Source organism: Homalodisca vitripennis, chromosome 5, assembly GCF_021130785.1.
Source record: "Homalodisca vitripennis isolate AUS2020 chromosome 5, UT_GWSS_2.1, whole genome shotgun sequence".
NCBI classification, from domain to species: Eukaryota; Metazoa; Arthropoda; class Insecta; order Hemiptera; family Cicadellidae; genus Homalodisca; species Homalodisca vitripennis.
This window is the reverse complement of record NC_060211.1, coordinates 92788730-92844576: the sequence shown is the minus strand read 5'-3', so window position 1 is coordinate 92844576 and position 55847 is coordinate 92788730. Positions and strand designations below refer to the sequence as shown.

The 55847-nt window shown below is 34.0% G+C and overlaps 2 protein-coding genes across 5 annotated transcripts; both read left to right on the top strand.

Annotated features, from left to right (window-relative positions):
- Positions 1 to 13049: 13049 nt before the first annotated feature.
- On the top strand, positions 13050 to 55609 carry LOC124362523 (7-methylguanosine phosphate-specific 5'-nucleotidase-like). Of its 2 annotated transcripts, XM_046817105.1 has the most exons (7): positions 13050 to 13396; positions 18301 to 18424; positions 19864 to 20032; positions 22684 to 22906; positions 41468 to 41714; positions 49562 to 49675; positions 53955 to 55609. In XM_046817105.1, exons 2-7 carry the CDS (start codon positions 18383 to 18385, stop codon positions 54054 to 54056), a joined length of 897 nt encoding a protein of 298 aa, XP_046673061.1. In that variant the 5' UTR covers positions 13050 to 13396; positions 18301 to 18382; the 3' UTR covers positions 54057 to 55609. The 2 variants fall into 2 exon arrangements, with proteins under 2 accessions (XP_046673061.1, XP_046673062.1); XM_046817106.1 differs by lacking the exon at positions 13050 to 13396 and having other exon boundaries at positions 19868 to 20032.
- On the top strand, positions 33609 to 41459 carry LOC124362522. 3 transcript variants are annotated; one of them, XM_046817100.1, is made up of 3 exons: positions 33609 to 34479; positions 34681 to 34794; positions 35284 to 41459. In XM_046817100.1, exon 3 carries the CDS (start codon positions 36461 to 36463, stop codon positions 37502 to 37504), a length of 1044 nt encoding a protein of 347 aa, XP_046673056.1. In that variant the 5' UTR covers positions 33609 to 34479; positions 34681 to 34794; positions 35284 to 36460; the 3' UTR covers positions 37505 to 41459. The 3 variants fall into 2 exon arrangements, with proteins under 3 accessions (XP_046673056.1, XP_046673058.1, XP_046673057.1); XM_046817101.1 differs by lacking the exon at positions 33609 to 34479 and having other exon boundaries at positions 34511 to 34794.
- Positions 55610 to 55847: the final 238 nt, after the last annotated feature.

Genomic DNA, 55847 nt, shown 5'->3' with positions numbered 1-55847 from the left:
TAACTAGAGGGAGTAATATATTTGTTACTAATAAAAGTTAAGCTTCGTTAAGAAAAAATTTAAATATATTTAATTTCCTAAATTTATATTTCACTAAAAATACAATTTTCTAAAGTTATAAATAAATCTTAAAAAAACCTGCCAAATCACTGAAGCTAGAGCTAGGGCAGTGTTACTTCGGCAGTCTCACAGTAAACCAGTGGAAAATTAACTTAACGCAGACTACTCATTTAAATAGGCGTTAAAATTACATCATTAAAGTACATTATAATACGTACATACATAAATTTAATGCCATTTAAATTAATTTAATTGTTTCATGTAATTGTAACATCCAAATCATTATATAACCAAAAACTGTACACTGTGCCTATCTTGCATAAATATTTGATCTTAGAGCTAATCAGATTAGTACAAGTTTTATGGTTACGAATATTCAAATTTGCAATTTGGTTGAAGATAGCCAAAAATCGCTATCATTGTTCATTGTTATCGATATATAAACTGAAAGTTATTGTATGTAAATTACTTGCTTTATATGAGTAAACTTACTCTACCTAAGAGTAAACTCTTATGCCATTGCTTGGTTTTTTTTACAATATTTGCAGTCAATGGCGATAGGTGCAGGTTATACACAGATGTAACGATATTACGTTTCCATTAGCAAGGCGTGAAATACAGGTTATGCGACGCGGCGTAATAATAATTAGAAAGAGACAATAATACAAATTAATGCCAGTAATTCTGAAGCAATTCCCCTGTACGCCTACTAAATTAAATTATTATGTTGTTTTATTATTAAATTATTCGCTTATTAATTATCGTTATAAATCAATTATTCTAAAACATACTTCCTATATAAGTAATCCTACATCTTTAAAACGTCTTCGGCTGCAGTTAAACCAAAATTCTTCCACTGTCATGGAGGATGAAGTTCTTCTAAGGTTGTAAATTCCACAAACTTCCTGGTGACACGTCATAGTTGCGGTTTGACCTGGTACGATCATATAAACAATACATGTTCTAAAGTTTCTTTAGTCATCTATACCTTAGTAACTTGGCAAACTGTTGTTCTCAATTTGAAAGGCATACTATGGCCGGATCTGTCTTGTGGGATACGGCTTTAAGGCAGCTACAAATACTAAGGGAGCTCCGCCCCTATTCCAACAGTCAACCTCCGCAGTGTAAGGTTACCACTAGTATACCTATCGATTCACCTTTTTACCCCAATGTTTCAAAAAATGCGTATATAGTGATGCGCCACACATGGACAGCCATAATGTTGCTCAGGTATGTGACATATCAGGTTCTACAGGAAGTTAGCCAGCCAGAAGTGAACCTTTCTTCTGGGAACATTATTACCCCAAAAAGCACTTCCTTCGGTCATTAGTTCTAAGACAATTCTCAAGGATCTATCAAACCAAGAACTTCTTTGAAAGTGCATAAAAGGAAAATCCCAAAATCCTGTTGAGACAACGAATAATGTCATCTGGTCTCTGTTAGGGGAAAGGACTTTGTTCTCTTATTTATGTGGTCAGATGGAAGGAGTGCCGATGTACATCTTTCACAGTTTAGGTGGTAAAATAAGTTTTTGTTTGGACTGTTATTTTTTTAATTATAAACGTACTTGGTTTTCCTGTAAGATAACTTCGTTGAAGAGAGAAAAAGTAGACAACTTTTTTGTTTACTACTTCACAAGGAACGATAAGCATTTAAAGTAAGAAATGTGTTTAATCTGAATGTAAAATTTTAAAAAGCTCTCATAAATGTAAAAAATTATGAATTTTTACACGTAGTATGTACATGATTTATTGTTTCAGAAGTGACATAGTTTTTAACGATTTATGATTTAAAAACATTACTTTTAATGGGACAAGTTTAAGAAATCGATATGTTTTTAATAAAAGTTTTCTGAATGATATTGTGTTTTTATTAAATAAAAAGTTCATTCCTTTCATCATGTTTCACATATAATTATTAATAACTGATATCCTTCTTTTCAACCATTTTTATTTGCGCCTAATTATAAGATACCATTAAAATATGCTTCAAATGTCAGGCACTCTTTAAATGATATTACTCCAACCGTAACCCGATTGGACTAAATAAAACACAGTAAATGACAAATGTTCCGTAACCTAGTTGTTCTATGTACTCGTTGATAACTTACAAAATATAGCGTTAGGTAATTTAAAAAAATTTTAGTTCGAGTTCTTAAACAAAAGAGTAAGGCTACAGACATGTTACAAATCAGTTATGAATAATTCAATGTAATTTGTATCACAAATCACAAACTATTCAGTTTTATTTGATATGGTTTGGGGAAAACACTTTTGACTGCTTTTAATGATAAACATATTCCGGATAGGATGATTTGAAGAATATGCGTTACACAACAACAAAAAAGTTCCTTTATTTGTTGTACTTTTTACTAAAATTACGTACAAATCTTAAAAGCCAACAAACCTTTTCAAAGAGTTAAAATAGAAGTTTAAGAACATTTTGTTACATCCTTGGCCCTAAAATATGGTCAATTGTGCACCTGATGAGACAATGAGACTGCCACTTCACATATTTATAGGTGTTTCTGATGTCGAAACGATGTAAAGGTTCGTTTGAGCATCTTCGTTGCCGACTTTCTTTGGATCTCTTCAGTCGAACATGACTCAGATACCAGACGCTGCAATAAAAAGAAGGTAAACTGGAGCTAAACTCAACATTTAGATTGAATCAACCCTTCCTGTAATAGCTACGTTATTTGTCTAAAACGTGGTTTGAAAAGTGCTTGCAGGGATACATTGTTTAGCCTACGCGCACAAGGGTTTTTGTATGGTGCCTCAACATATTGAGTAAAAATATAAAAAATCTTGTTACCCTTTGAAACATCCTTAGCCACTAATCAACCAATGGACAAATTATTCTCTACTTATGTTAACACAATAACGCAATAAAGTTGTTAGTACCTAATGGTTTTTTTTTATTTTTTTTCATTCTTTTGATTTAAAAAAGCATGATTTAACTACACTATTTATTAATTTGTAAATTTTTATTACCTTTAATGGTTATTAGTTTTTCATTATCACAATTACTAAATCATATTACTAATTGTAGTCTGCATGATTCACTAGCTTAATGGAACAAATGAATCATATTGATGAGAATGATAAAGTTGACCACTCAGTTATACTTAAATGTGATTAAAATTGTCGACAGAGTTGCAACGCATTAGAGAGTTTCATAACTTAGACTGTATAATCTATTTTTGGAGTTAAGCCTCCAGTGGTTTTTCACTACAGTTTGGTTCCAAGCTATACCGACTATAGCTGACTAGTATTGATTACAAATTGATCTTTTTAGTCCAGATTTCCAGCAGCTTGCTTGTAATGTCTATAGATACATTAAAAACCAAATCCTGGTTTCCGGTTTAATTAAAACTTTGAAGATAATTCTCTTAAAAGTTTAACATCTTCCAGACCGCGTTAAAAATATTATAAGCCAGATGAAGTGGCTGTCAGTTTAAAATACGATGCTCTTATTTATTAAAGATACGTTACATTTATAAAAAATTAAAGTTTTAATCTGTGTGTAATCACAACTTTAATAAAAATGTTACAGAAACGTAAACAGCCACTATATCATAGATTTTATTTCAATTTATGGCGAATTACAATATCGTGGTACGTCTGCCCGTTTGTTACTTCGAGACTGATATAGGTAATATGTGGATGGGTATTTTGGCCGATAGATATTCGATGTTATACATGTATTTTCTTGTAATTTGTTTTCTTTCAATTTATTTTCTTGTCTTGAAAAAGTGTTATTTTTCAATATCGTCGATATCAAACGAAGAAATAATGTATGTATAATGGATTTTACAAAAGATTATTGAATTACCTTGAATTTAACACAAAGAGGAAATGTCTTGTTTTACGCTGTTTCTAGTTCCAAACTAAGAATACGATGTAACGTACAGTGAATGAAACGTAATTTCTAAAAGATAATAATGACTATTATGCTACTACTATAACAATGGTATTATTATAATAGTCAGGGACGTAACTAGGCTGTAATTGACCCGGGCCTAGAATTTAATTCGGCGCCCCCTCCCCTCACCCACTTATGCCGGATACCAACCAATAAACGAAAAATATAAATGTTATTTATTTATTTTTTCTCAATTTATAAATTATAAGTCTAAAAGGGAGATGGTTTAGTAGATAAGTGCTTCATATAAGATATCATACTACCATTTTTGAATTTCACAAATAATAAGTGTTCAATCAGTTGTTGTACAAACTGAAAGAGCTAAACAAATTTAAAATTAAATTTTCGTGCTTTGTGCTGTAAATGTTTTAACAATATCATCAAAAGATAGGCTTATCTCGTTTTTGCTCTATTGATATGATGGCAAAGTCGGTTAATCGTTGTTATCCTGCCACGTTTCTGATATCGTTTTTTATTATCTTCAGTTTACTAAAACGTCTTTCATTTGATGCAATTGGCACGGGTATAGTAAGAAAAATTGTTAAAGCTGTGGTAATATTGGGTTAGGCATCATAGAGACCGTTTTGGCAAATATAAATCAAAAGTTCGATTGGAGTAGTCTTTTTAATGTTAGAGCCAAAATCCAATCTGTGGTACTTTAAACTTTCCACTTCTATTTCCAACTCGCTCTTACCTAAACCATTCTTGTAAGTCACAGCCAGCTCCTTTGCGTGATTATTTAATTTCTTTTTAGACATTTTTTCAAATCCGGCTCCATTCAAGAAACCAAATAATCCATTCTTATTTGTGGATGGTTTTTTGGAGATATACAAATTTCTTTTGTGTGTGATTTTCTTTTTACCTATATCTCCAAAAGACATCTCGAGATTGAAATGAGCTATATAGTTGAAATTTTGATGCGATCTCAGTGAATCCTGTCACGATACGTGGCATTGTGTACTAGTGCCCCGTGTGTCATTATAGCCACGATAAGTGAAACGTGTAACATATACAAGTATTTCTTCTTTTTTGCCCCGAATGAAACCAGACTATTCTTCTTAGCTTTGCCGAGAATCGTTCTGTAAGTTACAAAACTATTATTGTACAGAACCAAAATCATTTATCAGTGTCAACATTATCAAAATGCGGTAAAAATCAGTGTTACACAATATTATATTGTAATTAGAGTTACGATATTATTCTATGTTGTAACAACATTATTTAGAATAAACATCACACGAGAATGCGATATTTTGAACGTGTTTGTGTTGTTTGACAATCGGACTACTTTTTCATAGTGATATTTTGCAATCGAGAGAATTTAGACCGTTCAACAATATCAACAATTTAAGTGGACATTTAAATGGCTAAGATTCTTCAGCAAAAGAGTAATCGGGAATTCTTTTGAGATCATTTAATTCTGAGAATATATTTTTTTTATTCCAACATGGTTGTAATATTATATTCATAATATGAGTATGAATGTTTCTTCTATGTATATCTCTATGTGTACCTGTTTGTTTGAAAATAGCAAACAACAACAATACCTCAACAACCTAGGTTATGATGCAGTGTTATAATTTTCCAATGGCAATATACATTATTGTCGCTAAGGATTTAGTTAAACAAGGTTTTTTTAGTTAAACGACACACCACGTGTCGAGTAACAAGCCTCACTGAAGTTTCTTGTAGAATTTCAAGTTAATTTAATCTTGGAGATGGACTGAAGGACAATCGTGAAAGGAGTTTTTACGCCTCCCCCCTCGACAAACCAAGGATAATTTGTGTTTGCCTACTGAGTGATAGCCTTCCCCAATGCCGCTCAGCCAAATTCCGTGGTTCGACGTGCACCATTATAAAACTTTAATTACAAACAAAAAAAATCATCTACAGATGAAATCATTGTCGAGATATTTACCACGTAATACATTTATATTTTAGTCAATTAAGTTGAATTTTATAGCGGTGTATATGATAAAAGTCTACACACCAACTAACCAAAAGATTGTGTTGGGGTAGTTTGGCTACATGTGTTACTGTCAGGCCTGCACTCAGACAGGGGGTTCTTTTGAACAATTTACCGGGCTAGCTTCACGTCAATTTCAAGGAGCTGAATATCTTTCCGGGGCCTACCAAAGCTAAGTACGACCCTGGTTACTGTATGATTTGTAAAATCTCACATGATCGTACTCAATTTGTTTACAATTTATTTGTTCTCACATTTTCTCGTTTCCATCATGTTTACCCATAAGACCAATGTGAAATATTCGTTAACTCTCAGCCATATCTCATGGAGTGACTTGTACCATCATCGAGCTTCATGCAATGTCATATATAGATCAGGTCAGTTGGTTTCTTAGATATCGTGCAAATATACGGAGAGACAGAAATGAATTTTTTATAGTCCATCCAGTAACACCAAGATACTTGACAATGTCATAGACCGCCAGTCTTCCACCACGAAAAAATGTCAGTATTACATTACTAGACTTATTGTTGAGCAGGCTGTTTGTCTTAAAATAAAGAATGAAATTCAAATGGAATATTATAACCATTTATTATGCGTTATTTCTCAAAACTAGCAAAAGAAATGCTAAACTTTATCTACATTGTTTGGTTACAGTTTTGTTTCTAAAAGAATCAGGGAGTTGCAGTGTTCACATAGTGTTTGCGATGCCTTTAAAAAGGAATACTTTGGGTTTCCCAACCAAACACAGATTTCACCACCTAAAATACGACCTTTCTTTTACTATACTAACTTGGCATTATCCAGGAGTCCAGGAGAAATCATTATATTGAAGCGGTTCAGATTTCCGATTCCGTCCATAACAATCGTAAGGCGTTCGGAACAATTCTCACAGGAGTATCCTCACTCAAACATCCTCTACACAGCCTGATAACTGTTATATAGCCAAAGGAACTGTTGCCATATTGAAATGAATACATGACGTATTTAATAGGCCATTATCCTATAAATTGAATGGATGAAGCAACTTTAGCAATATTTCCAGATAGTCTAAAAGGTCTTTTATATAAGTTATTGACATGGTTATACAGGGTGATTCATGAAGTTCTCCCCCCACTTCTACAGCACATTGTACTAGTAAAAATAATGAAAAAATGTTATATAAACATAGGTCCGAAAACGCTTCGTTAGCGAGTTACAGCTAGCGAAAGATTTCGCCTGAATTCCGGGGTAAAGAGTAAAATAAAGCCATACTGAACTTTTGGAAAGGTTAATTAAGTAAGAAATATCGTGGATTCTTATGTATTTTTACCTGATAAAGCTAATAAAATAGGTTTCAGAACTGTACCTGTAGTAGTTTTTGAGGGATTCAGGGTTAAATGCAAAAAATTGGGGCACGAAACAATGTTTTTTTAAGTTTGATGTACAATAACTTTGTTAAATTGGTAATAAATACATAAAATCAACAAACATTAATTGTAGAGAATTTAATTCTGAGAAAATTGATATAATCAAAGTCTAAAATAAAACAGAAATAAGTACCAAAAAATCGATTTTATTCAGTATAATACATTACTAGCTGTAAAGAAATACCGTACGGTATTTAGTTAAAATAAAACAAAACAAAATGTTTCTTCCTTAATGATGAGATAAATTGAGAAAAACAAGATTAACTGTTAAATAAATTTGTTTGTAAATAAAAAATAATCATGTTTTATTACGTTTTTTTTTTTAATAAAAATTTACATCAAATGTTCGAAAATAAATGAAGCAAACATTTTCCCATTATTGTTTACTAATCATCGAAATACAGTTTTTTGTTTTATTAGTTTCTAAGTTGGTAACGCACGAATAACAGCTTGATCAACAATGGTATTCTGTACTGTTACGTTAGGAACTGTGTATTGGTGGTGTTTTGCAAGCTACAGCAGGAGATCGGGTTCTGTGAATCGTGTTATTAAATGCAATTTTTCTGTGAGTTATAATTCGATTGTTTATTCAGCGAAAAAAATGCCTTACTTATTTACATCAGAGGAATACGCTGATATGGTTTTTATTTTGAGTTACTGTAATGGTATGCTAGAGCTGCTGTAGAAGAATATGAAACTACGTTACCCTAATAGGAGGATTCCAGATACCAAAACAATTTCAGGAACTTTTCGTACTCTTCGGGAAACAGGAATCACTACCAAGTACTAGAACCAATTATGAACGAGCTGTCCAACTTGATGATGATATTGTTATTAATGCTGTTCATCGCAGTCCAGGTGTAAGTACACGACGTATTTCTAGGCGGATAGGAGTTTCGCAGTCAACGGTGTGGAGGTCACTTAATCGAAACAAATTTTATCCGTTTCATAAACAAAAGGTTCAACATCTACAGCTAGGGGGATGGTCCACTTCGCTTGGAGTTTTGCAACTTTTTGAATATTAATAATCAACTCTACAAGCGTATTTTCTTTACGGGTGAGGCACAATTCACTCGGGATGGTGTCAATAACTTGCACAATGAACACTCATGGGCAGAAGAAAATCCACATGAGGTAGTGGAACAGAACTTTCAACACCGATTTAGCGTCAATGTCTGGTGTGGCCTTTTGCACAATCGGCTGATTTGGACCTTTCATATTACCTGGATCGCCTAAATGCTGAGTTCTATTTGCATTTCCTTCAAGAAGAGTTGCCGCAGCTGTTAGAGAGAATGTTCCTTTACATCTCAGACAAAATTTGTACTTCCAGCATGACGGAGCACCTCCCCACTTTTCACGTGCCGTTTCTGCTTACTTAAATCATCGATTTCCTGGACACTGGATTGGTCGTGGAGGGCCTCACCCTTGGCCACCAAGATCATCCAGATCTATCTCCATTGGATTATTGCATCTGGGGATGGATGAAAGACATTGTATACAAGACAAAAGTGAATTCTCGTGATGAATTAATTGCCCGTATTATGGATTTCGGCTGTGCAGATACAGGGAAGTCCTGAAAAATTAAGAAACGCAACAAAAGCAATACACAACAACGTGCTGCAAAATGTATTGATAATGATGGCCTCATTTTCGAACATTCTATTATAAAAAAGGTGCGTACGGTTGGCCAACATGATTAATTTTGCTTAAAACTAGTAATGTATTATACTAAATAATAATCGATTTTTTTTACTTATTTCTGTTTTATTTTAGACTTTGATTATATCAATTTTCTCAGAATTAAATTCTCTACAATTAATGTGTGTTGATTTTTATGTATTTATTACAATTTAACAAAGTTATTGTACATCAAACTTAAAAAAAAACATTGTTTCGTGCCCCAATTTTTTGCATTTAACCTGAATACCTCAACAACTCCTACAGGTACAGTTCTGAAACCTATTTTATTAGCTTTATCAGGTAAAAAATACATAAGAATCCACGATATTTCTTACTTAATTAACCTTTCCAAAAGTTCAGTATGGCTTTATTTTACTCTTTACACAGGAATTCAGGCGAAATCTTTCGCTAGCTGTAACTCGCTAACGAAGCGTTTTCGGACCTATGTTTATATAACATTTTTTCATTTATTTTTACTAGTACAATGTGCTGTAGAAGTGGGGGGAGAAATTCATGAATCACCCTGTATAAGGTAACAGCAGAGGAAGCTGTAGATTTGAACATTATATTTCCCAGAATCTTCCAGTGGCTTCTTATTCTTTTTAACATATGCAAAACCACTTAAGCAGTTTTAGATAATATCCATAGATCCGATGTGATTAAGATGTATAAAGATTGCTAAATTGCTTGCAGTAGGATACATTTATTACTAGTCATACTGCCAACATATACAATTTGCTCATATGTATATGTATTTCTTAGTGGTATAGTAAGTAACTCTATAATTTATACGCTACTTTAATTAAGTTTTTTTTACGGATTCCACCTGCATGTTGCACTTGCTTATAAACTATATTGCTGTTGTAATTTTCCTTTTTATTCACGATGTTGATGTTATTTGGCACTTGTTTTGCTTGTTTTTGCTTTTGTTTGCTTTAGCATGTATGCATATAAACTATTTATGTAAGTTGTTTTTATCAAGTCTCTTGTATTTTCATGATAACTATATCAATGTAATAATGGTGTATAACCGTATGTAAATAAAATAAATAAACATAAATCTCTCTAAGGTCACCTTGCCAAATTATTTAATTATATCTAAAATAAATTTGTGTTTTAAAACTTGAAATTTCTATACATCACGTAGATAGCTAAACTATTGTCTAAAACGTACTTCTAAATTTATTATCTATAAGTTTACTTGGGACTCTTAATTAAAATCGTATTTCGCCTATCATCAATTAATTTATTATATCCCTCTAAGAAAAGCTGAGAAAACTATTTATAATACATTTATGTAACTATATTATAACTTTAATACCTTCATTTCATCGAATTTGGCGGAATGAAACTTACTTTCAACAATCCAAATGCAAGCTTTTTTCATCCTAATCGTAAATTCAGTTAAATTTAAATATATTTAAACACTTCAGGTGCTGTAATATTTGCACGGTATGAAGTGATATACTTTATATTAAACACATAAGAAATAAGAGTTTAGTACAGAGTTATACGCGAAAAAACCAATATTAACAAGTTCATGAATGCCTCAAATGCTTTTACATGTGCAAATTAGGTGCAGTAAGAGTAATATTATTATTTCATCTAGAAGATGAGAATTTTACCTATTGCAGTTATAGGGTATGGTAACAAATCTAGCATGTGACAAATTGATTGTATCCCAAATCAAGCAATAAAAATTGTTTTAGGAGCCTTTACATTAACTCCAGTTATTGATTTGCATTCAAAATCTGGAATAATAACCCTTTAGTTTAAAAGCCTATAACCGCAGAAATACTACTTTACAAGATCATTACTCAAAGCAATTATCCAGCTTATTTCAGTTTAATATTGGTACCTAAAATTCTTATATAGATATATTGCAATACTGGAAAATACAAAGAAGCTCCTACTTCTAGAGGGCTTACAATCACTTTCACTAATTAGGCCCAAGTGGGCTAACATTTTTGAGCGCAAACATCAATGGGATTTTTAAGGAATCTTTTATTCTTATCAATATGCCTACTTGTAACTGAACTACGTGTAACAGTAATTTTAAAATGTCTAAAAATCCACGCTAGTCATAAAAACAGCTTTGAAGGGGCAGCAAAGCAAAGTATAGTTTTGTCAGTATTTTTTTAAACGTTTGAAGTCTAATTGATATACAATTTTTAAGAGTTTGATATCTGGCTATGTATGCATCACTGGAAACGAAAAGCATATAATTTAACTAAAGAAGCGGTTTTAGAAGGCACCTAATCTGCCTGAGCAGTGTGATATTCAATATGAAGATTTTCAAAACGCACCAAAAATTGTATATTGTAACAAATTTATAAATCATTTAAAAACACAACAACAAAATGTAAGATAGTTTTTACAGAATTAATAGTATATTATACAACAACAAAATATGGTTTGTTAAAAAAAATAAAATTTAGAATAGGAGAAATAATTAAAGTTTACATAATAAGATTTGTACATGTCAAAATGAACAATAATTTATTTCCTATATGCCAGTTTGTTACGCCTTTACGTTTGAAACGTTTTCTTAGATAACAAGAAACTTAAAAAAAACACGTTTTGTATTAGCTCAGAATATGAATTTGCCAGAAATCAATGTTTTAATACGTTGTAAGATAATTAACTACTATTTTTCAGTCGTTTAATAGTATAGAGGCAACCGCAGTTTAAATTATAGTACAATGAACCAGCATTGTCCGTCCAATGCCTCTTAACCATGCATTGAGCCTAACAGAAAGAAAAAATTTTTTTTTATCAAATTTTTTACAATGTTTTTGAATGTATGGCTAAATATTATATTTACATTTGTTAAACTGTAACTAACCAATATACTCATATAACGCAAATTTATAAAACATATTTTTTTCATTGTTTTTGTTTGGGTCTGTCAGACCCAGCCCGTCCTGATACGTAACTTTTTTGCCCGTCTACTATAGGGTTAAATAAAAATGTGTGTGCGTGCGTGTGTGTGTGTGTGTGTGTGTGTGTGTGTGTGTGTGTGTGTGTGTGCGCGCGCGTGTGTGTGTTATTTGATTGCATTGCATACCGTTTTTAGTTCAATATGAGTTTAAATATTTGAAAGGCAAGGACGATAAAAAGGACTACGCGGCTACATGTTTTTATTTATCTAGCCGGTCATAGTGACAAACTTGATAAAAAAAGTCGAAGTTAAAACCTCAAGGATATAAATATTCCTCTAGAAGATTTTAAAATAGCCCAAAAAAGAAAGGGACTCAAAGAGTTTCAGGATGTTTTTCAATCAACTCCCAAAGCTCAGTGGTATAAGCAAATCGTAGATAAGGTATCAACAATTCCTTGGTTTCAGATTTCTAATTTAAAACGAAAAGAAATTATGATGATCTCACGGATGAGAGTGGGACATGCAAAGATAAACAGCATGCTAATCATGATCGAACCATTTTTCACACCTCTATGTCTTAATTGCACATTAGGTGTGAATGAAAGTATAAATCACATTTTTTTACAGTGCCCGAATTATGAATATGCTAGATGTCAGTGTTTTAAAGAAATTGCAGGTAAGTTCAGGAACAGAGATTATGATATAAGAGACATTTTGCAGACAACAGATTTAACATTGTATAAAGAACTTCTCACTTTTCTCTTTACGATTAAGAAAGACTTATAAACAAAAACAAACTATTTCTTCCATTCTATCAACATTAATGTTACCTTTCTTGAGAGTGTTAACAAAATAAATCCGTGGCCCATACCTTTTCGGGTTAGGAAGTTGGCCTGACGGGTCCCTGGCCAACATGAAGACAGTAATCCTTACCTTGATCCTATTCGCATTCTTCCATTATTTTACAATCCCAATCCTCTTTAATTTAACAGTACACAATCATATTTGTTTCCCCTGATTCCACTAACAAAATAGGGAAAATTTTATAGAATATTGAACAACGAGGCTGCATGTTATACGAAGCCTGCTTTAAGAAGCTAAACTAGAAGAAAAAAAAGTAGACACACTAGACACAGACAGTACAGTAGACAGTCAGAGTCAGTCAGTGTTTATCTGGACGATAAGAAACGGAATATAGTTGTAATGTAAAAGCCAAAAGAAAAATCCCTATTTAATCATAATTTACTGTATTCAGGAATCGCACTTTACTCCAAAATATTAATATTACACAAAATGACACATTGGTTATTCAGGACATCTGTTACTTTTAATGCCTATTACAAACATATTCAAATAATTTCCCTCCCTTGTATCCCTACCTAGTGCAGAAGATAAACATAGCGTACTTTTGTCTTAGTGCCGTGCAGTTTAACTTCCGCCTGGTGTTGTTTGGTGCCTATTGCCAGCTAGTTTGAGGTAAGTCTACATTATGTTCGAAGATTTTGTTAAATTATAATTAATATATTCTGGAAATTGCAGCGAAACGATTGTCATTTAACCTAATCCTTTGCTGTGTTTATTTTCCAAAGTCAAATGAGTAAAGTGCCCTTTTTGTGTCAATTTGCAAGGATTCTGGAAAGGTGTTCCACAATAACCATTCAGCAGATCACTAAGATTATTTGTTTTGGTTTTTCTTCATTAAGTGAGGAATATGATACTTAGCCTAAAACGACTCTAAAATTCAGAATTTTAAAAGTGTGTTTAAAAAGTGTTTATGTTTGGGAAAAGTTTTGCATACCAGTATAGTATATTTTTTTAAAGATATTTTGTAGTTGCACCATGAGAACCTAAACAAAGTTCATATATGCTACAATAAAGTATAATCTGTTGACTACTTAATTTAAACTTAAAACAAAAAAATAAATGTATACATGATACATATTAGTGGTTCACATGTAAACTGTTCAGTGTTAATTTAACAGAGAGTAGGCTAGTACAATAGATGTAAAAGGAAGGAAAGCCTAAATCATAACTGAAATTAATACAGAAATGCCTTGAGCAAAAAAAGTTTCATCCTTGAGATAGTACTGAAAGTCGAGCTCAGATCATGTGAGTGCTCGTTTCCGCTGTACCTAAAGCTCGTTCAATGTGATTTGACGTTAGAAAAGTGGGCTACTGTCCAACACAAGACTAAAAGTAATAACATTTAAAACAAAGAAATAAAACTTCTAGAATATTAAATGAGGAGTTCTCCGGGAAAGTTATGAAGCCGGTCCAGCATATTTAGACAATAAAACAACAGTGTGTCCTCAGCTAGAGGACAATGGCCGCCACATTTTATACACAAGGAAAATTCGTTTTAAACTCATATTGAACTAAAAACGGTACTATGCAATACAATCAAATAACTTCAGGGAATAATGTACAAGTTGTGGGCTTTATATCTATATACACACACACATTTTTATTTAATAATGTTTTTAGGTACTTTGGTATTATCTGGACGCCACTATGTCCCTATCAACTATTGTTACTAGGCTGTGTAAGTAGGAAAATACATGTATACAAAAGTTAACTAGAAAAAGTCAAAGATAACATTTACAAGCGCTCTTGTGATGTGAGTTTGAATTTAGATTCTTTCTCAGGGGATGATTTGGTATTTATTTACAATACCGTGACCATGAAAAATGGACTTTTTTTCATGGGTTGGGCATTTATAGCCAAGTATTATTATCACAGGTGCATATAAACTGGGGGGAAAGTATATTATTGTATTATATTGATGCCTTTCGGGCATTATTGCGTTAAGGATGGAAAATAACCGACAAAATTTTGTCGAACAACACTTGGAGGGTTAAGGATCAGGGGCATCACGTGATCTGGGATTCGACTTTTGGAAGCTCGAGTTAATTTTTTTTCTAAAAGAGCAAGCAGTGCGCAGCACTGCGCAGCGGGCAGGCATCGTTGAAAGGATTAACGGACTAGATTTCAGTAAAATTGCCAGATGTACTGTCAAAAACAGAGTTTTCAGAGGATTTCAAAAAATCGTTACTCCTTTGATTTTCGTTGCCGACGAATTTTTTCTTCACTATTGTTTTCAGGAAAAATTGTAGTTTTCAGGAAAAAAAATGAACATACCTTTCCATGGTCACGTTATTGTAAATTGATACCGATGATTTTCTTTTTCCACCGGAAGTGCAGGATGGCACCAAAGGCACCACCAAATCTTGCACTGATGGCCAGGGGAATTTCTGATCTATTTTTTCCCAACCTCAGATTACAGCCCAGATTGTGCAACTTTTCCACCATGATCACGCTCCTGGCCATAAGTGTGGGCTTTTCTAGCGAAAAAAGAAATTATAACCTCGTATCTCTCGTGATTGTACCCAATTCAAGTTTAGGTCACATGAGCACTCTTTTAGATTAACTTTAACTTTGGTACAACTAACAACATATTTATGATAGTGTAATCTAAACCTACTTGTATCGTGTAATGACAAGTAGTAGATAGGGCCTCCAAATAACTACCATAGTACTCAAACTGCTGTTTAGGCTGCTCATATGATGCAAACAATAAAAGCTGAAAAACAATGGTATTGGTAATCGGTTACTAGCTAAAAATAAGTCAGATACCAATTTGATACATATACCAAATTTAAATTGGTGAATATTGATTGTCTCATATATCAACCAATTACACTTAACAGCTGATTGGTTTGACTGAATAATAGTAGGTCAATACTTGGAGTTCTAGGTTCAAAGGGTTAACCTGAGCTTATAGTTCAAACAGTGTTACCGTCGTATTTTCAGTCAGACTTTGCAATGTCTCATTTTAAAAATATGTCTAATACACATCCAAATGTTTTTTAGTTCTTTTTCTATATTATTGATTATCCAGAAAATATATCTCAAGCTTTTTTGTACTTTGTTGTTTAAATACTTGAAAAAGTGTAAATTTTCCAAAAGTTAGAAAGCATTTTGGGGTACGGTACGATAAGCGGACCCGGTTATTTATATCGAAGATTGTAATCATCGATACCTAATATACGCATCTCAAATCCGTATATAAAAGTATATATAGTCCTCAATAGCAATCATATGTTTTAAATTAAAATATGAATTTAATATTTACAGTGATCGAACAAATTATTATAACCAAAGTTAGGAAAACTGAAGACGACCATATTTGCTCCTCTCACAGTTACAGTTGTTTCCTTCCCACAAATTTCACATAATGGTCAGTACAAGTCCAACATGTTGAAGCCACAAAACACATGTCGGTATCAATTTACAATATCGTGACCATGGAAAGGTATGTTCATTTTTTTTTCCTGAAAACTACAATTTTTCCTGAAAACAATAGTGAAAACAAAAATTCGTCGGCAACGAAAATCAAAGGAGTTACGATTTTTTTGAATTGTCTGAAAACTCTGTTTTTGACAGTACCTCTGGCAACACTATCCATATTTGACAGTTTGGTATTACTCCGCGGCTCTCTCAAATAAAGAAGGGACGCCATTTTGAACTATTTTGTTCCTCCGTGTCTATTCTTAACCACCTAGTTCAGTATTGGTAATGGCACACCTTTGTGTTGGATGTTCATTAAGGTAAGTGATAAGTTACTGAAATGATGCAGACTAGTACGTTAATCCTGTCAACGATGCCTGCCCGCTGCGCACTGCTTGCTCTTTTAGAAAAAAAATTAACTCGAGCTTGCAAAAGTCGAATCCCAGATCACGTGATGCCCCTGCTCCTTAACGCAATAATGCCCGAAAGGCATCAATATAATACAATAATATTCTTTCCCCCCAGTTTATATGCACCTGTGATATCTAGTAATATCATAATACTAGGCTATAAATGCCCAACCCATGAAAAAAAGTGCATTTTCCATGGTCACGGTATTGTAAATAAATACCCATATGTCTTATCTTCCAAAGCAATGTTGTGTAGTTTTCTAAAACTGACTGCCATTTTTAATAATAAAAAATGTTACTTATCTAAAATTGAAATATTACTTTACATGTATTATTTGAAAGTGTTTACAGCTGTTGATATAGATTATTTAAGTTAATTGTTCAAAATAATGAATCAGTATCGATTGATTATATCGATGGTTATGATTAAGTAATATCTAATATCGGTTGTCAATTTCAATATAAAAAACCGGGTCCGCTTATCGTACCCTACCCGCATTTTGATCAATAATAACCTTATTTTTAAAGATGAGTGTTTAAAGTCAAACATTGTTATGGGGTTAAATTCAAGGTTGTTTCACTGCAACAGACTTAAAGTTGGTTTAACAATACCCAACATTCATGGGTGATGAGATAAATAGTGTTCAAGGTTTGGAGGTAGAAATAAAAGTTTTAAAAATCTTAGGATGTGGATTATTTTTGGAAAGGCCTTAATGAACTCTGTAATCTTCACTGCTTAGTTTATGGAGAGCACAAAACGTTAGAGATTGGTCTACTTTAAAACCTGAGGAAAAACCTTGGAGTGATGGATGGTATTTCAGCTTGTATGGGTTGTATGGATGGTATTTCAGCTTGTATTGTGCAAGTTATGAGGCTAAATTTAAACTTTGTCAGTGAATTATTTTGTAAATACCCATTTATTGGTGATGGGTATGGAAGTGGTAAAATTTTAAGAATCACAACTTATCAATATTGTTACTGTTGTGAAGGTCTTAATAAACACTGAAATCTGTACTGGTTAATTTTTTGGCAGCATAAATAATTGAAAATTTGTGTGTATTAAAGCCTGAAAAATGGCAAGAGGTTGGTAATTTTTATAAAATTCACACTAAACTTCAGCTTATATATTCTTGAGCTGTTATGGTACCATTCACCATGGCACATTGTTCATAATACAGTGGCGATGGTGGTAGTATCCTAATAGAGGAAGGGGAATGAAATTGAAAAATCCTGAAAATTCACATGGAATGTCATTGGAAAGCCAATGTATTTTTAACATGAACTTTTCAAGACTAACATGGCTTAACATTTCATAAGGGGTTTATAAATTGTAATTATAATACAGACACCAGTGCTAATTCTTATAGATTGGTAAACCATAAAACAAAACAAATAGAAAGTCAACAACAGGTCAAAATCTGCCTCCACTGATAGTAGCCCAAGTCGAAAGGGGATGATAGAGAGGTGGAATAGCTTAAAACAGAACAAGTACTTATATATACTTATTTAAGAAACTGTATTAAATCACTTTTAAACTTAGTTTAGTGCTGCAAATTATGGACATGATTTTTTTTATGTATTTATTTCACATATTTATATTTATATTCACATTTAATTTAAATATATTGGTAAGGATAACAGTTATGCATTTTTTACCTTGTATAAACATGTTTTATTTTCCAGTCAAGGGGTGCCTTAAAATAGTGATTCTACAACATTTGACCCTCTCCCAAATCATTGGTAAAGATTAATTACGGGACCTACAATGGCAGAAGGCTCAACTAAACTTTTGAAGAGTATTAATGAAGTAGGTAAATTCTTATACAGTTATGTTTAAAAATTGTATTAATATTAAATATGTTGGTACGTGTGTTACTATACTATTATTAAAGTATATTAGTGTAAATTGTACTAATTGAATTCTATACAATTTACGAATGCAATAATTTAAGTGGCAGATTTCAAAATCAACACAATCTGTTGTAAACAAATACACGTAGCCTGATGGTAGAAAAGTCTACTAGTAAGCCCCCTCTAAAGCAGTTCAGTTCAGAGGTAATCAAATCATTGACCCATTTTCACGTAGCCCCTGTCGTTGAATAGATTACCTCTGAACTAAACCAATTTAGCCCTGGCCATGATCATTTTAAAGCTTATGAAATATGTGACTAGTAAAATACAAATATTTGAATTTGATTGTTTGTATGAATATTGTTTCTTCTAAGTTTGGTACATGTAGAAACAAAATTTTTACTTTTGCATTTTGGTAAAAAAAAACTATTTATTCTCAGAATGGTAGGGAATGTTTATAAGACATAATTCAACTTACCAAAATATGAATTTATAGGTTATTTTATCAAATAAGGAAGTCTGCTAATCTTCTCGCGTGCGCACGCACGCGTGTGTGTGTGTGTGTGTATATATACACGCACACACACCATACTTTGGAAGTTAAATACCTAGTTACTTATTAAAAACAAAAAAAAGAAACACTCAAAATGGTAAATGTTTTAGTCTCAAAAAACAAGAAGGTAAGGAAAAGGCTTGGCCTGTACCTTTGAGTAAAAGAAGTTTAAATTAAGCAGACTAATTATGTTTTGTAAGGATATCATTAAACTTTTAATAAAAACAAAATATATGAATGACTAACGCTAGTAAAATAATAATTTCCAAGTGAGTTCATTGTCAACTATTTCAATAATCTAATGAAACCAAAGAGTATCCAGCATATCATATGTGATATATAAATTCTTAATCCAAGTTACTACAATACAGAAAGAGAAACATAATGTTCTTTCTAATACTGCTAGGTTCAGTGGAGAATATATTTAAACTAAACGTTGAAATAATTCAAATTGATCAAAACTACTGTAAAATACCCCCAGTAACCTAAATATTTACAATTACTATATTATTATTGTGTAATGAAAACAATTCAAATACGCTTAACATATTTTTAAGCAATTGAAAGAGCAGAATTCAGTCTTGCCATTGTTACAAACTGCAATTTATATAACAAACATCTAGCATAATCTAGAAAACAGGTTTTGGGCATAATACAATTAGAATTAAATTAAAATTATTTGTATAACTGTTTAGAATTAATTAGTTATACATTTACAATGCCTTCTGTAAGGCATTGTAAGAATTTTATTCTTTCTAATGTTTTCCAAGTGTAATTTCACATATTGTGTTATATTCAAATGCATTTAATAAAATGTTTACTATATATTTACCTGTGTGTAGGCAGATTGGCTCTTAAGACCTCATGTCCATATGAAAGACCCTGAGCAAGTGATAGAGAAAATAAACAGCATGATTCAAGGTGGCAGCAAACAGTTGCAAGTTGTGTTTGATTTTGACCGAACACTAACAAAACATCATGAGAATGGAGTCATCACACATTCAAGTTATGGTGAGTGATCATGCGAACTTGCACTTTTAAATGATCAGGTGATATATATAACAGTTATACGTAACACTAATATTTACAAAGCATTAGGTGCGTATAAATGGGCTAAGGCTTCTTGTTTTTTGTTTTGTTTTTGACATTTCCACCAATACAAAATAGAAGTATGGGGAAAAGGATAACAACAGGAGAGGAAAATATGGCAAAAGAGTGTTGGTATTCACAATACTTACCACTTTTAATCTACCTACTCAACACTGACATGTGGGATGGATGGACAGACTACTGTACCTTAGAGAATCCAATAGATGATTCCCGTAAGTAGTTAAGACGTGAGATCCAAACTTCAGCACAAAAACAGAAAATTCTGCTTGTAGAATATGACAAAAAGATGATTTTATTAGCATTAATATTGTATTTTTGATATAGTTGCCCTAAGGGCGGGTTTTGTAATATTAAGAAACTTTTGTCATGGAAACTAGTTATCACAGGTATTCCACTCACTACCTCAGCGTCAATAACACATCGGGTTCACGGCATCCGTTATTAGTGTTAACAACTAGCCACCACGAGTGTGTTGCATACAACATTATCATTATTATAGTGTTGTCATGCAAATACTGCAATCAGTCCTGTAGGATCTTTGTATTAGTCAGCATCAGTCTCCGGTATATAGTACAGGACAACTGTAATGTGCAGCAGTTAAATGCAGCTGCTGCTGCTGTAGTTACAGTTAACCACAAAAAAAGAAAGTAACTTCAGTAAGTTACTTACTTTTTGACTGCCATAATAATAAGGGTGCATTGCACTCTCTAAGGCATTCTGGACAAGGATGGTAAATTTCCTCAGGATGACTTGATTAGTCGTTTTTGACCTTATTTGAGGCTGCTGGTAAAATTGACAAAAAGACCCCATTGAGATGTATCAAATATATGGCAGATTGGCTGGGTATTAATGAAAACCGATACAGTACTCAAGAACACATTTAAGTTAAATGACTGTATTCAATTTGAGCAAAAGAATTGGTGCTAAGTGAACCAAGCATATTTTCTGTACAATTTTAGCTAATCTCTAAGTTATATCAAAATATTAAAAACAATTTGATGATTCAATTTAGTTTTTGTTCGGAATTTTAATTTCTAATAACTAAAAGAAATTAGCATACAATAATTTAAAGAAAATGAGATTTACAGGTCATTAGCAAGATCAAGAAAGAAGCACCATTAAGGTTTAGTAAAGAGGGGAGACTCATGCACCACCATGGGTTAAATGTTTTCATAACAGAGTAGTAGCTCGCACTAACTGGTCTTAGTATTTCTCCTCCACACTTGGGCTACCTAGCCACGGCCCCTCCTCAAACTACATCACGTTTCACACATCCCAGTTAGCTTCATAAAATTCATGTCCAAAATTCTTACTGTATTAATCTTGAACAGCTCTAAAGTAAACTATTCACAACAGATTTTAATTTTGTATCTTTAAATATATGTTTTTGTTTTCAGCTCTCAGGTATTGAATGTTTTAGTATGACAACATATGTAATAAACATTTCTATACTAAGGCTAATAATACTTTATTCATTGGTAATTAATAAAACAATTTTTACTAACTATACATACACTGCTGCCAGTATCTAAGAAGACAAACGTTGTCCTAGCGTGTTTGAATTTTTATCTTTACTATAAATGGTTTAATTTAGCATATTTTTCAAAATGAACATCAATCCATTAGAATAAGAGTTTTAGGAACCATTTAATCTGTATAGTATTCTTTAATTTGTTGATGGTTAATTATATTGGCAATATCCTTGTCATCTGGTAATGTTGTATCATTAGACTTCTAGATCTAAGCAAGAAGAATATATGGCTAATACTTAGAATGCTAACAGAACATAGTCCTCTTTCGGAAACATCTCATGGTGGGTTATTAAGTAGTAAGTAAACATGGCTTACTACCCAGCTGCAACTAATATACATTTTTATAATCCCGCACTGTTATTGCTCAAACTAAAAAAGCTAGTAGAACCATGCAAACAACACAGTGCTGCAGTGATCCATGCCCTCACACTAAAGAACAAACAACATTTTTTAATTTTGTACAAGTTTCCTAAATTTTTATTTAAAAAAACAAACAGTCTTGGCCAACTGTGTAACTCAGATAATCAAACTTCTATTGTGTCCTATAATCTTCAGAATATACTTTGAAACCTTTTGTCGAATCTATCTTTTTTTGGGGTCAGTGTACAGAATATATAGATATAGAATTAAAATATATAGATCCTCTGGTGCGAGAAGAGAAAAAAACAATTCAATCATGATGTTTCATTCTGAATTTTTTTACTTGTATTCTGTTACTTCAAATCAACTACCTAGTTTAAAAAATTAATGATCCTTGACTGTGAATACATTAGTTTCAGAGTAACAGTTTTCTCTCTTATATATTTTTAAATAATTATGTTTGTACTTTACAGTTATTAAAGATTTTATAAATTCTCTTATAAATTTTAAATTGTAGGATAGGGCAACTTATTATATAGTAAAATGGAGGGTTGTAGAACAACCTGAAAGATTGAGAATTAAAAAAAGATAATGTGGTGCATAGATTTTGTAATGATAATTTACCAAGATGAGCTGTTAAAATGGTTTCTTAATGTCTAGGAGTGTTGGAGACAGTTCCGACTTTCCCTCAGAGCTTCAGAGAATCTAACAGAACAAAGTTGGCCAAGTATCGTCCAATAGAAATTGATCCAAATATCACTATGGAGGAGAAAATTCCAATCATGTTAGAATGGTGGACAAGTGGAATTGAAGATATGAAGGGAATACAGTGGGACCTAGATATGGTAGAGAAGCATCTTAGAGACAACCAACAACCATTCAGGTTAGCAGAAGGCCTGCCACACACTGTCTGCAACACTTTGATTGGTTTGCTTTAAAAAAAAACAGCACAAATCAGGCATATATGAGGTATGCTCAAAAAGTAATAGGAGTTTCCTTTTTTTATTTAATATTTATTTGTCTACATTAATAGTGTCACATTCAGATTAGTCACTATTGGTTCTTATGCACTTGTGCTAGTATTTCTTCTAATTCTGAAAACTCTTCGATCTCTGGGATAGCCTTTAGCTCTTTCAGTGATGCACTTTTAATGTCATCTATGCTTGTAAAACGTCAGCCCTTTCAGGTTCTCTTTATTTTTGGAAATAAAAAATGTCACCTGGAGCCATGTCTGGAGAATATGAAGGCTGGGGCATTGTTACAGTACCGTTTTTGGCTAAAAATTCAAGAACAAGCAATTAAGTATGAGCAGGTGCATTGTCGTGGTACAAAAGCCATGGATTGTTTTGCCACAAATTCGGGTGTTATTTTTGTCAGATTGCTTCATGCAAACGGTGTTGAACTTGCAGCTCCTTATTGACCTTGTGGCAAGAAATCATGATGCACTATGCCATTACAATCGGAGAACACAGTGAGTGTGTCCTTCATACTCTACTGCACCTTTCTCGGTCTAGGAAATCCAGAATACCTTCGCTGGGATGATTGAGCCTTAGATTCAACATCATTTTCATACACCCATGTTTCGTCACCTGGTATAACATATTTCAGTAATTCTGCATCACCATTGACCTTAGTTATTCTTAAGCAACTTCCATTCACTGTTGTTTTTGTTCAAAATTCAACGATTTTGTAAACTCTTGTTTACTCATAGCAGTCTCCCATAGGCCTTTGTTAACATTTCTCATTCTTTTCCCAAAAATTCCCGTTACTTTTTGCACACATCTTGTACCTCCCTCTGTACATGCTGTGGCATTATTTTAAGTATGGTCATACATGTGTGATTTAACCCTTTTAGTGCCAACGTCCGTATATACGGACGTTTAAAAAAAAACTACCGAGAAATGCCAACGTCCGTATATACGGACGTTTGAATAACTACCGAAGAATGCCGACGTCCGTATATACGGACGTTCGGAGTAAAAGTCATACCGCAATAATTTTTTAAACTTGTTCTAAATTTGTTGGTATACAAACAATCAGAATGAACCAATCTACATAAAAAAAATAATAATAGTAATATGGTAAGGTTAGTCAGGTGTTTAGCCATGATAGAAATGGCCGTAATTGTTGCATCAGACAAAGTTTGTGTCAGCTGATAGTTCACGTCTAACCTCTGGTTTGGTTGTTTGTTGTTGCTGCTTCCACAGTGTTTGTTTGTTGATAAATAGTTTACTAACAATGTTTTACTAACATAAAAAGTAAAACTTCAATAAAATTAAAAAACCACATTTGTGTGCAAATGCTGTAAAAAAAGGATTGCATCCCTTATGTTTGCCTCACCATATTTGTGTTACCGCCTAACTATATAATATCTATGTACAAAAGTGTGTAAATTTTGTTGTTGATATTTTACAAAGTGTACATTATTTTTTAAGTAGAAAGTAGTTTCAGACAGTTTTTAATGGTTTCATAGTGGAAAATAGGTACTTTTGGATTATACCGACCACACCCAGACATGGTGTTTATTTGACATTTTGCTTCTACTGATTACTAGATTAGCGTTTAAAACAATATTTCGTCAATATAAAAACAGGAATTGTCTTATCGCAAACCCCTCCCCCATCCTCAGGTCAAAGTCGAGCGGTCTAGTTCTAAGTAGATAACGTGATTGCAGAGTCGCGTCGCTTTGTTGTACTTCCGTGTTTTACCTCTACATTTCTCCAAATACAAAATTTTCAACAAAAACAATCATTATCAAACTAAAACTAAACTCTTTATTGAAAAACACTCAAAACTTCTTTTTATTCTTGACCACATTCCGCCACCCAAAATGCGAGTGCCCGCAGGCTTCGGCGGCTGCCCCGCGCTGATGTCAAACAAAGAAAAACTCGAGATAGTACCTATCAAGTAAAATATCAAATTCTAGAGGGGCTGATCAGAAATATAAATTGAATTGTAATGGAAAGGCAATTAATTATGTACCGTGCAAGATCATGTGATGCCGCGCGGGCTGCCGTAATCGGGATTCTCGAGAAAGATAAGATAACAGCGACAACAATACCGATCATAATACCTGGAAATGCTTGTAAGTTTGTAATTTTGTAATTACAGAGTTGTTTTTTTGTTCCATCATGTTTGTTTCTATAAATTTACATTTTTGTGTTCTTCATACTGGTGTGGTCGGTATAATCCCAAAAGTACCGGAAAATATTATAAGCTTTATAAAGAAGCTAAATAGTGTAAATAACACAAAAAAGTGAAAATGTAACTTTCTAAAAAAAATTGACATGATTTTTTTTGGTTTTGAAATATTAATCAAAACTTTTTATGTGTGTATTCAGTTTTAATTCCTCTTTCAAGTGATAGTATGTGTTACAGTGAAATAATTTTTTTTTTAAAGTACTATTTTTTTATGTGAAACTGGAAAAATATAAAAACTGTATGTAAAATGTCTACTTTTTAAAATTTTGTTAAGTTAATTACATTTAGAAATATAATTTGCTTTATAGTTTTTTATAAGGAAATTTATTTTACTGCAAAACAATGAAAACATTAGGAAAATATCTCAATATTTGTAATTTTTACAATTTTTTTAGTAAAAACACTGCAAAACGGCTGAAATAGGCCTGGCATCCTTCAGTAGTATTATGTGAAAAATCACTGGCATTTCTCAGACCAACTTTTGATTTTTTGTCTGGCACTAAAAGGGTTAAATGTTTGTTTTGTCTTTAAGTGTGTCTAATATGTGTAAATACAGTGATTGATTGCTAAACTATAACAAGCTGTAATCAGGGAAGACATTTTCTGTGTAGCTCAACCATGATCTTCTGAGAAATTGAAACATCAGAAGTCTATTTCAGTAAGCCATTTTCCTTTAAGTATTGCTTGTTGTTAATAACAAAAATTGAACCTACTAGTATTTCCATTTAAATCACAGAAGAACATCTTGAACTCTTCATGTTGGGCTCAAGGCCAAAGAGTTTTGTGTGTATGGGCCAGGAACCAGACTGGTGCCCTTAGGAAAACATATCACAGTATTCCAAGCAGAAGTGATGGAGTTGAAACACGCGTCAAAAGGCTCATCCAGAATGGACCTAAAGTTGCGGAATATCTCCTTTTTTTCCTGACAGGAAAGGACAGTTTGTCCTCGTGCTTAGTCCTAAAAGGACCTTTTTCGCCTCCCTTACTTTAATTTTATCCTCAAAGTCCGAGGCTTTTGTAAAAACCTATCAGATTTGAGGGCTCCTGTTCTCTGATGTCCTTGGGGCTGAGGAGATATGCTCCCAGGAATCTTTTCCGTGTTTCTAGGATGACAGGATCATCTAACCAAATATGCTCTGCTGATTCCTCCTCTTCTCCACAGAGTCTACATTCGTCAGTCTGGCGAAGGCCCACCCCCATAAGAGGTTTCCTTAGGGGGCCATGTCCTTTCAACATTCCTAGTATCAGTCTTATATCCTCCTTATTCTGATCCAAGAGAGCTGTCCACCCTTTAACGTAAGGAGAGATAAAATCCTGAGGCTCTACTCCAATTAATGTTTCTTATCCTCTTTTCCCAATCTTTGACCAGAGCTTTGCTGTTGGAAAAGTCTATCCCATAACCTGGCTCACGCCCCACCATTATGGACTCCGCTCCCTTTTTGGCGATGATGTATGCTTTTTTATTTGCATGAATGCCCTCATGACCTGGCACCCAAACTGAGTGTTACTCTGTTATTCGTTGCCAGCTCGGCTAGAGCATTCTTACATTCTCAGACTGCTTTCGAGTCAGTTGATAGTATCAAGTGCCTTTAGTGCAGCCTGACTATCAGAAAGTAATAAGTATTTTAATCCTTTTGTCCTTATTTGTATGAGTCTTCTGGAACATGAGTCTATTGCCATGACCTCTGCTTGAAAGACCGTGGCATGTTTTCCCAGGGGCACTGCAATGTTAACTCCTGGTCCATATATTCCGTATCCTGCCCTAGAGTGAAGGCGTGAACCATCTGTGTAAAACTTCAGGACTCCTTTTGTAGGGTAGGTCTCCTTTTTAATCCATTTCTCTCTTCCATCGATAAGAGACAAATTATCAGTTTTCAAAGGAGTATTTCTTAACCATTGCATCTGACACATTGGTTAGCATTTCAGCCTCAGGAAATACCTGCATTATCTGCATGTGGCCTTCTTAGGAGGTAGCATTTATTACCTTTGTTCCTAGAATCTTGAATCTTGAATTGCTAGTGTTAGGCAGGAGCTCATCGCTCCTGTAATGCTTAAGCAAGCTAGCCTTTGAAGACTCTGTAGCCTTTTAGCAGCTGTTGTTTGTTCTACTTTCGGCTACCACACTAAGGCAGCATGTGTTCGACATCAATCGGCCTCCGTGTTCGGCAGCGTTCGACATCTGTCTCTCTCCTACTTGAGTGAGCGATGCGTCCACGTGGACAGCTGCTATACAATAGTACATTTACATGTTTTTGTCAAGTATGAAGTGCAGTGAAAAGTGAATGTGGTGTCAATTGTTTATAGCAACGATAATTGCGGAGATAAAGGTAATGATTCTTTCGATATTAAATATATGTTCAGTGATATATTGTCGAATATTCGTGCTTTCATCATTAAAATAAATAGCATCGGTCCGCTAGTGCAGCGATTGTAGGTTATGCTATAATTGACAAAACTATAACAATAAGTTAACAGAACTATGTCACGATGAGTAAAAAATCAATGGCTTTACTATTTGATCTAAATAATTATCGAGCGTAGCTATGATTTCAAAAAATTTAAAACATATATGTTAATTCTTCCACATATCATAACATGTCTGAAATGACAGGTTAGACCAGCCAACCGTCAAAGGGAATAATTTTCTCCCATATCAAACACATTGAGGCGGGTTTATTAAAAGCTAGAGTTACAAAAATTTTAATGATGTTTTCAATTTTTAAATTTAAGATTTATGAACAATAATTTAATCACAGTTTATTCTTCTCTTATTCTTTTTATAATTCTTAGAATAATAAATTATTCAAAATTATTACTTTTTTAGAACAAATTACAATTAAATTTGCAAAAATAATTAAGTAACTAATTCTATATCCATACAAAATATCTATCAAACAAATCAAATTAAAATTTTCTTTTGAAAAATGCAACCATTCCATCAGTATTTTCTTATGATGTCACGTTGAACTATCATCAGTAAACCGACTTTACAGACAACTGGTTTTTTTCCTTTCACCATAAGCACTAGGTCGTTCGCAAAAACATAGTAGCCTTGTTATCCACTTCTCTGCTTTACTAAGAAGATCATTACCCAGCAGGGATCACTTCTGGCTGGTTTATACTTACCAGTTGAACCCACTACTGGGCACAGCAAAAACCGATGTGCCACTTCAATCTGGGCAACCTTATGGATGTCCATTAGCAGCATATCACTAACCGCAAATGTTGAGATTCTGGGGTTCATAGGTCTAGTCTACTGTGGAAGATGACTTTTGGAGTTGGTGGGGTTTGTTCCCTTACCTCAGAGGTTCTTGTTAACCTCAGTAAGGGTGTGCCACCCCCTGCCTACTTTGACTGGAGAGGCTGGTTCAGAGCTGGCCTCCTCTTCTTCCAGGATGACTTTGAGATATAGTGCCTTAATTCTTCCTCATGGATCTCAATAGGAGGCAGCCCCTACTCCCTAACCTTACCCATCCTGAATATCCTGTCACTCCGGAAGCAGCGCAAAGGTTCTTACAGGACTAAGTGCAAGAAGATCTTCAACCACCATTGCCCACAGGAGAGGATACAGAACTCCCCCCTGCGGGGAGCCTTTCCGGGCCGTAATTGCGGCAGATACGTCTCATTACTTTGCCTTTACTAGTATGCTTTTTAGGAGGGCTACTATCCATTTGACTATTTCTGAGGGAACTCCAAAATGTTCCAAACATAACAGTCTCCATGGATTGATATGCAATTCGATCAAAAGCTCCTTCAATGTCCGTAAAGATGCTGACTAGGGCTCCCTTTTCTTTTAAAGTGTTCTCCACCGCTCCCACTAAGCTGTGGAGAGTGGTGGTAGTTGATTTGTCTTCTATATAAGCATGCTGAGTGGAAATAAGAGGGTGGACTGGTAAAATTTCATCCCTAATGTGTATTTTTATTATTTTTTTCTATAGTTTTCACCATGAAGGAGGTTAAGCGTGTGGATCTGTACGAGTTGGGTTGAGACGGATCCCTGTCTCTTTTCCGCACGAACACCACCAGTGCTGTCCTCCAGTTTTTTGATATATATCCTAAAGGCGTAACTGCTTCTGAACAGAATGATAAGAGTATTTAATAAGATGACCAGCCCCTCTTGAAGAAGGGCTGCTCCAGGAGATTAAATGGTTTGAGTGATCTTATTGCCCATTTAATTCTTTCGTGTGTGAATTGTCTTTTAGACCGCTGTCTGGCTTTTGTAATTTCTCGACCAGATCTCCCCTCGACTAGAGAATAAATATCCTCATTTCAAGTCAAGTGACCCCCGGAAAGTGCGTTTCCAGAAGCAGTTCTAAGGTCTCCTTCCTGTTCACTGTAAGGTCACCGTTGGCCTTTACTAAGGACCCCATTTGGTTAGTGTGATCAGTTTGGAGAGTTTTTTGAAGCCGGGCAGCCTCTGGTAGGCTGTTATGTTTTTGCAAAAACTCCTCCAGGTTCTTATTTTGTTCTTTCTTAGTTCTCTTTTATATTCGTTTTGGGCGTGTAGATAAGGGATCCAATCGTATGTCCTTTTTGCCCATTTCAGTAATTTCCTAGTTTTATTTCTTAGTGTCTAATCTCCCAGTTCACCACGGCACATCTTTCTTCAGTCTGTTTTGTCTGAGAAGGCAGTTGTTCTCGTCGGCCTTTGTTATAGCTGGTTATACTAATTGTGCAGACGTTTCTAAGTCAAATTCATTTTTTTGGAAGGGTTCTATTTCTTCCAACTCTTCGGCAAGAGACACTCAGTATCCCTTCCAGTTGGTAGATTTAGGATGTGAGTCACGTTTTTTTCCCCGTATCTTCTCTATGTTGAACCTAATAGGGCAGTGGTCCGATAGTGAGACCTCTGAAACGTGCCACCTTACAATGTTTATATTTTTGAGTCCCATGGATAGGGTTATGTCTAGGACTTCTTTTCCAGTTCTAGTAAGAAAGGTTGAACTTGACCCTCTTTTTTCTAAAACTAAATCATTACTGAACATAAACTGTAGGAGTTCCTCACCTCTTGAGTTCATGTTTGTGCTTCCCCAGTAGGTATGGTGAGCATTGCAGTCACAGCCGAGAATGAGGGCTGAACCTCTATATCTCTGTAGCTCTGCAATAGTCTCTATTTCTTTTGGTGGGCAGCTTGTTGACGGGTTGGGGAAGTTGGCAGAGGCTATGGTAATCTCTTTCTGGTAGTAGGCTGTGATACTACTTTCACAGTAGCCGCCACAAGATCTCCTGTTATAAGATCTTTAAAAGGAAAGGCTGTTATTTGTTTTGAAATTAGGATACATGTTCTGGGATTTTCAATTGATCGATCATATATGAGATTACCTACCTGAGTCGAGAATCCTCTGATGCAACCTCTATTGATCCAAGGTTCCTGGATTAGGGCGATATCCAGACCTGTTGAGATAAACCTCCTACCCAATATGTTGGTTGCGCCCTTAGCATGGTGAAGGTTTATCTGTATAAGGCGTATACTTACGCCTTTTTTCACCTCCCCCTGGTGGTCCATCCCCGTCCTTCCTTTTGGAGTGTTTGGAAACGCTGTTCCCTTTTCTTCCTCGGGCCGAGACGGATGGTCCTCTCAGAGAGGGTCCCCTCTTCAAGAAGAGAGAACAAGTTGGTTTTTCATTCTCCACCGCTGCACTGGCTTGTGGAGTAGACCTCTCAGGTAAGGTATGTACAGATTGCTCTGATACCTTTACGGTCTCGTCCACTTTATCTCTTCAGCAGCATTTTTTTCCATGGTGACTGTCTCAGATTTCTCTGAAGTCTCCTCTACCTTTTTAGGTTCCTCAGTGTTTCCTTGATGTTTTTTCTTCAGTCTTAGCAGAATTTTTCCAAACTTGTAGACGATCCATAGACCCTCTTTCCCAAGTTTGTTTGCTGTGACGCAGTCGACTGCCAGGGTAAGTAGCACTGACTTTCCCTCGTCGCTTTTATGCAGGACGTTCCATTTCCCGACAGATAGCTTTTTATTTTGTACTATTAGGAAGATAGACAGTCGCAATTCTTGCACGTGAAATTTCTTCCTCTGGTACAATCCTCAGACTGACCCCTTCCCAAAGCTTAATGGAATCTTGCTTTCCTTTCAGCTATTCAGCGGTATTGTTGTTTTCACAAGTGAAGATCAGAACTCCTTGTCTCCTGTGGAATCTTGGAGAGTAGGGACCCTCCTGTTCCTCCACAATTGCTTCCAGGATGAAGTTCTAGATCTTTTCCATCTGTTCTGTTAAAAATAGGGTCACAGGGAAAATTGGAGTGTAAAATTCCTACCCATATACCTTCTACTGCTTGTTTATATGAAGGTTTCTGGGGTTATGCAGATTGCTCCTTATGTTCCCCCTGTTTCCCTTTGTTTTTTTTTTCTTTCTCCGATGATCTTCTGGTTTGGAGCAATCAGAGTGAGGTCTTTTTTATTTTTTTCCCTCTTTTTGTTTGATTAAAAATTTATTTTGTTTTTTTTGGAATTGGTTTTTTAGGTTCAGCATAGTAAAGTACAGTTAGAGCAAGATTTTTGGGAAGTTTACCTGACAGGTGAGGGCAGTACGAAATGAAAAATGAATGTGATAAGGATAGTCAGAAAGAAACCCGCCAGATTAGCTCAGTCTGTTCGGAATAATCAAAGAAGACAAGATTTGGATCAGGCAGTTCCCAGGTGTGCGTGTGCTTCATTGACGCTCTGGCTTGGCACATGTGTTGGGGTATGAAGACCCCGCCACTTCCACACCACGGAATATCTCTTACTATAATAATAATAATAATAATTTATTCCATCAATAATTTACAAAGTATAATTCACAATAACTTTTTCGGAATTTACTGACCACTATTACCAGTAGTGTGGCCAGTGATACAATCTAATAATAATATCAATACACTTAATCTAGAGTCCAGCAACTTAAGTAGTTATTTAAAATCGAGCCTCCAATTGTGGTGTTTTCTTTTTATTTTATTTATTTTTATAATACTACTGACGTGAACCAGAGCTGATAGGTTTCTATGAATATCCAAATATTGTTGAATAACGCCGGCCAACAGTGATTTTATTTTCAATGGTTGTCCAACCTGTTCAGAGAGCAAAGTTCAGTTTTGCTCTCCGACAGAGGTTTGTCCAAATTGTGCCTGACTCAGTCATGCATTAGCCGGCATCATTCTGGATACCCAGTATCACAATTCATCAGAAATAAATACTAAACTATCCATTTACAATTTACTATCCTATCCACATTGTGTTTTCCTATATTTTGTTGAAACTGTTACAAGTGGCTGTGTTGTGAAAATTAATAGTTGTGATTGTGTGGTAATTAATACAAGTGATACAAGTATTGTGTTGTGTGTAACTAAACTAACCTCTATCTGGGTAAGCTAATCCAATTCTAACTTTTCCTTCCTTCTTGTTACTGAGTGCACTAAATTATTTTACTGTAGAACATTATACAATATATATGTAGGTATTCATTATATTAATAACTCAACACTGAACAACAGCAATTAAACTACAAGAAGCACATCAATAATAATAATAAAATCTTAACAATAACAATAACATATTAGCAATAACAATAACATTTTAACAATAACCGTACCAAATCAACAATATATCACTCAACACATGTAACAAATAAATAATGAAATAACAAATATATAACTTTTCCTTCCTTTTTGTTACTGAGTGCACTAACTCATTTTACTGTAGATCATATACAATATACATATTGTCGGCGAATAAACAATACCGCCTATCTGCAATTTTTGGGTGAATTGAGTTATTGATGCCAGCGCATTCTGTGGATGAAAACACAACCTATTCCGATCAGTTTACTGTTAAAATCCGACAGATAGCGCTTCAGGAGCCTCTGAAACAATACCGCGTATCATAATTTTTATGAAAACACCGCCTAACTACGCAGTCGCCATTACAACGTGCTATGTAACAGGTGAGCTCCGACTTATATAACTTCTACAAAATTAACTTGTTGGTTTTATCACGTTTCTTAGTCTAAGCTTAGCAGTTATAAGTTATAGTTGTATTATTAAGTATTAGCTTTACTTGAGTTCAAAGGATGTCGAAGATATTGAGCGATAAAAATATGTAAAAGTAAAAGTAAAAAGTAAAGAATGTCTTATTTTACCAGGCGAAGTTAGGGCTAAGAAGCCCTCTCTAACACTTAACCTGGGGACCAACGGCTTAAAGGTGACTTCCGAACCACCACCAATGGCCGGGCAGGCGGGCCGCTTGCAAGGACAGGATCGCTCAGCGGTCACCTGTCCAAGCAGCAGCCACGCTCGGCGTTGCTTGATCTGGTTATCTTGCGATAACCGCCGTACCCACTACACTGCGCCATTGGCACAGAAATATGTCTGCAGATAAGCGGTATTACTTTCAATGGTAAGGTGTAGTTAAGCGGTGTTGTCAATATGGTTGAATGGATTTATTTTCACTATCTAAATAAAATAAAATTTTTGTCTGTACATTGGTCGGAACAAAAAAATTCATGTTTACTTTTTTCTTTCATACACTTTTATAACCGAAAATGACATTGAAAAAATGTCTGTCTGTCTGTCTGTCGAGTTGTCGGTTTGCCTGTAACGTTTGAAAGTCCACTTTTCTTACTTTATAACTACAGAACGGCTGATAAAACTTGTATGAAACCTTTTATTTATGGCTTAAGAGCAATGCGTACTAACACTTAGGCTATAGAAAATGTTTGTGCAATATTTCCAAACATAATGGCGGCACCTTAAGTAGCGTATTTTTGAGTTTGAGGTTCCCTTTTGTAACCTTATAACTTCAGAATTTCTGAAAAAATGTGCAAATCTTTTTAAATGGCCCAAAGACATGCAGCTACATTTAGGCTATAAAAAATGCATGCAAGACTTCAAAGCAAAATGGTGGCACCTCAAAGTAGCGTGCCGTGTGTGTTTGAAGACCCTTTTCGTGTCCTAATAACCACATAACGCCTGATAAATTTCCATAAATAACTTTAGGGCATAACGTACTTATGCTTAAGCTATGCAAAAAATTCATGAAGGACTTTAAAAAAATGGCGGCACCACACATAACACAGTTCTATTTTATTATTATTGCATTTTAACACTTTCTTTTCATTTTTAACCATACAAACTAATTTATTGTTCGTTTTTCAGACACTAATATGGCACTTAATGAAGAGGAAATTTACGAAGAAATTCTCTATTGCAGTAGCCCGACATTGGGCAGTGAACTAAACGATATTTTGATAGATGCATTAGTAGAAGGTAATCTATAGTACATTGCGTCAATATCGAAACATTGTAAATTGTAATAATTTTAATTCCACTTTGTTTTTAATTTTAATAACAAATCAATTTAAAGGTCTCTGCGGTGTTATAGACCACTTGGATAAGGGCATGGTCGTTTTAAAGGGAGTGGATAAAATATAAAAGTTTAAAACTAAAGATTATTGTTCTTAATTTTAGATGGAGTAAATAAAACAGAAGAAATTGGTTCAAAAAGTCAACATGATGAGACCAAACCATTGGATGATGCACCAGATGCTAAAGCGTTTAATGATGTAGCCAGCTTTGATGAAGGTATTGAAAATGTCATTGGTAAAATCAGTATTGTAAAATGTTATATCAAATGAACCCATGTTTGTAATAATGTATAACATGTATGTATTCATGAAGAACACAGCAATTAAATCAGACTTGGTAAACTAATTTATGATAACTTTTTGATTACTATAACAATTTTGTTTCGTAGGTAAATCCAAAATAAAATCATATGATACAGTTAAAAATGAAACACTTTAATGCAACATGTAAATGTCATAGTATTTCACTTAATATAGATTTTTTTATTTACAATATAATTAAATACAATTAATAAAAGAGGTGTTTTTCTCATCTAAATAGATTTTCCTAATAAATGTCCGCTGTCATTACAATTACAGCCTAAACCATTTCCTTTAAGAAAGTCGTAATCATATTGAAATTATATGCTTCATAAGTAAGTAAAATATTGGGCCTAAGTATTAGCTTAATATTTTAATATTAATTTATATATATATATTTTTTTAGGTGGAGAAAATATACTCATTGACGAAATGTTAACATCCAACATTGAGATGAACTTGGATAACATGCCTATTGTTATAATGCCAGAGGGTGTGGATGCAGCTGACTTCTTAAGTGAAGTTATTGATGTCAACATTGAAAAAAATTATGAAACCGATTCACTTGAACACAACAAAATGTGTTTTTTTTCTGGTGTCATCGAACCTGAAGATGAGTCAGAAGTATTCGACGTAGAGGCAAATCATACCAGAAATGAAATAACTGACCAGCAAGACGATTTAGTTAATGAATTCAACGCTGAAAACATATTCGAATCAAGCTCTGATACAGATAATGTTCCATCCGACTTAGAATACGAACCTGAGGCAAGAATTGAAAGTCGTCAACAAAATAATCCTGAAAACGTTCCTTCCGACTTAGAAGATGAACCTGAGCTAATAACTGAAATTCGTCAACAAAATACTTAAGACACTTCTCTATCACCGAACCATCATAATGATGAAGAAGAGACCCCTGTGTTACCCGAGCGAAAGAGGAAAAATAACAATCAAAGTAATTAGAAAAAGAACATTAATAAGAAACTCAGGATGAGTGGCGAAGCATACTTGGGTTATCGAAGGACCAAAGACGGCGTAGTGCACCATGATAAAGTCAGAGGTGAACGAAAATTGGGACCACATTGTGGTTCAAATAAATGTCGCAATTCTAAAAATAGACATTGTTTTAGTTTCACACAGGAACAGAGAAAATCTATTTTTAACAACTTCTGGGCTGGGATGAACTGGGATCAACGAAAGGTTTATCTCGTAAACATGGCAGTTAAAACTGAAAAACAAAGAAAGACTACTGACGAAGAAAAAAACAGCAGAAGAAATAAGACATTAAATTATTTTCTGACTGCTGATGGTGTCAAGAAGCAAGTTTGCCAAAGAATGTTTTTGCAAACACTCGGTATCAAGCAGTGGACAGTCCGCTATTGGGTTTCTGGTGATCAGTATGTAGGTAAAGAGCCTCTTGAAAACCACATTTCAGCTGGGATGGTCCCACAAGGAACGACTACTAGACCATCTTCAGCCAAAAAGTTCAAAAAACCACATGCAAAAGAGTTCGCTAAACAATTTCTTGACATCATTCCTAAATTAACATCTCATTATTGTCAACACGTCTCTACCTTGAACCGATGTTTCGTAGTTTATCTCACCTTTACAACGTATATAAAGAGAAATGTTTAGAGGAGTTCCCACAAAAATCTAAATCCTTTATACTAAGCAGGTTTACCTTTGAGAAATTGTTCAAAGATATGAACTTAGCTCTTTATCAACCAAAGAAGGACCGATGTGATGTTTGTGTAGGATTTGAATTAGGCAACATCACCGAAGAAGATCATAAGATGCACATCAAATTGAAAGAAGAAGCTCGAGAGGAAAAGGATAAGGATAAGAAAGAGGCAAAGGAGAACAAATGCATTGTTTACTCCTCTGATGTGCAAGCTGTTAAACTATGCCCATTTCTCAATGCTAGTGCATTATACTACAAGACCAAACTGAACATTCATAACTTTACAATGTACAATTTGGCCTCCAAAGATGTTCAGTGTTTTTGGTTCGATGAAACAAGTGCTGAACTTGTAACCTCGGTTTTTGCTAGTTGCGTGATAGACACTCTAAAGACACAATTTGCTAAAGACCCAAAGCCAATAGTTCTTTGGTCAGACGGTTGTCCCCCTCAAAATAAAAATGCTGTTTTCGCCAACGCTCTGCTGCACTTTGCAGTTGCAAATAAAACTACAATCGAACAAAAGTTTCTGGTCAAGGGTCACACTCGGATGGAGTGTGACTCAGTTCACAGCACAATAGAAACTGCCCTGAAGGATATGCCAATATATCTGCCAAGCCAATATAATGAAGCAGCATTAAAAGCAAGGCGAATCCCCTTTCCGTACCAATCAATATACCTGAGCTATTCTTTTTTCAAAGACTTCTCTCAGCAGAACACCTTGATTTATGATTCAATTAGGCCAGGTAGTAGGAAAGGAGACCCGACTGTGTATGATATAGTGGCTATAAGATACAAACCTAACCGGAAAATTGAAACAAAACTTAACTTCAAATCGAACTATGAAGAGTTGCCAAGACGGCCTAGGTCAAACAACTTCACAAGTGAGTTTTTCCCCTTGTACCAAAACAAACTTCCGATTAAGACATCAAAATATAACCATCTGTAAGAACTTAAGAGTGTTATCTCTGAAGATTGTCATCCATATTACGACTCATTACCTCATAAAACCTAAGTGGCAAATTTCAAAGCAGTAAAATATTGTTCAAACTTGGAAAAGACTGAACTATGTACCTAACAATTTAGTGTTTTAATGGATCTCAAAGTACAATATTTTATCAGTAATAGTAATAAACAAACTATTCCTAACAAATTGTTTCAATTTGTTCCCTTTGGTAAATACCGCTTATATATGGTTACCTTATTAAAATTGAAAGCTAATACCGCCTAAGTGCAAAAAACAAAACCGCTTATCTACAACCACGAAAAAAATACGTGGCAATACCGCCTAAGTGCTTTAATAAACTGACGAAAGGCAAATATTGTATAAGATTATGTTAAAAACCATCAACAACATGGTTCCTTTGTTAGTTAAAAAAAATTAAGCGTTTATACTTATCCGTAATAAAAATAATCAGTTTTTTGTGGTTCCTGTAAAGTTACCCAAACTGTAGATACGCGGTATTGTTTATTCGCCGACGATATATATGTCGGTATTCATTATATTAATAACTCAACACAGAATAACAACAATTAAACTAATAGTAACACATCAATAACAATAATAAAATCTTAACAGTAACAATTACATTTTAACAATAACCGTACCAAATCAACAATATATCATTTAACATATGTAACAATTACTATCAGACAGTTAAGCTGCTTTAGTAGCACGAAAAGCCTACTCTTTTGACTCAATGATAGTATGAGAATGTAGGAATACTCTAACGGAACTGGAAAAGTGGAACAAAGTTGTCCTTGACAGGGTGCTGGGTCAATAAAGCATTGTTGTTAGGAATGAAATAGTGAATGCTTTAGGCAACGTAGACTCTGAAAGCCTTTTGTTAGGGTCAGAGCCAGGCTGTGGAATACAGTATAGGTCTTGTAAATTCAAGAGGGCCAGATCCGAGATAGAACTCAGGCAATCATAAACCAACTAGTCATGGGAGGACGTAAACATAATGTGTGAGTTTTACCAAACATTACCCAGTAGAAGAAGCAAAGTATGTAGAGGTTACCATGGAATAGACATATTGACAATCTTTGTGGGAGCTGAGATCAGGATTATACCTTATACACAATATATAGAATGTAAAATATACATAAAGAATTAAAGCAATAAGTGATGTTGAAACTGCAACTTTTTGACATTTCATCTTCATTCTGGTATGGGGTGGATCTAGTACAGTAAATACACAAAGGTTGTTGGTTTTACAACAAAAAAATATCAGAGTTCTTCAAGGGCTCCAGCTTTGTGGAGCTCTCTATTCCTACTGTGGTGTCAATCTATGTCTATGAAGCAATATTGTATGCATACAAAAGGAATTTGACCAGAGGTAATGATTTTCATAAATACAAGACCCATCATACATCCAACTTTGCTCTGGCAGTACATTATACTGCCTGATTTGAGGAGAAACCTTACATGGGGCTAAGTTATTCAATATCCTACCTGCTGACATCAAGATAGAAGGCAATTTCAAGATAAAGTTTAAAAGGTTGCTTTTACTTCGTCCCTTTTATTCAATTGAAGAACTTTTAAACTAGAGAACTTGGATTTTAATCAAACTAAACTTGTTGTAAATTGTATGTAACTTTTGTCTTAAACTGATCACAATTGAAATTATATGTTGATTTAAAACCTTGTAACCATGTTTAAATCTATTTGTAATTTTCAAAGAATTGTCCAAATAAAGGTAATTGCCTATTGTCAATAATAAAGTGTCAAGACCCCAGGCCTCAGGCAATCTAATATGTTTATGTCTCCTTATGCTAAAGGATAGACTAGGATTCTAGATCTAAGCATGGAGAATACACAACTAATATTTGGAATGCAAACAGAATATGTCTCTCTTCGGAAACATATAATGAAAGTGGGTTTAAGCAAGATTGATGAATGCAGACTTTATGGATAGGCAGGAGAATCAGCGGAGCATATATATGGCTGAATTGTCCTGTTGTTAGTAAAACCAGAAAAAAGTTCCTAGGGGCTTATATCTTGAGCCCAAAGGATATTAGAGAACTGGAGCCCATACATATAATTGGTTTTTACAGAAGCCTCTGTAACATTGATTTGAGGGATAAATAGAATTTAAAGGTGGCGCAAAGGTCCTTTTAGAACTAAATGCATACTTCTTAAACTATTCCCTCAATTGTAAAAAAGATTTTGGCTTTTTACCACTTATAAATTAAAATCTGTTTTGAGTATATATGAATTTATACATACATACTCTGTCTGAGAAACATCCAGCAATAATAATCTACTTATGGCCTATGGTATTTACAGTTCCGTAGTAGTGATTGTATTGTTGCCCCAATCAAGAAAATGTATAAATGCTTGGACTGAAAAAGTCTTCTTCAGTCAAAAATACTGAGCAAATATACATTGGCTTTAAAAATCTACTTCGATAAAAAAAACTACTAATTCCATTCATTGTAATCATAGTTTTCTTACTGTCCCGATCAAGAAAGTATATACATACTTTGATCTGAAAAGTCTTCTTTTGTCAAAAAGTGACTACTTGCCGTCAAAGGTATTTACAGTGCCGTAGTAGTTTTGTCTTTTTGTTGTGATCAAAAAGTATATGTTGGTTTGAAAAGTCTACTTCGGTCAAAAAGTGATTTCTTCTGACCATTTAAATCTATTTCCAGTGTAAAGTATTTCTAGTGCCAATAATCTGTTGATGGTGTAATACAGATTTGTGTCAAATTTCAACTTTGTAGACCATCGGGAAGTTAAAAAACAAAACTATAGCTTTTCTAAAGGTTTGTAACTATTGGTATGTATATCAACATGCATGAAAAGTATTTTATCTGTTTAGGTGATGAGGAATGTGTGTGAAATTTCATCTTACTAGGATAGCAGAAAGTTAAGAAACAAAAGAATAATTCTTGTAGGGTTGTCGCTGTAGTTGAGCCCCTATGGGTGGTTGATTTGTATTTTTAAAGTTTTTTTCAGTTAAGAGCATGACGCACATGTATGTAAAATTTCATTTTAGTAGGACATTGGGCAGTTGAAAAAACAAAAATATAGTTTTCGTAGGGCTGTTGCTATATTTAAGCCCCTATCTGTAACTTTTCTTTTTCTATTGAAAGCATAAGGCACATGTGTCCAATTTCATTGTTTTAGGACATCAGGAATTTTAAAAACAAAATTTAGTTCTTCTAGTTGTTATAACCCCATTTCCACCTGTATTTGATCTTTATAAAAATGCTTTAAAATTTTTTATTTATGTCATTAGGCATGCATGTGTCAGATTTTGGGATATCAGGAAGTTGGAGAATTAGTGATGGCTTTGCCTTTTATATATAGATATCTTAGTTTAAGTAAAGGAAATTATTTTTTCAAAAGTTTGACATCATTCAGACTAGCTGTTCTCTTACTCATGCTTGTTAGCATATTATTCCGTTATTTAATTCATAGAAAAAGATTTTATTAACAGCAATTTATTTACTGATATTGTGTAGACATAATTTTTTTTGTAACATCACAAGTATACAATTATTCACAAGTACCAAGTTGAACAAACACTAAAAATTGCTAGTAGTGGCAGCTGCTAGCCCATGACGAGGGTCAAAGAGGTAGGCAGCGGAGGAAGGCACCTAGACGTTTGATTGGTTTGGGGTGGGTGCGAAGTAAAGAAGGCTGTTCTCACCGGTCTCAAACTGCAATATAGGATTACTTGTCTACTTATATTATGTTGGTCTCTAATATCACTTGCAGGTGACACATCATCTGAGAATTTACGAGACATTAGTTTGTTCCAAGTGGTTAACACTAGAATATAATATCTAGTTTTTGCACATTCTTATTCACCTTATCTTGAAAATGTGTTAAATCTACTTAGAAAGTACTAACTATAATTTATTAGTTTTATTAATTTCACTTATTGTCTGCTTCTCTGACCAGGGATGGGACGAAGGCATGTTTTGAGCAGTTACAAAATGCCGGAGTTCCAGTTCTCGTGTTTTCTGCTGGTCTTGGCGATGTTGTAAGGATTGCTCTCACGCACAAAGGACTCCTCACATCAAACGTTCACATAATTTCCAATTTTCTCAAGATAGAAGATGGCAAAATAGCGGGATATATCGGTGAAAATTTGATACACGTCTTCAACAAAAATGAAGCCCATGTTAAAAACACTCCTTATTATGAGGTATGATTTGTTTTTAATATAGCAATTTCAGTATTTGGTTTTATCATAATGGATTTGTTAGCAAGAAGTATACACAAGGATTGGTATAAATAATGATTCTAAAATGTTATTGTATCCTAAAAAGCAGAAAATAATTAAAAAATTACTTTTTCAGGGTGTTTTTTTCAATTGGATTAAGGAGGGTAAAATAGTTCATACATTTATTATATTCATTCAGACAATCCCATTCCCAATCCAATCTCATGCTAGAAATTTGAACTATGTTCCTGATCTACGAAACTATTGTAAATTTAGATAATCCCAAATTTTGTCTATTTTTTTGCTTTGAAGAGATTCTTATAAAGTTAATTTGATTTGAGTTCAGTGACAAATTTAGATGGGTAAGAATTCAATTTATTCCTGTAAAATCCCTGATACTATCAAATTAGTGTCATCCACATATAAACAGTTATATAAATTTTAATTTCAATTTACAGCCATCTCAGGTCATATGGGGAGAGAACACAATGGCACAAATCCAAACTCAAATTGTTAAATCTATTCAAAATATCTTGTTACTGATATTAAGTGTTGAATGTTGGGGTTTTATTATTATTGTAACTAATTAAAATAATGAGAACCAAACTATTTTTAACATGCTTGTGTTTATAAACTTTTTTTGTATAGATTGAACTGTTTGCAAGGATCAGATTTGTGCATTTGGGTTCATCTTAAGAAACCTTAATTTAGTGTACCACTAAACCTTTGTTATCATTTTAGACTCCTTTCTATGAAGGATTTTTTCTTTTTAGAAAATTCCCTTAATTTACGTCTTTTGTTATGAATTGTACTGTGTAAAACTGGTGATAGAATGCACTAGAATGTTGGTTAAACACCAGACAACAGCTGCACTCCATTCATCGTTCTTGGCTTCCTGTTATCGAGCCGAAACTGGTTTTTGCAGATACTGAACACTATTTTGGTCTACGCTGGTGCGTTTGATGGGTTTTTCTGCATGGGAAGAGTGCCAGTGCATCTCTTGAGACTGGCATTTAAACTTTGTTCCTGTGTAATGTATGACTAATTGGACTTTTATTTCTTTGAAATAATGATTGCATCTGTGTTTACAGTGAATTATTTTTAGTTATATATTAAACTAGTTATAAAAATAGCTAACCCAGATGATGAAAACTTAGATCAATTCATCAGCAACTTTATAAAACATACACCAAATATATAAAAATCTTTTAAAGGTAAATTCAGGTTTTATATTTTTTGTCCTACATTAACTTTAGAAACATAAATTAATAGAAATAAAAAAGTTCTAGTTTTATTAGCACGGCTAGGAGGAAGTACAGAAATTTATATTCAGCATTCTAAGGGTTAAACTACTCACTCAAAGATTCTTGAACATGTCAAAATGTGTCATCTTTTAAAACTAGTTGGTTGTAATACTTAAGTTTTTTAAAAATAATAATAAAAAAAATTATAATTGTTTTATTATATCCAATATTGCAAGAAAAAATATGATGTTTTATAAGAAATTTAAATTTGGCTGTTGTATTGGAAAATGGTTAAAAAATTTTAAATTCTAAATTTATATTATTAATTTTCACTAAAAAGTAGTTAACCAAATGTAAATGTTCTTGGTGTAGTTGTCACACTGAGTATGGAGGGCGCTGATCATTCTGTAGATGGGTTATTTGAAATGCAACCCATTAATGAACAGCATTTAGTTTATATTGAAAATACTACATCCCAGCATAAGTGATAAAGAGAAATATTTCATTGTTTTCTCAACCTTTTCTGCATATCATTAATATGGGTTTTTAGACTGGAGAGTTTCAAAATGCTTACAAAATAGTTAAGATGATTCCAGTCCATAAATGCGGTTCTAAATTATATCCGATTTTAAACTAATTTCTTTAATAGTAACTGTAGCAAAAATGCTTAAAAAATGTATAAACATTTAGTTTTTTAAAGTAAATAAATAGCTTACATATATATTTTATCCAACATCTAATACAGCTTTAGGCCAACTAAAAATATTACAGATGCATTATTTGAAGTATCTAAACACATCTCAAATAAATTTGGTGCTAAAAGGAAAATGATGATTACTTATCTAGATTTTGTCAATGCAGTTGATTTGTAGATAGATCAAAACTGATTAACAAACTATAAATGGTCGGTGTAAAGAATACAGCTCTTAACTGGTTTCAGGATTATTTTAACAATCACTTACAAATTGTCTCAATCAACAACATAACAAGTAGACTTACGAAAATGTTAATTATGGCATTATACAAGGCAGCACTCTTGGACGTCTTTTTGTTTTAAATTTATATCAGAATCAGAATCTCTTTATTAACATGAACATTGAGAACAGTTATGCGTCAGAATATACATATGATACATGGTAATAATACATGATTGTCATTTATGGTTGATTGAGTTTTAGTCTAAAGTCTGGCTGATGTCTTCGGTGAATTCTTGAACAGTGTAGATAGGATGTTCCAATAACCACAAATCAAGTTTCCTCTTCATTGCCTTTCCAGTTAGTTGTTTGAAGGAAGCTGGGAGGTGATTGTAAAGTCGTGCTCCCATTGTTGAGGGTTTCTTGTCATGAAGGGCAGTTCGATGTTTGACTGGCGGTATCAGAGACACATTCTGGGTATTGTAGCAATGTGGTTGTGTTACCTTGGGAAGTCCAAGTTTGTCCACATGTAAAATGAGTTCTTGGATATACATCGCTGTGACTGTCTTTATTTTTAGTTGTTTTAATGCTGGTCTACAGCTGTCCCTGGAATCCGGATTGGTTAGAGATCTTACAGCCGATTTTTTTTATTTTCAGCACTCACTTCAGGTTTGCTGCTGAAGTGCTGCCCCATACAATGACTCCGTAGCTTCCATAAGTGCATGGTATGCGATTTTCGCTGTTTCTCAACTGCTTACACTTTTTAATCTTTTTATTACATAGGTGGTGGTGTTGCAGAGGCTGTCAAAATGTGGATTTCAGGTTAGTTTAGCGTCCAAGGTTAGACCCAGAAGCTTGGTTTCCTCTTCATTTCTTATGTCAGGCAGCACAGGCACTTGTCGCCCCTTCCTCCAAAGTTAATCTGCTTCGTCTTGGATGGATTTGCGGCTAGGTCATTTGAAGAGCAGTAGTCATAGGTTATATTTAAAGCTATATAGGCAATTTATGCTGAGGTCTTCGGCGGTTTCACTTTGGAGCAGGAGGGTTGTGTCATCTGCCATCATAACTACCGAGCTGAAGACTTTTACATAGTCAGGGAAGTCATTGGTTGAGAGTATAAACAAGACAGAGCCGAACACAGATCCCTGAGGGACTCCTGTAGTCTTTGGTTGCGGTTTTGATCTAACTGTCTATGTCACTCCATTAGTAGTGTGGTTCAGCTCCACTAGTTGGCTTTGTCCTGTGAGATAGCTCTCAAACCAGGTTTTAGGAGTGCCTGTTATTCCCAGTCCTTCATGTTTATCTAGAATGATCTTATGTCCTATGAAGCCAAATGCTTTGGAGTAATCTAGTAGTAATGCTGTTGTGCACTTTCTTTTGTCAAGATAATCTATAATAGACTCTACAAGATCTATCATGGCTGTGGTTGTAGACTCCTTTTATGAATCCGTGTTGGCTTTTGGTTAGAAGGTTTAACTTCATTAGATGAGCCAGACGTCTTTTCAATACAATCTTTTCCAGTATTTTTGAGAAGGTAGGAATAATTGAAATGGGGCGGTAGTTTCCAATTTTGGTTTTGTCCCCCTTCTTTAACTTTGGGTACACTTTAGCTTCTTTAAGAGCAGAGGGGAATATTCCTGTTTGAAGAGACCTGTTGATAATAGTAGTCAGTGGTGCCAGAACAGCATCCACACAGTGCTTTACCAGTTTTCCCGAGATTTCATCATTACTGCAGGAGGCGTTGTTTTTTAACTCAGTTATTGTATCTTTAACTTCTTGTTTGTTTGTCAGTGAGAAAGTCAGATTCTATTGTAATGAGGATGGTGTACTAGTTATTACTTTACTTTTGGTGTTCTGTCTGTTTGCTTTTAATGTGTTTTCAGCTATACTAGCAAAATATTTATTAAACTCCTCTGCAATTTCATTAGGTTTGTATAGTTCTTTGCCTGCAGTTACAAGTTTCATGGGCTGGACTTCATTTTTGCCTCGGTTTGCTGTTCCTTCTTAGTTTATTACCTGCCAGACTGCTTTAGACTTGTTGTCTGATTGGAGATTTTTTGGGTTGCTTGTGCCTGTTTAGCTTGCTTTAGGTTGAGGTCATAACACTTCTTCCTCTCAACCATGATGGTTTTTATCCTCTGTCCGCCCAGTTAGCTCATACCTATGAAGAGAGTTGAGATAGTCTTGTTTTAACTGTATTGATCTTCTGTCTATGAACTTGCACTTTGTTTGTCCCTCTTTGCTTAATTTTCTTTACAGGGCATGCTGCGTTAAGTTTCATTGTCAGGATGTGTAAAAAAACATTGTAGGATTCATCCTCTGTCTCTGACCCTTCTCCAGTCATGGTTTGAAAGATATATTTTCAGCCGATCCAGTGATTTTAATTCATGTGCCTCCTAAATTTATTATTCTTTTGGGTTTTATTCTTGGCAATGTTTAATGTACAAAGTTGGCCTTTATGGTCTAAAACAGTCACTTCGAAATTGTAGGTTTGTGCAGATGCAATCAATAGAAATGCATGAAGAATGGGTTATTCTAGTGCTAGGGAGGTTCAGCCTTGTGATGTTGTGAAGGCAAGAGTCTCCATCAATCTCGTATTGCTTTTGTTAGGCACTAGACTATTGATGTTGATGTCCTCAGTGATTATTAACTTGTGGTTATGGGGTGGGAGTTCTTCGATTAATTGCAATAGGCCATTTAACGCTTCGTCCAGGTTACCTTGTGGAAGTCTGTATATTCCAATTATGGTTAATTTTGAGCTGCCTATTCTAAATGTGGTGGCGGCGAGTTCACACACAAGTTCTTCGCTGTGATTTGAAGTTGCTAGCTCTAAATCGTTATCAGCATCTTCCCTCTGGTATACTGCTACACCTCCGTAGTCGTGGTGTGCTGTGCTAAATTGTGACACTAGGTTATACACTGATAATCCAGTCGATTTTAAGTCCATCTCTGAGAGACTGTTCCATCAGCACTACTATGGTAGGTTTAATTTCAGCCAAGATTTGATCTAGGTGGTCTCTTTTATTTTCAAGCTTCCTAATGTTTTGGTGGAGTAGTGTTATGCCTGCTATATTGTTGCCTGGTTCTAAAAAAAAGTGAGATGTTCCATTTCTGCAGCTGGAAAATGATTTTTAAATTAGTTGGCCTTGAATTTTTCAATGTTTGTTTCATAAAATTCTGCAAAGGTTTCTGAGGGTCCTAGTTTAGTAGCAGTAATGGGTGGCCTTCTTGTCAAAGTGGATGGCACAGAGATGGGTGTTACTGGGGCGGGTGCTTCAGTGGGTGCTGAGGTCACTTTTGTTGACTTTAGCTGTTTATGTATGCATTGAGATTTGCAGAGAAATGCTGAATACATTCTTCTTTGGACTTGACTTGTGTTGTTGCCAATCACTTGTAGCGGAGTTGGAGTTTTAGCGCAGACCTTAATCAAGGGATGTTGGTCCAGTGTTTTCCTTCTGGTTTGTCTTTCTCCAGGTGTTGGGTTGGGGTGTTGGTCTGTCTGGGGGTTGATCAATTCTGTCAAAGTCCTGTTTAATTTAATTGCAGGTTTGGCTGGTTCCTGAGGTCAGAGATTTGCTGCTACATTCTGTCAAAGTGCTATTCAGTTTTTGATTGCAGCTTTGGCTGGTTCCTGAAGTCTGAGATTTGCTGCTGCATTTTGTCAAAGTGCTGTTCAGTTTTTGATTGCAGATCTGACTGGTTCCTGAGGTCGCGGAGAGGCTGCAATCTGTCACATTTGTCACTTTTTGTTGGGAGGTTTGGCTGTCTTCTGAAGTTGAGGCCTTAATAGCCATTGTCAACTGATCAAGTTTGGTTTTGATGTCAGACATTTCTAGTAGCAGGGATGTGGCATGGATCTGTGGTGTTTTCTTAATATTTCTTCATTGGAGGAGGTCTGTGTCATAGAGCTTTTAAAAGTCTTAGTTTTAATTTCTTGGTTTTTAATTTTATTTTGCAGTAAGGAAATAGTTTTTTCAAGCTCTGCTATTTTGTTTACATAACCATCTATGAATTGACTCAGTTTTAAATCATGTTCCTCATAAAAAATTTGCGCTTTTAGGTGAAGGTTCTTCTCTTTGGTGAGTTGAGCTTGAACATCTGCATTTAGTTGTATGTATTCTATTTTATCATCGTGTTTCTTTTCTTCATTTTCAATTTCCTCAAATTTTTCCTCTATAATGCTGAATTTGGTCCTTAGCTTGAGTGTTTCGTCTTTTAAGAGCTCATTTTCTAAAACTAAGGCAGACCCTATTTTGGCAGCCATTTCTAGTTTATCTTCTTGACGGCTTGAATAGTAAACTATTTTCGATTATACTAGTTTTTAGTTCTTGAATGGTATCTGAGCTATTTTGGGACAATGAGTCAATTAATACTTGGTTTGATTGTTGTGGTTTGCTGTCTGTCCTACAGTGTGAACATTTCCATTTTCCAATATATTGAGGAGTCCTTTTTTTAGTTCTTTTCTATGACATTTTGGCATCCTGCATGGTACCAGTTTTCACATAAACCTGTGCATTTTATGCCTGAAAATTTGACTCCAATACTACAATTACCACATCGATATTTTGTGGGCATTGTATTCAGTAATAAGAATAACTAATGTGTTGTTAAAAATTTAAATATAGGAAATTATACGTCAGTGGAAAATTGTTTCTATTTGCAGATGACACAGCCTTTGTATCCACCAGCTTGATGTGGGATGAGGTTTATTACCTAGGGCAAAACCAAATGTTTATCTATTTACCTAAGAACTGCTAGTTATCTAAGTCGAAGGATTCTAAGGATGAATGCATGTGGAGATTCGTTGTCGATTTCCTGCAGTTGTGGAACCTTAGAAACTGTGAAGCTGCGTGTAAATATCTGGGTGTTATTATGGATCATAAGCTTAATTAAGCCCCATATGTTCTATATGTAAAACAGAGACTTTGGAAATTGAACTATACCTCACTCCAGCTAAGTCAGGTTTTGACAATGGACCACCTGAGGTATGCGTACTTTGCTTTTGTGCAGTTGGTGAATCATTTTGGCTTAGGGTGGCACATCCTCCAACATACTAGAGTCCTTGCAGTGTCTCACAGAGCTATTATTACAACTATGTTGAAGAAAAGTCAAAAATATTTCTCTAACCAAATCTTTACTGAATTTTCTGTGATGATTATTCAGTAGCTGTACGTTAAAACTTTTCTACTACACATCCAGTGTAACAAGAGCTCTATTTTTACGGATCTGATGCACAACTATCCCATGAGAAATAGATTAAATTTGGACTTTTATGTCCCTAGACTTAACTGCAGTAGTGAGTTTTTCTGGCTCATATTCTTTATAGAAATTTACCACACAACATAAAAGAATGGGAGACTGGGAGCATTTACTTTGTTTTCTGTTTTTCTTTGTGTAAGAGCACTATTGAATTGTAATATTTGAAATATTCTTAAGAGAAGTAATAATTAATTTAATTTAAGTAAAAGCTAAAAATGGACTGTCTGATATGAGCTTTTTCCTGCATGGAAAAAGACCACTGGTCTTTTTAGGGAATTATTTCATCATTGTTGTTGTATTCTAGACTATTTTTTATCTGAATTGAAAATAAATCTGATTTGATATATTTGAATGGGCTCAAATAATTATTCCAACACAAATGTAAGTGATCATAAGATTTGTTACATTCCAGGAGCTGACAGGCCGCACAAATGTCGTTCTGTTGGGAGATTCAACAGGAGACGCCATGATGGCTGATGGTGTGTCTCACAACAATGTGCTCAAAATTGGTTTTCTCAACACAGATGTGAGTTATAAATAAATATGAATGCCTTATTCCCTTATTTGTCATTTTAGTTATTATATGAAAAATGTGAGTGACGTTATAAAAGAATGTGAGAATGTTCTCAAGCAAGACACGTTCTGACGTGGCTATACATTGCTTAAACTACACCTATCTGTCAGACCTGTACCTGATTGTGTGGGATAACATGTAGTACAGTTGGCGTACTTACAATGAGACAATTGTTAATAGACCATGTTTACTGATGTTAACTCATAGTACACTGTAAATGTTTTATGATTTGTTTTGAGTTTAATTTTAAATATATGTTTTGATGAAAGTTTTGTTTACATATTAATTTTCATTTCATTTTTAAAAGTCATTAATTTTTCGTATCTTGTTCAAAGTTGATTAAAACCTTTTTAAAAGTCTTTCTTATTGTGGAATAATGTATTCTTTTTGTGTTTGTTAATATTACAATTTAATAAACTTTAACATCAATCCAGTTCTCAAACATCAAAGATTGACTACTGATCCAGATTCGCGCACTGCCACTAAACAATGGGTTCACTGGTGCAGATCATTCAACAACTTCTTAACTAGTATTGATCGTACTCTCTCCGAACCAGATAAACTGAAGATTTATCACTGGACATAAGAGTATTTTAGTAATTGTGACAACTATGATGATGCCATATTGGTTCTCAAATGTATATTTATTAAATCTGTCGAAGTGTTTTACAAGACACAAAATAGCTACACGAAGGCAAAATTCATGTGAATCTATCGACCAGTATCTTCAAGCTGTTTAGGTATTAATTAAGGTATGTCAGTTTAAAGCTGATACAGCAGATAAAACCAAGATGATTTTGTACAGGACACTTTTATCAGTAGTCTTCAACGTCTTTTAGAAAAGTAATTGTTAACTCTTAAAGAAGCTCATGAACAGAGTTGCTGTCTTGTACTTGCCTGGGAACAATTGTTATCTTTCAATTTAGGCCTTCAATTTATCAATAATTTTCACCTTAGAATGAAAAGATTGCAATAGGGCAAAATTAGCTTGGGGTAAAGTTGCAGCATTAGCAGTTTCTGATGCATAAGTATCAACTTGAAATGCACTTGAGGATCAGTGCTTTACAACAAATATTTATATATCACTCTTCAAATCTTCAAAGGCCTGAAATGCTCCCTGTGATAAACGAAAAGTATAACAAGCAAGAGAAACTATTTTATCTGAAAACTAAGGAATAAGAGATGCGTAGTGAGAGAACATTTACCTAGTGGTTTTTTCAGTGAAGCAACGTTCTTGGGAGGAGGCTGTTTTCTCAGAGGCTCTATCTGATTAGGATCTGGTTTTAATAGACGTATTATTATTCAAATTTCCCAATATGTTGATAGAATATATGTTGATAGATCTGAACTTCCTTGCTGCTTCATAAATAATTCCACATTTAAGTTGTGCTTATTTTGGATTTTCCATAATCCAAGTAACCATGTGTCTTTTAAGTTTCCCAATTGAATTATTGTATCGATAACCCTACAAAATGAAGTAACACCATTAGTTGTCCCAAATGGGATCTATTTAAATTGGTACAACTGTCCCTCAGCATCAAAGACAGTTTAAATTTTATCTTCCACCTTAATGGGCAGACTTTAGATTAATAGTGCGGAAGACACCATAACTTGTGTTCTTTTCAATAATTTTGTGTAAATCAGAGCAAAACCATTCTTCTGTATAGAAAGAGGATCAGGCAATAGCTGAATCTTTATGTAAATAGAGGCATTACCTTATTGGTAATCATTTCAAACTGATATCAGATCAGACATATATTAAGTATGATTTTATTAAGTTAAATTATGTATATTTTATATTTATCATTGTTAGGATAAAGTTTTTTTCTACAAATGTTAATTATTGCTATTGTTTTTGTTGAGAAAGTTTGGTATGTTTATTTGAAGTTGTATTTATTATTTTTTATATTGCTTTATTGTTGAGGTGTTTACTCTTATAATAAAACTGCATGGACTTGACCACAATTTAATTTATAAAATAGAATTAGTAATTAGTATTGAGTGAAAATGCAGACTAATTCTAATAGGGTTTTTACATTTATGAATAAAATGATTTGTAATTTTGTTGTTATTTCAGAGAATAAATAAGTAAAGTAAAGACATCTGTTTGATAACAATCACCAAGGCAAAGTGAAGAATAAGAAAAACATGCAATAGAGATTAAAACAACCATGTTTTCAGTACGACATTGTTACTTGGAAAGAGCTTCACGTATCACTTTATCATCCGGTATTAGTCAACTTCATCATTGAAATATGTTATAAACACTTATCTATCTCTTTGAAAGAGATAAGGCATGTAACAGCTTTGTGTAATGTTTGTGCTTTTGTCAAACCAAGATTCTACCGTCGCCAAGGCTACATAAGGTTGCATCTCCTTTTAAAAGACTGAACTTAGATTTCAAAGGAACCCTGCCTTCCATAATTAAAAATTGTTATCTTCTGTGTATTGTTGATGAGAAAGCTTTTATTTAAGTTATGTGAGTTTGATGATGTGTTCCTTGAACATGAAAGGCCTCACAAAAATAAAATTCAATGATTATTGGAATGTTTGTGTTTAAATAAGTATTATATTTCAATAAGAAGAAGCTGATAGAATATATTACTGTATCAGTTACTGTGCAATATATTGATCACAACCGTCTAAATATTCTTTCTGGAAATGAAAACATACTATTTTAAGAAACTGATAAAAGTTATTTTAGATCTTTATAGCTAACATGGCTAATGTAAACATTATCCAATGTGGTCATATTATTAAACTTCAGCATATATGGTTTACTTTCCTAATAGAGCTATGGTAGCTCTTCATAATTGCTGGCTTGTGAAGTACAATAATTTTTATGTACATCAGTGGTTATGGGGAGGCGTAAAAGATTTTCAAGGGAGGCGTCAGTGAATTAATTATAATAATAGGGATGTGCTAGAGGGGGGTATGGCTTGCATGTGATTCTTTAAATTTGAACAGTGTCTGTTTATTGTTTGATTCATGATGTATGCTGGTTTATTAGTAGCGTACTGTAGTTTGTAGAACCAGTAAACATATAAAGTGAGACAAACAAGTTTTGTGTTTTTTTAGTATGCCTAAAATGGCTAAATCGCCGCAAAATAAGATTTTATAGTGCTGAATATGTTATATTACAGCATTTGGTAAGACTTAAAAATTAAATTAAACAGCATTTTCCAGATTTCAGTACTAAGAGTAGGCAATTTTAGTCAATAAGAAATTTATTTAAAATCAACATGGATATAATTCCTGACCACATATAAGAACAGGCAATCTACATAAAATGTGGAAAGCAAAGGTAGAATTCCAAAATATGGGTGTTGAAAATTTTGTGTTGAGATATCTTCATGTTTATCAGCTAGTTGCTTTGGTAGTGTAATTTTCATCCACATACCTCTGTGAATTGAAGTCTGAATTTTAGACATTGGCTAATTTAAAGTCAAAATAGAACGTCGAAAGTGAGCTGCGATGTGCTTTGTCGTTGCTACAACCAGATTTTATAAAAAAATCATTTTCTTAGTTCTGTGTTTTATTGACTTATTAAAAAACTTGCAACAATAAGTGTAGGCAACAACTTTATGTTTAAAAAAGGTATGTTAGCTAACATTAATGATGATAGTAGAAGGAAGGCATGATGAAATATAAGTATACTAAGGGAGCCACAAAGTCTGAAGGTTGAGAACCCCCACTCTACATCATTATTTTAGGACTAACTGGTGAATTTGATCCACATTAGTTACTAAGTAAATAGCGTTTGAGTGAATTTCCATGTCACGTTAAAATATATCAGTGAGAAAATTTTGATTGCATGCGTTGATAAGAAAGTTTTATGTTTTGTTGTTTTTTGTGCTTTTGTTTTCTAGTGTGTTTTGAATCACACTAGAAACAATTAGTTTGCAGCATTCAATTGTGGACTATTGAAATTGTGGTCAGGGAAACCACACTAACACAGCCACACCGGATCTAGATTTAAAAAGAAAACATTTTGAATGGAATATATGGTGTGGTACTCATACAAATGTATATCAGATTTGGGAATTTATAGAAATGAATATGAAATGACAGTGTGGAAATATCTAAAACTGTTAAAAAAATAAAAAGTAAACTCAACTAAATAAAGGATTTTGGATACTATTGTACAAATTATACAGACTCCCATGCTTTTTAATATGGAATTATTTAAATAAAAAACATCTAATTCATTGTTACTATACTATTGTTGCAGATAGAGCAATGCCTGACCCAATTCAAGGACCTTTTCGACATTGTCCTTACTGACGACCAGACTATGGATGTCCTTAATCACATTCTCAAATTTGTTCTTTAATTTACTATTTCCAATTTTGTTTGACAAAATCTTTTTTGCAAGCAACTCTTATATTTTACATTTTAACTCGAAGTTATTTATTTACATTACATTACTATGTAAAACAAATTCTTGATTCATTACATTCTGCTATTAAATGTTTTGTTCAAGTATCATTGTTTTAGGTAAACCTAGATGTATTGGTCACTCAGTTTCTTGGTAGAACACCTTAAAACCACCATATTGGATCTACAATTTTGGAACCTCTTTAGACCCATACTAACTATAAGTTAATTATATAAGTTAAAACTATGTTGTCCTAAGCAACACATTTTTAGGGAAACACTGAATTTTTACATTTTTACTATATTTAAAAAGTTATACTATCAATATTAACAGATTGAGATTCAAGCCTCATAAAATAAGTTAACATAAAATTCGTAGAACAAGAAAGTTAATATGAAAATGATTACTTAGGTGATAAAAACAACTCAGATCTCATGGAAGAGAGTAAAACAATTTCTTGCTTGAGTTATACACAAATTAAATTCACATGTTAGAATGTGTTAATGGATTTACATCCTGGACACCTGCATCAGTATCTTATGGTGCTCGTTTCCACAAGCGACATGTTTCACATACTAGGTGTCCTTTTCGCATTTAAAGGAAGTAGGTTGGGCTTTTTCCTCTTTTGATACACCTGCCACTGGAGGAGGGAGCTCTTTGATACAATCTCCTGCATTAGCCTCCTGTGCTTCATCCTCCACAGCATTGATTCAAGGAGACAGGAGATTTGGCCTGCCACAAAACTCTTCAAGAACTTTTGAAATTGAAATGGAAAAAAATTAAATGAAAAATGTCTTTATTAAAGAAGCAGAATTAGGGCTAACAAGCCCTCTCTACCACTCAACCTCTTATTGTATACAGTAAATTTACAATAGTTTAATATAATTGCGATAAATTATTGACAAAAAAATTATAAAATACGTTTTTAGGCTAATTGCAAAGGAAACCATAAGCCCTAAGAGCTTTGACAGTTGGGTTTCTTTATAATTTTTGTAAAAGTCCCAAAACATGAAAAACAGACTAATGTTTTAGGCCAAGTCAGATTGTGGCTAACCATAAATAATGTCAGTGTTATATAAAAATCATAAAAATGTTGTTTTGATAACCAAATATTTATACTAGTTTGTAATACCTAAATATATTATCTTTTAATGTAGTTTTTGAATAGAGCTGCCAATTTTACAGGTAACAAAAATGATTTACTAATTATCATAAGCTACTTACTTTGTGGTTGACAAGGAAGGCAACCAAAACAATATTCTGCCATCTTGATTTATCTCCAAAGTGAACAAACAGTGGAATAAAATAAAGCCAGTGAGTCCACAGGTGCAGGGGTCTCTTGACAATTCTAAGAACCGTTTGTCAGGTTTCTAATACACATTAGGTATAGAGAAAATACTAAAATGAAATATCAGTATCGAAATTCTGGGTCTGAGGAGGTTTTGTGAGTATAATATGATGTGATAAATGGACAACTTGTTATGCTAAATACATTGGATTGTTTTCCATTTTAATTCTTTTTTATTCCAATCCGTTTCATTTAGCTTTTTTGTACTCCAGACAGAAATTAAAGCATTATCAATTGATGTTTTGTTTAAATTTTATGATTGATGATGGTTGGTTTGAAAGGAAATCAGGATTTTAGACAAAGATTGTGTTACAAGAATAGAAAGCTACATACAGAGATGTAGTTGCTTAATACTATGTATTAAGTCTTTTTACATCCGAAGACGAGGATGTATTCCA

Bases quoted from the DNA above. Each gene is read 5' to 3' on its own strand.
- LOC124362522 (XM_046817100.1), top strand. From the start codon at position 36,461: ATGTTTCGTAGTTTATCTCACCTTTACAACGTATATAAAGAGAAATGT.
- LOC124362523 (XM_046817105.1), top strand. From the start codon at position 18,383: ATGGCAGAAGGCTCAACTAAACTTTTGAAGAGTATTAATGAA. The intron at 18,425-19,863 runs GTAGGTAAATTC...ACCTGTGTGTAG, and splicing joins TTTTGAAGAGTATTAATGAA to GCAGATTGGCTCTTAAGACC. The intron at 49,676-53,954 runs GTGAGTTATAAA...CTATTGTTGCAG, and splicing joins TTGGTTTTCTCAACACAGAT to ATAGAGCAATGCCTGACCCA.